At 39.3% G+C, this 72,089-nt stretch overlaps 1 protein-coding gene and 1 long non-coding RNA gene across 3 annotated transcripts; both read right to left on the bottom strand.

Annotated features, from left to right (window-relative positions):
• Positions 1–9,541: 9,541 nt before the first annotated feature.
• Positions 9,542–10,188, bottom strand: LOC122984111. Its single transcript, XR_006403836.1, has 2 exons — positions 9,899–10,188; positions 9,542–9,801 (listed from the first exon to the last, which is right to left on the bottom strand). It is a non-coding gene; the product is annotated as an uncharacterized LOC122984111 (long non-coding RNA).
• A 14,058-nt stretch (positions 10,189–24,246) lies between these two features.
• gal3st2 (galactose-3-O-sulfotransferase 2) lies at positions 24,247–62,570 on the bottom strand. Of its 2 annotated transcripts, none has more exons than XM_044355139.1 (4): positions 62,434–62,570; positions 31,339–31,443; positions 26,823–27,483; positions 24,247–25,245 (listed from the first exon to the last, which is right to left on the bottom strand). In XM_044355139.1, the coding sequence occupies exons 1-4, from the start codon at positions 62,487–62,489 to the stop codon at positions 24,247–24,249; spliced, it is 1,821 nt and encodes a 606-aa protein (XP_044211074.1). In that variant the 5' UTR covers positions 62,490–62,570. The 2 variants fall into 2 exon arrangements, with proteins under 2 accessions (XP_044211074.1, XP_044211075.1); XM_044355140.1 differs by having other exon boundaries at positions 27,180–27,483.
• Between the last annotated feature and the right edge of the window lie 9,519 nt (positions 62,571–72,089).

Below are 72,089 nucleotides of genomic sequence, written 5' to 3'. Positions count from 1 at the left end.
ATAATTGTTCAAGTGTCCCTCCATATCCATGTCTATTACACTATAACTGTTTAGATATATCTAATCATAACGTCTACACAACACTGAGTTACCATTTGTTAAAACCATGCAACCTGCCAGAATATGAACATATAACCTGGAAAAAGAATGTTTCCAATACAGAAAAAAGAAAACAATAACTAAACCAAACCAAAATTTAAGCCAGAAAACGTCTGACAGTCCTGGAGCTGTCATGTGCAGCTTTAAAATGAGAAACAAAAATAAAATCTTATCTGATCCATGGGTTACCTTCACTGTTGTTGTTGATGAATTTATCCGCAGTTGTTGTTGTGGTGAAACTCAGTTTTTTCCCCCTTCCACTTGAAACGCAGTGTCGCTGGGTAAGCTAGCGTGTATTTCACGTTGAAATCCTGCAGTTTGTGCTTCACAGAGGTGAAAACTTTCCTCTTCTCCGCCAGCTCTTTTTTCATATCGGGAAATACAGAAAGCCGACATCCTTTCCATTTAAAGCCCCATTTTTGTTTTGTTGTGATGACCACCTTGTCCCTCACTGACTGTCTCAGGAAGCGTATGAGGTCGGTCTGGGTCCAGCATCAGTGCAAGCAGCCGATGTGTTCTTTCAATCTCAAACTCTGCATCAACACAAACTCCCAGCCCCTTTGTCAAAATCTTCTGTACACAACTCTGAAGTGTGCCATTAGTCCCAAAAGTCTCTTTGAAGCCTAACAGCCTCACATTATTCCTTTTCCTGTGGTTTTCCAGAACTTGAATGCAGTCCCACATAGCATCCATTAGCTTGCCTCTCTTATCTTAGTCAGTGTGTAACCGCTCTGAGGCTTCCTCTAGGCACACAATGCGTCTTTTGGTTTATGCCAATTTTTGAAACAATGCCAACCATTTATTCTTCAAAATGGAGGTAAAAGTTAATAAAGTGTGAGCCTCTACTTTGAGATAGCTTATAACTTGACACATCAGAGAGTGGAGAGTCCTTAACCTGCCCCCATCTTGTTATATGCATATTGAAAACAACTGGGGCCAATCAGTTGAAACAAGCATGACTTCTGTGCTCTTCCTGAACTAATGCTATGCTCTGTGTACAGATGATGGTGATGAAAATTGTCTGGCTGGATGGATGTGGGGTAATTGGTAATTGTGGGTTTTTGATACCAGGATATAATGTTAACATGATATTAACATGCACAAAGGCATATCTGTGTAAATATAAATATATATATTGTTCTGCCCTCACTGTTTGACCTGAGCACACCTAAGCAGAGAGATAAGCTCCCCTCCTTTCAAGTGACACCTCACTTGACCCAGTAAGGGCATCCATGTTCTGTCCACAGCCTACAATAACAATAACGAGAGTCTGCGCTGAAAGTAGGTGCCTGCTCCTCTTCTTTCATGTAAAGACTGAGCCAATATGAACAGATTTTGCCGATGACTGGTGCTTCAAATAGCCAATGAAATTCCAGAAATGACCATATGCTGTTTTATTGTGTTTTGTAAGGCCACAACATGGAAATTATGTAAATTGAAATAGTTTGCTGTGATTTACTTTTTATATGAACTGCTTTTCCACCAAAGCACTTGTTTTGACTTTCATATGCAAAAGCACTATAATGTGTTTATGCTTGGAAAATCTTGTATGCCCATGTAAAATATTCATTTTCTGTAGTATGTGCAGTTATGGTTACTGACTCTCTTTCCACCCCCCTACACTTGTCTTTTGAGTGTAATTCATTTGCCAGAAAAGAGGCAAAACACACAATAAACAAAATTAAAGATGAGTAGACTGATAGCATTGGGGTTTTTTTTTTCAAATTTTCTATAGATATCGTGGTAATATCATTGTTGTGAATTCTTTTGGCCACGATAATTGTGTTGTGAAAATCTGATATTGTGACAGCCCTAATTTATTGTATTAGAAGCAATCCTGTGCAATGTTAAATTGGATGCAGTCAGCGTTCCTTGGGCCCTCTTAAGAACAGAAATAGCCTCATCATCAGATGAAAATGAGATGAGCCCATCATCAACATAGAAATGTCATTCCACAAAGCGTCTTCTCCTGCCATCACCATCCTCTTGATCTTGGGATGCCTTCTTGAGCCCTTAGATGGGCGTGGCATGGTGGGTGATGGACTGTTCCCAAAGACATGCACCCTCATGCGGTTCTCCACTAGGGGTTCCTCCATGTCATTGTGCCAGTGCCAAAGGAAGTGCAAGAAGTTTGTCTGATCTTCCAATACCAAGAAACAATGGAACATCTGCTTGATATCTGCAGTGACTGCCACTCGTTCCTCACGGAACTGCATGAGCACACCAAGCAGGGTGTTGTTGAGATTGGGGCCTGTTAGACGGATGTTATTTAGAGACACTCCGTGGTGGTGTGCGCTAGAATCGAAGACTACCCTTATTTGGTCTGGCTTATGAGGGTGATAAACCCCGAAGAGGGGGAGGTACCAGCATTCCTCTTGTTCTTTTAGTGGTGGTGCTGGTTCTGCATATCCATTGTCAAATATGTTTTGCATGAAGTCCACAAGTGTTGTCTCATTTCAGGTTGCTTCATCAGTGTGCAACAAACTGAGACAAGTCGCTGCTGGTTTGTCATTTGTTGCTGGAGAGGTATCGGGAAGACATATTAATGATTGAAAATACTCACAGGCAATGCTTTCCATAAAACAACAACACCAGACACACCACCACCCCCCATGGGAGGGGGGTGAGAGAGGGATTATTATGTGTGTGTGTGTGTGTGTGTGTGTGTGTGTGTGTGTGTGCGTATATGTGTGTAAATAAAAACTGGATCCATGCTGCAGTTCTTGCCCCAACATTAATTAAATCATGAACCTAATCAATGGCCAAAATCCAATTCACTGTCACACTGTGTTGTAAGTGTAAAAAACTATTACAGTGTAGCACCCTGGATGAAAAGTATGTCATTTGTAATCAAAACTAACTCTGGAGTGAGTGTAGTTAGAGTGCAATGTGGGTTAATTATTGTGGCTCACTGTGTCTGCTGCTAATGGCTAAGATCAGTGCAGCTCCCACCCTCGCCTTCTCTGGTTGATAGTAATGTCAATCATTATAATCATTACTGTCTACATGCTGCAGCTCTACTCTGTGCCACAGAGCCTAAAAAGAACCAGTGTTTTTTCTATTTTCAGCCCCCCTTCATTCATAATACACCAGGGAGCTCTGATGTAGCTGCTACTCCCACAGGGTTCCGTTCAACACAGAAGTTGGCTATTGCTAATATAGGGGGTAGAAGAGTTGAGTCATTTATTAGGAAGGTTAGGGGATGATCCTATGATAATCAGAGAGAATTGCAGAGATGTAGTAAATCATGTAATGACTTTGATAAGTCATACTGTATTTGAACATTTTGCATTTGAGTGACATTTGATGCACATGAATTATGGGAGTGTTCCCCATGTTGTATACACTAGAGGGAGGTGTGGAGACTATGTGATTTTTGTTCTATAAAAGTTTTTTACAGCTATTGTCCATAGCCCTTAATTGGGTAACACTTAATTTTACAGGTTTGCAAATTTCATGGTAATTAGGTGGTAATTAGTAAGTAACTTCTTTGAAATTACCCCAAAATTTACCTTGAATATCATGGTAATTAGGTGATAATTAGCAAGTAACCTCTATGAAATTTCTTTGAAATTACCCCCAAATTACCTCCAATTTCATGGTAAGTAAGTGAGTTGTTGCAGCTTAATTTCCAACTAGTTTCTGTCTAATTTCTACTGAGCAGACGCCTAAATTGAAATGAGCTGTTGCAGCCTAATTTCCAAGTAATTTTTGCTTAACTTCTGTGGATCATGCCAGCTTAATTTCCAACTAGTTTCTGTCTAATTTCTACTGAGCAGACCCCTAAATTGAAGTGGGTTGTTGCAGCCTAATTTCCAAGTAATTTCTGCCTAACTTCTGTGGATCATGCCAGCTTAATTTCCAACTAGTTTCTGTCTAATTTCTACTGAGCAGACCCCTAAATTGAAGTGGGTTGTTGCAGCCTAATTTCCAAGTAATTTCTGCCTAACTTCTGTGGATCATACCAGCTTAATTTCCAACTAGTTTCTGTCTAATTTCTACTGAGCAGACCCCTAAATTGAAGTGGGTTGTTGTCCTCACTGTCCTTGCTTGCTTATTGAGGCCTGATAATAATGTCTTCACACCACTCAACAAGCTAAATGTCACTTTTTATATTTTTAACAAATAAACAAATATACTTTAACAAATAAATTAAATTTATACAAGGTTTCTGACATGAAAACACAGCATTTGTTTTGTGTTACTTTTACACCTTAAATAACACTTTGATGTATTTAAAAAGGCATCCAACCACCCCATCATGTTTTTTGGCCAACCGGTGGTTCCATGTGAATCTGAGGTTCATCTTAAGAGCTGTGGCCATTTGGTTCCCCCTGAAGCGGTAGATGTTCTCCTTATAAGAACACCAGGCTCTCTCAATATGTTGTGTATGAGACCCTGTCTGTGGATACACAAAGTGTCATCTATGGTTGACATGATAATGGATGTAACCATCTTGTGACAGTTTTTGATACGCTCTCCAATAATCTGTGATAAAAACAAAAGTAATAAAAACAAACTAGTGAAAATTAAACTGAAGCTAAATGAAATTGGACATGAAATTCAAAAACAGTGTAGAAATAACAGGCTAATACAAAAGAGAAAACTATAATAACCTGTGTGTGTGTGTGTTGAATATATGCTTGCTTTACGTCTACAGGTTCGCTCAGTTTCCTAGGTTCACTAAATTCACTAGCTTCAGTGTGAAGATTGGTGGTAGCAGGCTCTACAAAGAAGACATCCCAGCCACACAAAACACACACGACCACTGACTTAGGAAAAATAATAGAAAATACATTTATAAAGGCACTCTGTCCTGTTTCATTTTCCAGATAACTTCTTTTTATACAGTCAAAGTCAGTCAGTCTTTAGAAAAAACAAAATTTCTTTGTTTGATGCAAATCTTCAACTCAATTATACCACAAAAAATAAAATTAAAAACAAATGAATGTACAACCAAAATTGCAGTAAAAGGAAGAAGTATTCAACTCTCAGTGGTTGATGCACAAATTAAATGTATCCTCTGTAGGACCAAAATGCACTTATTATCAGTTATCAGTTTTTGACAGTCTTGGTTTTCCCTTTGAACTTTCCCTTAAGTTACCTTAAGGTTATTACTCTTATTTGGTCTTGGGTTCCTTCACTTCAAATGTTCCTGTAACATTGTTTGTCAACTTTGAGTTTCTTTATGACATCAGTTGTTGTAAGTTTTTAGTCTGTCTTGGGCGCAAGAAGAAAAAAATAATCTAAGATCTCAGGAAAAATAAAAATAAAATAGAATGCTCCTTAGTTCAGTTCCCTTTGATTTGGTTCCTATTGCCCCCTTGGAACAGCACAACATCCACATGTTAGCATCCTACCAAGATGATCCACAAGCAGCAATGACGATCTGGATGGCAGACGAAGCAGCTCCGCTCACAAATAGAATCATCCCTTAAAAAAAACACAAAAAAGCCGGAACACAAGTGTGCAGAGTAGTTATCACACAGTCTGAATTTACTTGTTTCATTGTCCATCACATTAGAATTACAAGAATCAAATCTGCACACACACAGAATTAAACCCTTACAATGACTAAAATAAACATGGTAACAGGTTCTATGACGCCCATGTCAATAATGCATTATAAATATAATGTATTATAATCTGCTTATAGCACTGTATAATTATAGTTATAGGCAGTCATAAATATTCATAATGCTTTGTGGTGTAATGGTACACCAAGTTCATGGTTTGGTGTGTACCTCGGTCTTGAGGTAGAAAATAACATTTTGGTCTTTCATTTTGAAAAATGTAAACATCCAACAGTGGTCATTGACCATAACTATTATTGAAACAGTTGAGTTGTGCTGCAGTGGAAACTCAGTGTTTGTTTGTGTAACATGTATGTAACCCCGCCAGGCCAAAAGAAAATGTTTTAATGCCAAAATAACGCCAAATACTCTTGGTAGAGTAGCTCCTTTTAAGGAATAGAGCAGTGCGTAATATGTGTGCATAGCGGGTGAGTGAGTGGTTTAGTGAGAGAGTGAGCGGCAGAAAAGTGACTGTGAATGCGAGCTTAGCAGAGGAAACGGTTAGCAGTAAGTTGTCAGTCTGGCAGTAAATGTATAGAATAGGCCACAATGTGTTAGTTAATAAATGTTGCAGCTTGTCAAGACCAAGAAAAGTCTCGTCTGTTGTTTCCCCAGCTCTGAAGTTAGCAACAATTGCATTGCCTAACCTGAAGACGCTAAACAAAGAAATAGAGAATGGAGAAATGTCTATCTGTATATCTCAACTCCTATTTTTACTGAAAATTTTAGAGAAGGTTGTGGCCAATTAACTCACTGATACTTTGGGGAGGCACAATATCTATGATTTCAGTCTGGGTTTTTGAAAAAGCACTATACTGAAACTGCTCATCTGAAGGTTTCTATTGATATTTTAATGTACTCCGATGCAGGAGATTGGTCTGTGCTGGTACTTCTAGCCCTCAGTTCTGCATTCCACATAGTAGACTATCGTATCCTGATTAAGAGGTTAGTGGACTGGGTGGGAATATCCAGCATAGCATTAGACTAGTTTACATCTTACCTCACTGACAGAAGTTTCACCATCTCTATTGGTGACTTTGTGTCTGATTTTGATCTGATCTGTCTTGTGGTGTCCTGCAGGGCTTGGTTCTTGGGCCCATGTTATTCTGTTCATATATGCTGTCCTTGGGACAGATCATAAACAGAATTAATATTGCTTATCTTTTATTTGCAGATGATATCCCACTCCACTTTACACCATTTAAACCTAGTGAGGGTTTTAAATTATCTAGGCTTCTAGACTGTCTAAACGCTATTAGGGACTGGACAGCAGAATATTTTTTACAGCTCAATGCTGATAAAACAGAGGTTCTGGTTGTTGCTCCAGAAAAGGTTGCCCCCATGATTATGCAAAATATTGGGGCTCCTTCCTCTGCTGCCCACTCCAGTCTGCGTAATTTGGGGGTAATATTTGATTAATCCTTGTCATTCGACACCTGAGTTAAGCAGCTGCCCAGATCCTGTTTTTTCCACTTAAAAATATTAGTAAACTGAGATCTGTATTTTCAACTGCTGAGCTAGAGATACTTATACATGCCTTTATCTCTTCTCGCATTGACTACTGTAACACACTTTTCTCCTCATTTAGTATGTCTCACATTACACCTATACTTAAAGCTCTTCACTGGCTCCCTGTTGTGTACAGGATCCAGTTTAAAATTCTCATTCTTACTTATAGAGCATTGCAGAGTCAGGCTCCTGCATATGTGGCAGATCTACTTCACCCTTACTCATCAGCTCGCTCTCTTAGGTCAAATATGCTAAATATGCTGTCTGTCCCATGCACATGCAGTAGGACCCATGGTGATTGAGCTTTTGAGGTTGTTGCACCTAAACTATGGAATGCTCTGCCCGCAAATTTATGGTCTGCTGATTTTGTGGATTCTTTTAAAAAGCAGCCAAAGACAGGTATTTTGGTAACCTGTATGCACCAGGTCAGCATTTTATGTTTTTATTGTATAATTTGTATTATGTGTTTTTTAATTGTGTATTCTGTTTTTTTCGTTTTGCACTTTTGCTCTGCACTTAATCTGATATGAATTATTTCTTTTTTGTATGTTGTATTATGCCCTTGTAAAACACTTTGTGACTAATGTTTATGAAAAGTGCTATACAAAAAAATTTTACTTACCTGTGCTCCCATGTATGCTTTCTCTCTCCACACTCCTTACAGCTGTGGCTTTTGTCTGACTATGTTTGTTTCTGGCAGGAAACCCATGCAGATGTAACCTACTGATTGGATGAGTATGATTCAGTCTTTCTTTCTTAAAAAAATGAATTAACTTTATTTAGCGGCTTGTGTGTCAGTTCCAGGACTGGGGTAACTGTGAAACTAGCCCTGGATGGATAGAAAGGTGAAGTAGATGGGGGAGGATGAATGGTTGAAGGAATGTATGGATGGACTGAAGGATGGATGAATGAGTGAGGGGTGCAGTGAGGTGCAGTGACGCACAGCAGTAGTTGTCACCGTCAAAATGTGTTTGGCAAGGCATGTGTGTGTAATCTGGCCATCCTGGATAAGGAGGGACACGGAGCAAACACAGATTACAGCTGGAACACTATATCTGCCTGCTGCAGTCCAAACCATGCCAGAGCAGGTGGACCAGAGAGGACAATTTGAAGGCCTTTCAAAATTAAACATACTGCATACAGCCCAAAATACAGGGTGGACAAAATAACAGCAGCACCTGCACACTGAGTCAAATGTATTATAATAGCTGCCAATGAAATCCTTAGAAGCTCATATTGGATTTTGTGTTTAAAAAGCAGTTGGCTTTAACCATTGTCAGACTGTAATTAGTCTTTTGATTTTTTCTTTTTTTAAAATATCTATACTCCTTTTGCACATGCAATAACATCAGTTCCACAAATGTTAATGTATTAGACTGTGCAGGGGTTTCTTTTTCTCATCAGTGTGCGCATATAGAGTCTAATGAGTGATGAGGAGCATCTGCTGAGACACATATCAGGTCACAAGAGCTGATGAGGGTATGAGCATCAGGTGTGCACAGTGTTAAAACACATACAAACACATGTACACACTCAGAAAAATTAACGACTGTTAAACTGTTTTTAGTTTAGCTGCAGTTTAAGTAGGGTTTAAACATGAGAGCGGTTTGGAGAGAAAAAAGTTTGGTCAGTAAACCGGATCATCGTTTCCTCAGAAGCTTCACTTTCAACTGTAGAGGTATCTGTGGTTTAGTCTAAACCAAGTCACTGTCCTGTAGAAACCAGAGGTCACAGTTTTTTTATGACACTATCAGCTGCAAAGTAAAAATGATTTTTCTGACAGTGTTTGAAACGTTAAACAGTGGTAAAATTTTGACATGCAAACAATGGGTTTTTTTTTATGTGTAAGCTTTACATGTAGGCAAATTATCAAGTTAAGTATAATCAAGGTAACTAAACAATCTAGATTTTATATACAGATATGCCAAAATGATTAGTTTACTCTATCCTCTGTGACTAGCTGTAATTTCATGTTCTCTCAATATGATGTACCAGTAAAATGTGTATATAATGACAAAGCTATACATTTATACAGATGGGTGACAAATATAAGGAAAAACCAACATAAAGTGTCTTAGTAAGGTGTTGGGCCACCATATGCTGCCAGAACAGCTTCAATCTGCCTTGGCAATAATTCTACAAGTCTGGAACACTAGAGGGAGGAACACCATTCTTCAAAAAGATACTCCCTCATCTGGTGGTGGAGGGCACTGTCTAACATGCCAGTCCGAAATCTCCCACAGGTGTTCAGTTGGCCAAAACTGGGCCTGGTCAGCATTTTTATATGTCACACAAGTGTGAGGTTCTTTTAAAAATACCAGCTTGAATTTCCACTGTTAAAAAATACAACGCACACACAGTGACAATGCAGGAATTTTATTCACAAGTTGTTGAAACAGGGCGAAGAATGAGTTATTTTAAAAGAAGCTTGTAGTAACCAAGAATCTTTAAAATGGAATAAAAAAATCCTTAAAATGTCTGTTCCAATGGTGTGGGCCAATAAATAGGGGAAGGGGGATACTCAAGTTCTCTGTGACACGAGGGGGAAAGGAAGTCCTGCAGCTGTCGGCTCCTCTGCTCCAGTCACGCCGCTTCTTCCGGGACCTTGTTTACGGAGCCGCTGTAGGAGGAGGAAAATAAATATCCTCAATCAAGTGACATATGACTACCACTAGCACACACACGCCCTCAGAGTAGCCTGTTACACATTCCTTTACTTTTCGTAATACTGCGCGTTGAACCAAGTCTCCGTCATCGACGCCTGGATCGTCCCGCTGTGGTCTGTCTGCTTCCTCGTCCCAGCTGCACCTTTCCTCCGGTGTATCCACGCTGCTTCAACGAGTAGTCCCCGTCCTCAAGTTCCCACGACCAACTGCAACCGATTTTCTGTGGAGCGAACCCTCTCACATCCGTCACATCCGTCGCTTTCCGTGTCTCCAAGTCTCTCCTCTCTTTCCTTCCTTCTCCACCTGCCTTCACCTCTCACACTCAGCCAAAAAAATCAAGGAACTCACCGATGTTCTCACTTAGTCCATCACTTGATCAATTAGAGTTCAATGCACTCAGTCCAAGTTAAAACACAATATCAGAAAATATAAAACCATATAAAAAAGTATGCAGGGCAACTCACTAAAACCAGATGCATATAATAAAAATAAGACATGCAAAATATAAGATTAAGTAGGACTACAATTATGTCTCACTTTGACATATACATGCCACAGAGCATGATTGGATGTTAATTGCTTTATTGTACCATGCAGTGCAACTGTTTGGAAGCATCTGCGTTTGTTGTTTCTCCACTCATTTATTCAGGTTTTTCCTTTAATTTGTCACTCGTATGTATGTATATGAGGATAAATGTATGTGTATACTTAAATGTATACTTCTATTTTTTTCAATCAACTTGTTCAACTTGCCAACTTGTCTTCTTTTTTTCTCTCTTTTTCTGTTTTGTTTTTCTTTGTGTTTTTTGTTTGGATTGCAGGTCTTCTACATTACAGTACCAGCCAGAAGTGCTGCCCCCAGCTGGGTCTGGCTGCCAGTTTCCAGCATGGCTGTATAAAGATAACTGGACACCCGTTCATTTCTATGAAAGTTGCTAATTGGTGACTGAAGCCAAAAAATCAACTTCCCGCTGTAAAGAGATTACCCACCATAGACCATGTGCACCAGAGACTGCCACTGGCAGAGATTGCTAACTTCCGGGTTAGCCCTCTGGCCTCAGTGGGGTGCAAATAATTCAGTCATGCAGCTCTCCTATAGTTTACAAATGTTATCGGACTGAATGGATCAAATTCTGATAGTGAAATGAGTCATTTTGCAGAGGTTGTGACACTCAAAAAAATGTATTCACCATTTCACAGTGGGTTCCCTCTGATGCTGTGCAAGTTGCAGCAGCACAGTGGTGTGCTTTAAATTGTCCTGGAGCAAGTGATGAGCTGACACAAAATGTCCCCTGATTTATGGTGCTGCAACTTCTTTAATGATAGTGTTCTCAAAATATTGTCTGTTCATGATTCCTTCAAAGATGACCATAGGACCTGCGCCGTGTAGTGAAATCATTCCCCAGACATGGAGACTTAAGGGATGTTGGGCTGTGGTTTGGCAACAAAGTGGTCCTTTCTGTGGAAATGAAGCCTAGCATAGTGCTCTAGAGCTACATTTATGACAGAAGACAATTTCATTGATGGTAAACATATAAAAAACATTGTGCCAGTTTGTCCTGGTGTGTTGCAGTTCCAGCTTGTAGGCTACTCTGTGACTTGATAAATTATGTGTGTTGTTAACAGCAGATCAGCTGCACAGACGAGTGCAGTGCACACTATCACACACAGTTATTCATTTTCCACCTGTATTCCTTTCATTTTTCATGCAGTTCTGTTGAATAATGCATCTTTTGGCGCTTTCATTGCACAGAATAGATGTATAATCAGTAATTAGAGGCGTGTCTCTTTCAGCCTTCTCGCTTGCTCGCTCAATTTGAACAACAACCTCTATTTTATGTTAGCTAAAAACAAGTATGTGTATCAATGTTTTACAAAATGTTTCAGCATACTATTTTCTTGACCTTAATGATAATAACAAGCACTTCACTAAAAGTGTGCTCTGTGTGGGAAGCACCCGCCCTCATACACATCAAATATGATAAGAACAGCTGATTTCAGGCTCACTGGGTCAATGAAAATCTCCAGCAGCACTACAGGCATAATCACTGCCCCTCCCTGTGGACAGATCAAGCATTGCAACTGGTTTCCACACATGGTGCTTAGGGGCGTTATGAGTTGGGGCTGCGTTGACTATGTCATCGAGGGGGGATCTCATTATAGCCAAGGACCCAAAAGGGGTCTGCCACGGATCTGTATGGGCCCTGTCACAGACCATCTGGCAATTCCAAACAGCTGCATCTGTATGAGTTGTCGACTCAGATGAAGACACGGTAGTGTAGAAACATCAGTCTGTTTACACTGTTAAAAGCTGCAAATAATCAGTGTCTTCAGTTTTTTCTCTGTGCAGAGTATCCCTTTTTACTTTTTTTTGTTTTTAATTTGAAATAGCAATGCTACATGTGTAACAATAACATAAAAAATAAAATATTAAAAAACAGAAATATTATGCCATTCTTAAAATGATGATATTGATATGAAATGATATCTATAAATATTTGCATTATGCTTCAAGTACACACTGGAACAATAAATGTATTTGCAATTTAAAATAGTGATCTGACTTACTGAGGCTCATCCTAGGCAGCTCTACCTAATCACATCATGGAAGACTGAGCTGTATTTTAATATAATATTATATATTAGAACTAAATTGCTAAATTACTAAAAACTAAATTTTCTCTGTATTAAGTTGAAACTGACAGAAGTATATGGTATCCATCATTCATTATTTCGCATTGACTATAACTGAAACTTTGTTTTTGATTTACAAATTAACATATTATTTAATACAGTAAAACAAATGAAAATGGCATGGCCAAAAATATTAAAACTCTTAACTTAATATTTTGTAGCTCAGCCTTTGGAGGCAATAACTGCAGTCAAGTACTTTCTGTAACTCTGAATAAGGTTCCTACACTTCTCCACTGGTAGTTCGGCCCACTCTTCTTGAGCAAACTGCTCCAGTTCTCTCAGGTTTGATGGCTGCTGTCTCCCAACTGCAAGTTTCAGCTCTTTCCACGGATATTCAATGGGATTCAGATCAGGACTCATAGCAGACTGCTTCAGAAAGGTCCAATGTTTTCTTCTTATCCACTCTTGGGTGCTTTTTAATGTATGTTTGGGGTTATTATCCTGCTTGACTCAAGACCCATGACCTGTTCTCCTCTAAGACACAGCTTTCTGACACTGGGCTGTATGTTGTGCTCCAAAATACCTTGATAATCTTCTGATTTCATTGTGCCCTGCACTGATTCAAAGCACCCAGTGCCTGAGGCAGCAAAATAACCCCAAAACATCACTGAGCCTCCTCCATGTTTCACGGTAGGTATGGTGTTTTTTTCTTTGAAGGCTTCATCTTTTCTTCTGTAAACATAGGGTTGGTATGATTTACCAAAAAGATCTGTCCAAAGCACATTTTCCCAGATGGACTGTGGCTTGTCAACATGAATTTTGGCAAAGACCAGTCTGGGTTTTTTGTGTCTCCCTCTTAGAAGTGGGGTCTTCCTGGGTCTTCTGCCATGGAGCCCATTTTCATTCAGACAGCCATGGATGGTGCAACGAAACCATCTGTGATACTAATTAAAACACAATAGTCTGCTTAAAGTATCACTACAAACCAATTATTTCTTACAACTTCTAAAGGGTACCAATAATTTTGTCCAGGCTATTTTAGAGTGTCTTTGTAGAATAAGCATGAATTCAGTTATTTTCACAACTTTTTTGTTTTGTTCCACTGCAAACCAAACATAGACATGCACTGATAATAAAATATCTTTTAATTTCAACACTGTTCAGGGCGAATGGCGCATTATTTTAATAAGATGCAAGGTTAGCAATAATTTCGGCCACATCTGTATGTATCACACAGCCTCTGGTTGTGACCACTTCACAAGAGGACACATGATTAGCTGTGTGGCTCAGCCACAAATCTGTCTCATTGAAGCTAACTAGCGGAAACTAATTGAACTAGTTCTCTTCTCTGCATTATGACGCTGCTGTAGCAGCCTTTCCTGAAATCCTGTGGTGTATAGTGAACACATTGGTCATATCTGATAGAAGCACTGGATCCAAATCCTGAGTGTTGGACTTAACAATGCTTTAACAATTAATTTTAATAGGAGTAAGAGTGGTGACAGTACAGCTCCATAGCCATATTCATAGCACCATAGCAACGACCACAGCTGTAGCTGTAGCCCAGAAACTACCATGTCCACTGTCACAGACCCGGCCACAACCTCAACCACGGCTCAATCCTGTTGTTCTTTGTGTTGACTGCTGCATGATTTGGATTTAATAAATGAATTTCATGAGTGGAGAAATGCAGAGGAGAGAAATGAAACTGAAACTAAGAGTGTCTGTCTCCACAGGAAATCATCTGCTGAGTGTTTGATGGTTATTTATTTGTGCTTTAGAACGTAACCGCCATGAAACAATCAGAAAATAACGTTTTATTTCTCTCATTCAAGGGCTTTGTTCTCTCTACCCAATCCCTCTCCTCACCCGACCACCCTTGCAAGGTTTGTGGTTTTTGCAGAGAAAGCAGGCCATTCTCTGTATGTGCACTGGAGGCTTCACATTTCTACATCACACTTATGTAAGTCGCACACTGGACCATGATTGACTTACAAACTAGTTGTGATGTCACAAATCATGCTTGTAGGTACACGTCTTAAACTGAGATTTAAGGTGAGCACAACAATTTTCCTCCTTCAGCAGATGAATATGAAAACAAACTCTGCACATACATCATTCAGAGAAGAGAACAACATGCAACTGGAGGAACAAGAAGGAAAACTCATGTTTGAGTGGAGGGTGACTTAAATGGAGACTATGAATTAATTCAGCAGCCAAAAACCTGAAATGGTGATGTGTGATGACCTGAGAGTGAATGTTCACCTAAAGAAGCCCACCACCCCTGATGTTAAACCTAAAATATATTTATTCTCTGTTCCACCTACATAAATCACAAATTTAAATATGGAGCCAGATAGCCAAGTCCTTCCTGAGCCCATTAGCAGTACAGAGGATAAGATGGCAGTACCTGAAGATTCACCCTTTATTATACAGAATCTCAGAGTGAGACATTGAAAATTCAGGCAGAGTATTGCGGTGCCCCCCAGAACAAACAAAAAAATACTGCGAAAGTGCCCTCTAAGGTGCTCCCACAGTATGATAAAGTGCTCTCTAAGGTGCCCCAACAGTATGATAAAGTGTCCTCTAAGGTATCTCCACAGTATGATGAAAGGTCCTGTAAGGTGCCCCCCCACAGTATGATAAAATGCCCTCTAAGGTGCCTACACAAAGGAGAAAACATACCAAAGTTCTGTAATGACTGTCTAGTTATGGGTAAATCAGGATGAAATGCCCTATAGACGGCCTCTATATGTGACAATCTGGAATGAAGTCCCCTCATAGTTGCCCTTTTAGTGGAAGAAAATGTGATAGTGCCCTGTAAAGAACCCCCAAAAATGAGAAAATATGATGTGCCCTTTAAATGAAGAGGACTTAATGCAGTGTCCTATCATGCTGTGTAATGGGATGAGCTGGAGGTTCTGTATGGGTGCCCTTCTAGTGAACAAAAAAAAAGGAAAAAGTGCAATTTAGGGTTCCCCTAAGTCATACACATACTGAAGTGCAGAATTGGGTGCCCTTTTAATGAAAAAAGGTGCCCTATAGGGTGCATTGTATGGGGAAAAAAACATGGTGAAGTGGGGGCCCATTAATGTATCAGGTGCCCTTTATATTTTTTCACCCTTGCTCCTTAGACAGCCTGAGTCCTCCACTGATGTGTACTGCTGTGGACAGGGCCAGCAGCAAAATGTGTTTTAGCCAACTAAAAAAGGCCCACCTGAAAAAATCAATATCAGTTTAAGTGTACACTATATTTAGAATATTTTCACTGCTTTTGCTTTCTGACAGACAGCTCTGTCCTTTGGGTCTCCATTTTCTCAACTGAAGAACTTCTGTATTCCTACACATGCCATGCACTGTATTACACCGCAGATCAGCTGTTTGGGTCAAAAAGTGCTCCTGTGGTGTAATACAGTGCTTAGGAATACAGAAGTTCTACAGTTGAAAAAATGTAGTTTTCTGAGTTGTGGTTTTCACAGAGAAAGCTGACTGCCCAAATGCAGTGCGACAAAATGATCTGGTACAATCTTGTGTAGAGGATATTCTGGAGGATCTAATAGAACTTACTGAGCGAGTGTACACAAAGGTACGTAGCAGAGAAGGGGCCAAACTATTTAAAATTTTATAAAGTAAGCACAAATTTGAGATTAATCTAAAATTTTCAAAGCTCAGTAAATTGTATTTCTCCAGTACCCTACAGTAATGGAAATGCATTGGCTTTTTGTCCAGACTTTTTAGAGTTTGTTTGTATAAGGACTCAAGAGGCTTTATGGCTGTTTCTCCAGCCAAGATGTGATGCAATGAGACATGTGGGAAATAATCATAGCATGCATAAATATCTTGGCTGTGTCCAAAGAGAGACAGTTTATAATATGTCTAAAATTTGCTAAGTTGTACTTATGGTTTTAACCGTTTTTTTAACATGTCTCATGTCTCATGTCTCATGTAACATGTCTTAAAGTTAACATTTGGATCGAGTGTCACACCAAGATTTTTAACATCAGTTACTGTGTCAGTCCTTTCACCTTTGATGAGAAAATCAGCATTAGGAGGTTGTACCATGCTTTTAGAGAAAAACATACCCTTTGTCTTGAATAGATAGCATTAACTGCCATTTTGATACAACAAAGCCCATGAAATGTTTAGTTTGTACACTCACCACAGTAGTTTGTTCTGTTTTGTTTAATAACATTTTACTTTGCCATATAGGTAATGTTATTTATGTTCAGAGTGTATAACAGTGAGATTATTGCTAGAATACAGGCAGTTAACCAGCCAAGTTAAACTTGTGAGCCTATAGAGATGTAGGCTGGAAAGTGAGATTTATTGTATTTCCAAGCCATTGTTGGACTGTCTACAGTAGATCATTCAGAAAACACAGTTAAAGGTGTAATGTGATGTTTTCAGTCAGTTAAACTGATGATGAGTTAAACTGGTTTATTGTATTTTATTTGTGTGTTTCCCAGCCTTTGTTACAATATGTTTATTATTGTGTATGCTCAATATTGTTTCTGTATTGGTAGAAAATGTGTAATTTGCACATGTAGGTATTTCTGGCATTGTGTACGGGATGTTTAAAGTAAGTGAATTCCATTGAGAATTTTAAAGCAGGGTGTAAGCTAAAGTTATTACAGTGAGGTTCACAGTTCAGAGACAGAGCTGATGCAAGCTGAGTTAATGCCACAATGATATGAATAACATTACAGACAACTGTTTTAAATAAATTTTGCACAGTTAACCCCTGTTAATAAATGTGTTGCACCACTTTGAAACCAGAGCTTCATTTGGAACCTGTAATGTATATTATTTGCTCCACTAAAGGGAAATGGCTCTCAGAAAATGTGTAGCCTATCCTGAAAAGAATCACAGATTGAAAATAGACATGTTTAAATAACCACTGCTTCCCAAAGATTGTGATAGGTGGAAATGGAGAATGGAATGTAAATGGAATGTGATGCACTGAACGTCTGTTTTTACACATTTTGTTCACCTGCAATTCATTAAGGTTCGCTGTGCCATGGCCACCCCACAATAGCTCTGTGTCCCATCTTGGCCACCCCACTCAAAATGTCCTGGATATGCCACTGCTTGTCAGGGAACAGTGCACATTTCCCAGTGGAAATGGCAAACTGTTAAGTGGGGAGAAAAAACTATGGAAGAAGTTACCAGTTGAACACTTAGGTTTGTTGTCATCTGGCCAGACATTTCAGAGACACTCCAAGGAACATTATGTTGCACATGACACACAGTGACAAAAACATACCAACATCCAGCTGACTATTTCTCTGAAGCTTGTGTCTGTGTGTGAATGTGTTTTATAAAGAAAAAGCTGAAACATTTATGTTGGTCTTTTCACTTTGATTTGAGGATCTCTGCAAGCACTACACAGCCTGATTAGAACTGATGCTGCCATGCATGCCTGCACACACACACACACACACACACACACACACACACACACACACACACACACACACACACACACACACACACAGACACAAGCTTCAGAGAAATAGTGGCAGATAAACCAGCATATCCACTAATTCCATTTGCATAAATATATACTGTAACATGGAAAGCTCCCACAAACACACAGGTGCTTGAATGCCCATACAAACACGTTCATGCACACACAAACACACATTGCTGACTAAAGCAAAGACACATGTCAGAACCTGTCAGTCATCTTACCTAATTAATAGAGTAAACAGTCATTCCTTGTTAGAGAACAGTGTTAACTGTCATGACAGGCATCAAACACAAGGGGGCAGCTTCAGCCTTGTTTCATGTAACAGTTTTGCCATGACTGCGAGAACACGGACAAGAGCTTCATCTAGTGGCTGAAACACATTATTGTCTAATTCTGACGTCCATTGTTCTCTCCTCTTTAAGAAGGGAGTTTTATTCCTATCCCATTTCTACACCACAAACAGGTCGATCACTCCACAGTGAGAAGATGCACACTGACATTCATGTTTTCAGACAGGTTAGAACACTGTGCTTAATTGTATTTTCAGAAACATTCAAAACAGATTCCTGAGGTTAACTGGTAACTGTTGATAGTATGGTCATGAAAAATGTGCGGTGGAAATCAGAAATAGGAGCCACACTGCTGAGGGGAGGAAGAGAAAGTAATTACACGAATTTACCCAAAGAAACCACTGCACTGCAGCTTAAATGAAAGTATAACATAAAGTATACACTCATCTAGGCTCTTTTTAAGGGTTCATCAATGTTCAGTCATGCTGTGGTGGACTCAAGCTGTCTCAGGGGCAGGGGCGAAAAAATGTAAAGGGCACCTGATACATTCAATGACACTTTCTTCATTGAAAGGGCACCCAATTCTGCACTTCAGTATGCTAGACTTAGGGGAACCCTAAATTACACTTTTTCCTTTTTTTTTTTTGTTCACTAGAAGGGCACCCATACAGAACCTCCAGCTCACCCCATTACACAGCATCATAGGACACTGTATTACATCCTCTTCATTTAAAGGGCACATCATATTTTCTCATTTTGGGGGGCACTATAACATTTCCTTCCACTAAAAGGGCAACTATGAGGGCACTTCATTCCAGATTGTCACATTTTAGACCCTCTACAGGGCATTTCATCCTGATTTACCACTAGACAGTCATTACAGAACTTTGGTATTTTTCTTTTTCTCTCTTTACTTTTCTTTACTTTTCTCCTTTGTGCGGGCACCTTAGAAGGCACTTAATCATACTGTGGGGACACCTTAGAGGGCATTTTATAATGCTGTGGGGGCACCTTAGAGGGCATTTTATTATAATTTTGGGGCACTTTAGAGGGCACTTTATCATAATGTGGGGGACCTTAGAGGGCACTTTATCATAATGTGGGGGCACTTCAGAGGGCACTTTATCATACTGTGGGGGCACCTTAGAGGACGCTATATCATACTGAGGGGGCACCTTAGAGGGCATTTTATCATAATATGCAGGCACCTTAGAGGGTACTTTATCATACTGTGGGGTACCCTAGATGGCATTTTTTCATACTGTGGGGGCACGTTAGAAGGTACTTTCGCAGTATTTCTTTTGTTCTCAGGGGCATTGGGGGGGGCGGTTGCCCCCTTGACTCCACCACCGTGCATAACAATTTTACAGAAGCTTTCAGTGTGAGGATATGTCTTAAGGACATTACTTAAATTTGTGCAACTAAATTTTAAATCTTAAAGACCTTCTACTGTTTGACATGTAGGCACTAAAACTGATAAATAGAACAGAAGATAAACATATTTTAGTAGAAGTTTGAGTGTCTTGAACACATGAAGTTACAGATAGACGTATATATGAGGGCTTTGATTCTTTTTTCCATTATAAAACTGGTCACTATGGAATCCATTGTCATTAACATAATCAATCAAGCAGACTCAGCTTTCATTTTCTCTGACTGACAAAATTACAAACTTTTACAGCCATCTTTTTAAATTCTACAGTGTGGAGTGGGTGGAGTGTCACTTTAATACTTGCTGCTATCTTTGATTAAGTGAGGTTCCTTTACATACCCCCCAACATTTCACACACAGTAGATGATAAAGGATTCTGGAGACAAGCTTCTGGTTCAGTCTTTTATTCTGCACAGGAAGGATCAAAACCAAGAGTTGAAATCAAATATGGTAGACCATAAATAGATGGTAGGAATTCAGTTGTGTGTAGCTGTGTCCCATATCAGGCTCCACCTTCTTGGAAGGACTCAGCCTATGAGAATGTGTCCATTGGAAGACTGATCCTCATAGCAGCCTGAATCTGATCCTCCTCCTGTAGATGTACAGAGGATTAATCTGTACATCACCAGGTTGTGCTCCTAGTCTCACAGAGACCCAAACTAATGATTGCACTCAGGTGCTCCTTAAGAGCTTTACAGTCTAAAAAAATGTACCTCCAGAAATTTCCACTGCAATAATCAATTTCATCTTGAACAGTGCCAGATTTTATAACTCATAACCTTGAAATTTCCGAGTAGTTTCTGTCTAATTTCTATTGAGTGGACCCCTAAATTGAAGTGAGTTGTTGCAGCCTAATTTCCAAGTAGTTTCTGCTTAACTTCTGGGGATCATACCAGCTTAATTTCCAACTAGTTTCTGTCTAATTTCTACTGAGCAGACCCCCAAATTGAAGTGAGTTGTTGCAGCTTAATTTCCAAGTAGTTTCTGCCTAACTTCTGCAGGCCAGTAAATTGAAGTATGATTTTTAACCATTTACATTCTCGGATATCAAAATGGATATATAGGAAATTTGTTACAAGGTTGGACTGATCTGCTGAAATTATACAGAAATTGGTGAGAATGTAAAGCTGGTATGATCCCCAGAAGTTAAGCAGAAACTACTTGGAAATTAGGCAGCAACAACTCACTTCAATTTAGGGGTCCACCCAGTAGGAATTAGACAGAAACTAGTTGGAAGTTAAGCTGGTATGATCCCCAGAAGTTAAGCAGAAATTACTTGGAAATTAGGCAGCAACAACTCACTTAAATTTAGGGGTCTGCTCAGTAGAAATTAGACAGAAACTAGTTGGAAATTAAGCTGGTATGATCCCCAGAAGTTAAGCAGAAACTACTTGGAAATTAGGCAGCAACAACTCACTTCAATTTAGGGATCCACCCAGTAGAAATTAGACAGAAACTAGTAAGAAATTAAGCTGGTATGATCCCCAGAAGTTAAGCAGAAATTACTTGGAAATTAGGCTGCAACAACTCACTTCAATTTAGGGGTCCACTCAATAGAAATTAGACAGGAACTACTCGGAAATTAATCTGCAACAACTCACTTATTTACCATGAAATTTGAGGTGAATGCTGGGGTCATTTTGGGGTAATTTCAACAAAATTTCAAATAACTTACTTGCTTATTATATCTACTTACCATGAAAGTTGAGACAAATTTTGAGGTAATTTCAAAGAAATTTCAAAGAAGTTACTTGCTAATTACCACCTAATTACCATGAAATTTGCGGACCCGTAAAATGAAGTGTTACCGATTTCACTTACTTCAAATTGCAAATCGCACATTTTCTATCAATACAGAAACAATATCAAGCATACACAATCATAAACATATTTTTTCATCTGCATAAGTAAAACTCTCTTATGTTTAGCATTTAAGTATTTCAGAGGCAATTGCTAAATAATGCATCAATATTTGAATCATTAAATAATGAGGCAATTTTAGATCAACATACAAATCTTGTATCACATGTCAGCTAGTTAACTCTTGATAGAGTATATCACTTTCTCCTTTTTAATAAAACAGTCTATTGTAGGTCTTTTACTTTCCACCACTAGTTAGGTCTTTCATTCCCTTATTACCTGAATGCTGCATTGAATGAGGCATCACTCACTGTGACAATGTTTTCAATACAGTCAACTTGGTTCAAATATGGTGCGAGTGGCAAGGCTGTACCTGAAGAAAGTGGTGAGTTTAGTGTGACACTATTAACTACACAGTACTAAGTGTTGACTTTAGACAGTCATTTCACTTGCATTGCCACTATGCAGGCTAGTGTATTCTCATCATACTGTATCTAGTGGTATGTCCAACAGAACCTGCTGTTCAAAAGGCAGATACTGAGACCTGTGAACCCAGAAGAACTGTGTTTACTGCTCTCAGTCTTACACTCGCTGTGCTCATTATTTTTACAGTCAATATTCAGCATACAGATTTTTTTCTAAAGAACGGAAACAGTGAAGAAAAGAAACAGTGATATTTTAAGATCATCATCAATCATTTAATGTCCTTTCTTGAACATGTTTTTTTGGATCAAAGTAAAGCTCAGTAGAAAACAGAATACATTTAGTATTCTAAGAATTAGAACACTGTATATAACAACACCTCTCTGATAAAAGAAAGGAAGATTTCTTTCCTGCTAAGTGACTCCATGGTAACTCCATTCTCAACACTAATTTCACATGAGAAAACAATAATGACAGAACATCAGCAGCAGGAGATCTCACTTGGAAACTAAGAATAATTTTTAAATTGTTTTGAGCTAACATGATATTCTTGTGCTAAACAACATGGTCTGAAAGTACAGTATTTAAGTTTCATGGAGAAAGCGGCATAAGAATGTCCTCATCTAATTAATCAGAAAAACATATCAATCTCATGTTAATAAATCAGAATTAACATTTGACGGAAATATGTATATGACATGAACATGTATGATTTGGACAGATCAGGCTTTCTCAACCTTTTTGGACTTTTAACCTGTTTTGGGTTCCAAAATTCTCTTAAGCAATTATTGTGGAGAGTAAAGATTCAAGATGTCTTGTCTGTCCATCCATCAACACTTTAGTCCAGATCAAGACATATCAACAACTGTTGGTCAGATTGGTCAGTCTTTGGTTCCTTTTAAACCATGACCAGAATCTTTCCCTAACCCTAAACAAGTAGTTTTAGTTCCTCAAACTTAACCAAAGCTTTTTTAACTTTTATATGTATTTTGAAAGTCAGTGGCAAAGTTCAGTGCCAAATCAGAAAACTCTCATATAGGTTGTTTTGGAAGGCAGTGACATGGACAACCTGTTTTGCCATGTACATTGGAAGACTTGTTTCACAGTGACCTAGTGCTCTAAGATGCATACCTCATAACCACAAGGCTATTATTCATGGTCAAAAAAAGGTGAATCCTGAAGCATGGTTCACATGTGCTGTCCGGACATCAGATTCTTCAGGACAACACAACTATTCCTTGGGTGTCACTGACAGGCCAAATATGTCATTTGTACAAAAGATTGTCATTATCTGGTAGTAGACTGCCATGGTACTTAACATATTCATGATCCCCACTTTCCATACATGACACCACAAACATTCCTTTACTGCCAGGGCCAGATTACCCCACAAGGGTGCCCTAGAACTGTGGGCCCCTATTGACACTGCCCCCCCACAATGTCCCTGGTTAGAGTCCAGCTGGGACCTTTGTTGCATATCAACCTTCCCTCATTTTCTGTCTTTCTCTGTTGTATCTATCTAATAAAGGCAAAAATGCGCAAGAAATACTTGCACAAAGTGCAATGTGTAGGATTTAGAGGCATCAAACAGTGCAGTTGTAGATTGCAACAAATTGAACCCCCCTCCCCTTCCAAGCATGTAGGAGAACCTACAGAGACCACAAAACTCTCATAAACATGAAAAGCCCATAGAGCTAGTGTTTGGTTTGTCTTTTCTTCTGATTATACGCCTATTTAAACATATTTATGAATATTATATTCCATTTCTGCCAAGTCTGCTCTGCTAGATACCACTAAATTCTACACACTGCACCTTTAAACATTTTGACACAAGGTCATAATGTCCTGTACATTATGATAATGCAGGAGGCACAATAAGACCCTTATAACTTCACCATGTGTTGTAATTTAGTATATTACTAAAAAGAGCATTACCAAACAGATTTGCAAGTGATCAGATATCACAAACTAATTGCCACACAGTGGACTTGGGGACCTCTGGGGTACCTGAAGGTATGGGGCCCTGGGGCAGTTGTCTGCTTCGCCCAGTTGGTAATTCCCCCTTGTCTACCACCACCTTCGGGAACACCTTTATATGTTTAGCTTCACTTCTGGTAAGGCTCTCAGAATGGCAAAATAGTATGTAGTATGTTCCATCCAACACTTTCAGACCCTGCCACCTCTAGGGCTTATTAATGGCTAGGCATTAAATGGAAAAGCAGCTTCCTGTATCAGTACATAACATCAGAATAGTCCTGTCATTAGTCGAAGCCATCATTCCAGTTGCCACTCATGGCATTCTTGTTTTGTTTCCAGCTGCTGTGTGTGTTAACACGGCACTTGCGGAGGCCTTTTCGTTCTTGAGATTTGGGAATTTGTGTTTTATGATCTGTCTCTGGTGAGCTTCCCTCACCCAGACCTTTTCCATTGCACCTGTTCTGTCTGAGCGTTGACGCTGTAGAGCAACCATCCTATTTGCTTGTCTATGCTTAGCGGCTAGCTCAGGGAACTGCTGAGTGTACAGACGATCTGTGTACTGCAGTTCTGGAGTTATTAGTCTCTGACATTTAGTTTTGGTTTGTCTGTCTATGTGTGGATTTAGGTTATATCCCTGGATCACAGCCGCTCCATATTGGAATGGCTTTAACCCGGCATCTTTTATCTGGGATGGGTCGACTGCCCCTCCATCTTTCAGGCAGCTGATTGCTAGCTTAGCCTGAAGCTCTCTCAACTGAGATACTTCCCTCTTCATCTGCTCTTGCCCAATCAGACTATCCACTTTGTGCCAGAAGGTGGTGTTAAAGTGCAGGTAAATCCTCCAGTCTAAAGCATTCCATCTCTTGATTTTCTCTGCAGTACTAGGTAAAAGTGGGTGACGAGTTCGTTCGCTGCGACTGTTAAGCTTAAAGGAAACCACGTCATCCAGGGACCAGCAGAGGGCATGCTTAAGCAAGACCATAGACTCATCAAAGTATTCAGAAATAAGAATGAGGTGGAAGTCCCGTTCAATGGCTGCAATGGCCACACTGGCTCTCTCCTCCAGGTCTTCAGCACCAGCTCTAATGTTGTTGTCAAAGCCGAAGTCAAAAGACAGAATGTTGTGAGCGTAGTGGTTGTTGGTCACTGATGAGTTGTAGTTCTGCCAGCTGTTGTCCAGGAAGTCGTCCAGGCTGTGAGTCTTGTGAAAGGCTGGGATGCTCTTGTAGTAAATGTAAATGGACTCCATCATGGCCACAGGATGCCTCAGGATGGAGAAATAGAAGGTGTCCGCTGGCATCACCTTTGCTACCTGTAACATAACACAGGAATAACAAAATGGAAATTATATTTATTATCATGATATGTTTATAATTCTCCAGGTAGATGGTGTAAGTGCTGTGAAACACAATGTTAAATAGGTAGCTAAATTAGATTAAATTAAATTAAATTAAATCAAATTAAACTAAAATAAATTAAATTAAATTAAATTAAATTAAATTAAATTAAATTAAATTAAATTAAATTAAATTAAATTAAATTAAATTAAATTAAAAGTAAATGGCAAATCTCTTTTTGTTGGTGTCTATTGGTCTGCCATTTGTTACCGATTTAAATATCTCAACAACCATTAGATAGATTGCTATAACTTTTTACAGACATTCACAGTCCCAAGAGGATGGATACGAAGAACACTTTGGAGTTCCCCTGTAATAACTTTAATGATCCACCAATGTTTAATCTAGCGCCATCATCGGCTCAAAATTTTAAGTTGTCTGATACTTTGGTTTATAACCAAATACCAACTAATTAGAGCCCATAAAATTAGTCCACTGGTGTATTTTTTGAAGAAATGCAACAACTGGTTTGCAACACAGTGAACACAGTCATTAATAATGCAGAGCACATGTTTAGATGAGCACTGAAAGGAAGTTTGTTTTAATATGTGGGTGGCATTCTGATTCAGAATATCTAACGTGTGTTTTGCTACTTTGTTATGCATTTGTCCATGTAAAGAGTAGATTGTCTGGACATTTGTTTGCGCCTGAACAGCCGAAGCTGGTGTGTCCTTCAGGGCAGTTGACCTATCCTGAGGAACGCACCTGGCAGTGGAGAGCTGGCCAGTGGGGTGGGAGCTGCTCTCATGTATTCTCTTTTCGCTCCATTCTGTCAGTCTCTTACTGCAAGTGGGGCTCTTCCAGTAACAATATTACGATATTATTAACAATACTGACGGTTGTAATGTAAAGAAAATATACATTCACCGACACATGACATTTTCAGGAAGGTGATTATTCAACTCCATGTTTATTATTGAGGTCATTGTGCGTGGTGGTGGTGTACTGGAGTGCAATATATTGAAAAGTGGGTGGACAAAATATAGGAACACTCATACACCATTGCATGTTAGTGCAATACTGTTGTATTGCACAGGTGTTCCTAATAAAGTGCTCAGTGAGTGTACATTAGTGCCACCTTTTCCATTAATGCCTGTCCCACAGCTGAACTGCACTATGATGTAACAGCGCATAAAAATGACATTAGTTCCACTGTCGCCTTTCAATAATGTATCTGTTTTGTAAACCATGGAAAACATGGCAGACCCTACAACCAAGACCTTATGAGTTCTTACAAGTTCAGGTTATGGGAAATTCCAGGTTAAAAGTTGTTAAATTCCCATAGCTATTAGGCTTGCAATGTGGGGGTCCAAGTTATTTAAACAACATCAGTCCTACACAGTGACCCCAGTTCCACTTAACCTATGTTTAGCCCTTAAGGGCTCACACAATTGGCCCATCATTTGGAGTCCACATGGATATGCATACAGTACAAAACAGGCATGACAACAGTTAAACCATATAACTTAAGTCATTTTGTAATGAAGCTCACCTCAGCTTTTCTAAACCTCATGTGGTTGCACATAATGTGGAACTCCCTCACACTTCTGCTGCTGACGCCCTCCACAAAATGTGAAGCAAAGGGGAATGGATAAAACAACTGGCTGTGTTTGTTCAGGGGGAGGGCAAAGGTCAAGTTCCTGCTTTCACCATAGCGATACAGGATGTTTAGGATGGTGCTACTTGCTGTTTTGTGTGTCTTGAGGAATACAATGTGAGACTTTGGCTGGCAGGTTGCTTTATTGTGTTCACTTCTGATGTGAGCCTTGAATAAACTGGGTGGAGAGTGGGTGTCTTTGCCTTTTCTAGTGCTGTGGAGGACCAAAGAACCTGGAAGTCCAGGGCTCACTTTGTTTCCGTGTTTGGGTAGAGGCAGCTTTCCAGCTGAAACTTTTCCTGCCTTCATCTGAGAGGCTGTGGCAAGGTTGATGGTTGTATCAACATATCTCGACAGGATATAATTTGATGGCTTTCCATATTCCTCATTCTGATGATGAAGATCTGTAGCTCTTTCTGTCTGTAGAGTCAATTCCTGATTCACTGCCAGTGCAGTCTCAGACTGAAGGCCGTCCCAGACATTTTGCAGAGTAGGAAACAGGTGCTGTTTACTAACAGTGAATCTCAGATGTGGGAGTCCTGTCAGCTTGTCATTCCTGGAAGAAGTCATAAAGGCAGTTAGTATGATGTAATATGATGTACCACATTGTAATATTTCACAACTGGGTTTCCTAAGTCTATTAGGTCATGACCCGATTTTTAGGTATCAAAATTCTCATGACACCAGAAGACTAACTTGTCATCTTGTCATGTGAATGAGAGTGTGGTTTACATAGAACAACAGAAATGATGATATTTTAGACCTATGGTCCTGACTAGGGTTGGAGGATTTCCTGTGATTCTAAATGTATTACCTCCCAGGACTGTATCACTCCCAGGATTCCTGAGATTTCTCACCATGAATGAAATTTCATTTTATACCTATAACTTTGAATAATTAAGGAGGCACACTGCATTAAGTGGTAAATGGACTGCATGTATATATCACTTTTTACAAGTGTTCAACACTTTGCCTCTCGTTCACCCATTAACACACACTCACAAACTGATGGCAGGGAGATGCCATACTAGGCACAGGCCTAACCATCAGGAGCAATATATGACAGGAGGAGCTAAGGAGGACTAATCTGCAATTAATGGACAACCCACTGTCCCTGCGTTCATAGAAGAAAAAAAATTGGAGACCTTAACTTGTAATTATGACTTCCGTACCTCCCAACAATGACTTACAGTCTCATTTTTAACACACTTAATTGCATGCTTTATTTTGATAACTGTTACCAAACATGCTGGTATCATAGTATTTATTGTAGATGCGTCACAAATTTTGATAGGTGTTACTTCCATGTACAGGAAATTGTGACACTAGAGGATCATTTATATGAACAAGACCAAAGTGCTGACGAAGGTGAGGTGTTGCTCTATAGACAGGCAAATTGAAAAGGAGTCTTCTCATTGATGGTGTTTTCTGCTCAGTCAAGAATAGATTGAATGACACAGTTATTTTATGGCTAACTACATATAGTTAACCATAAAATGATGTTTACTCTAATGATTGAATGGAAATTGAATTGATATTGATATTGAATGATGAATTATTTTTTTATAATTCTTTAGTTTACATGGTAGTAGATCAATTTCTTTTCAGAATACTGTTATCTTTTAGGTGGATCCTATACTTACTTACTCTACTATCCTTATCGGTTTTAATCTGTTAAATTAAGTTAAATCTATTTTATTTGACATGGACATCACAATAGCATTGGAACCGCAAAATACAAATATAGCTGCAAGCAGCAATTCGCAGGTTCAAACCTTTTCGTACTCAACAGAAGGAAGCAGATCAATCGTTGAAAATTAAAGCTACAAGCAAAAACAATTGGGTTTCAAGCTTCACAAAGGTGAGCATAGTTCTTTTTAAAGAAGAAGACCAATCACATACTTGTCTCATCATCAGAAAGCCTGCAGCATTTCAATAATTGCACAATCAAAGTCCTGCCATTCATCCCCCCTTCATCAGGTTTGAATGAAACTTGGTGTGTTTGTTCAGGAGATAGTGTTGGATGTCTCCAGTAAGTTTAATCAGGATTGCTCAAAGGCATCTTGAGTTATGGGCAAATATGTGATAGGCCACACCCACTTGCACCAATTAATATGGCATTTCAGATTTTGGTTAATTCTCACCCCAAAGCATGCACACCAATTTTGGTGAAATTCTGCCCACCATGTTCTCAGATACATGTTTGTGGCAGTTTTGGGGCCCCCTATTGGTCAAGTTTGAAATGCTTGGGTAGACTTATTCCTAATCATGAACTGAAGGTATATACTAAGATTTATGATGATTGGAGGAATGGTTAATGACTTATGGCTAATATCTGCTATGCCCCGCCATTTGCGAAGATGTTTTTGTTGACAGATCTCATTTAGACATAAAAATAGAAAATACCAGAATATACCAAATTTGGTGCTGATAGAGTCAAAATTCAAAAACTTGAAAAAGTTTTTCAGTATGTGCAAATTAGCAAAAAATCCATCATGGCAGACTTTTATGGTCCATGAGGTGGTTTTGTACACCTCATCTTTCCCTTTTGAGTACATTAAGCTTGACTTGTGAGTCAAGTCAGTCGGACTTACGTTGTGAAAGGTGTGGCCTTTCGCACTAGAGAACACCCAGTAAACGTGTAAAGTTGTGTGTAGACCACACCATGTAAATTTCATGTCAATCGGATGACATTTGTGACATAAGGCTGACTTCCTGTTGCCATTGGGGGGGCTATGACTATGACTCAATATTGACATGTAGATGTGGTCAGGCCTTGACTCTTATCAAGCATGAGAAATGTGATGCAGATTGGACAATGTAAAGCAGAGTTACAACAATGTCCTATTTAATACCCCAGACATATTTTGGGCAAAATTGATCAGCACTCCACATCAAGGGCATTCCATGAAAACTAAAAAGCTTCACAATTTTCAGATGTAAACTACTAAATTTGAAGTTGCTAGTGAAATCTCTGGGAGGAGTTCGTTAAAGTACAATGCCTGTCAATAGCTTCACTTTATGAAAAAAATGCAAAGTAGATTCAAAATGGCTGACTTCATGTCAGATTTAGGGTATGGCGTCTATGTCAAATTTAAAGGTGGGGGCTTTGACTTAGAAATTTTCTAGGGGGTGCCCTCGAGTCATTTTGCCACACCCAAGCCCATGGCCCATATCAGATATCAAGTTATGTCACTTCTGATGCATGTGCAAAGTTTTGTGAGTTTTCGAGCACCCCTTGCACCTCAAAATTGCTAAAAGTAATAAGGGGGTGCTACAGAGCCGAAGAGCCATGCCCAAGACCAAGCCCAATTGTTATACTAACTGAAATATTTACTAATGCAAACATAGCAAGGTTTCATGAGTTTTCGCGCATCCTAAAGGCCTCAAACGTGTTTGTAAAATGAAAATTGATACATGAAATCCAAAATAGTTGACTTCCTGTTGGGTGAAAAAATTTGAGAAAATATGTATTATGTCGATAATGATGAAAGCAATGAACCAACCGAATTTCATGCACATCAGAGAAACGTGCTAAATTGGCCCAGCATTTGGGGGCGCTATGGAGCCAGATAGCATTGTCTGAGCCCTGTCACTACAGAACTTTGCAATTTTTGGCAGTTCCGACGTGTATGCCAATTTTTGTGAGTTTTCGAGCATCCTAAGCCCCTCAAAAATGCAATGGCGTACTAGAATAATAAAAATGATAATAATCCCTTCAAAAACAATAGGTTCCTCACACTTTCTGTTGGGTCCCAGGCACTTTCATGCTTGGGCCCTAATAACAACAACAACAATAATAATAATAATAATAATAATAATAATAATAATAATGCCTTCAAAAACAATAGGTTCCTTTTTGCAGATATTATTCACATGTCAGAGTGGTTATAGGATAGTGTGTGACATATTAGTGCTGACCTAAAGTTATACTGTGTGGAGTGAGTGACAAAAAAGCTTGCTATGGATGTCTAGCTGTATTGTTAGGGCGATTATCTGCACTTGATATCCATTTGTTGAACACCTCTGTACTCTGATTCAGGGTGGAGGCCTGACTAAGCCTCTTATCCATCCACCTGCATAGTTTTGTTTATTAGTTTGTTTGTTTGTTTTCATTTTTCACACTCCAGTTAGTTTACACTTATTCTGAAACATATTTTGCCACACAGCTGGACTGCAAGCTGCCATTTTAAGCATAAAGAAGGAACTTGAAAAGTTGATCTAGATATGATACTGTATTTATCATATAAAGAACTGCATCTCAATTTCATTGACAGTTGTGTGGTAGTAATAATGAGATTTGAACAAGTGTTTTGGTTTCTGGATATCAGTCAGTTTGACTTTGGTGAGAGGCTTGCAGTTATTGTTCACCCAGAACTCAGACATTTGAGTGTTGTGAGTATGACTTTACCTGGCTTGGCGGGCGACAAAGGTCTGAATGGCAATGCAGACCACGAGCAGGATGAGTAGAATCCACAGAGAGTGACGCCTGCTGCACAGCACTCTCCTCACACACCTGCAGGGGATACACAACACATGCACACACATATACACACACACACACACACACACACACACATGCAATATGATACAGTTTGATTATATATACTACCGTATTTTCTCTAATAGTGGCCAGGGCCTTTATTTACCTCAACTGCAGAGGGCACCAGGCCTTTATTGGAAGCAAGCTTATTGCTTTATTCCTATTCCTATTCCTATTCCTATCCCTCATATTTTAGTACAAAGCCTCCCTGTTTTCTGATCTGCTTCCGTTTGCTCTGTTAAATTTTTGTTGCTGCATTATGCTATGACTAAAATTAAAAGCCTTCATTTCCCGACTTTTATTGTGAAACATTACACAAACATTTCAATATAACTTGTGTGAAGTATGACCGGTCAAGTACGGGAGGGAAAATATGGCCAGTGTCAGTTAAAAACTAAACAAATCTGAGGTAATGTTACGCTGGACGTAAACATTAATAGCCAGTTAACAGCACAGTAAAATATCAATCAGCTGTCTCTCTGGCTCCAAGCTAACTTTCTTCCTCCCACCTCCAGCTAGCCGTGCTGTCCTCTTGTCAGCTAACAGGAGCCCATGTTTCTGTTTTTTCCAGTATCTGATCCTTTTCAGGTCAGTGTCAAAATGTCTTGCAGCTTTCGCTCCTTAATTTTCTTCCGCATTTTCCAAAACTCTCTCTTTGAATTTAACATTAAACTTCCGTCTGGTGGGTGTCATGTTTGCTCTCTACAGTGTTGTGGCATTGGTGTTATGGAAAATCTAGTCACTGACACTTGCAAAAGGTCCTATATGGTACTTCAGTTATAGCTACCACTATCTTGTGGCACTTGTACATTACTAAAAACCAGTCACATTATAACAGGCACCAAGAGGAGAGGGGTGGACATTTCTTTTCATTTGATAACGTTAAAAGTAAAGTTAGGCTTTGATGTCGGTTTCCCAACTCATTTTCAAAAAAGACGAGAGAAAAAGAGGGAGAGGGGGCTAGAGATTGAATAAAGAGATGGAGCTGGTAAGAAAGCAGTGAATCAGATCAATAAAAAAAAATATTTACTTGTTTCACAGTGGTTACTTTCTGGAGCATAAATAAACACACACACACCCCACACATCACCGTACAACCCTGCAACGGTGCACAGCAACACCTGATTTGGCCTGAATACGGCTTCAATCCATCCTTGTTTTTTCCCTCCCCGGCCTGTATTTGGGGCTGGCCTTTATTTGTTCGTGTCGACCACACCCCCGGCCATTATTGCAGGCTTTTAATTGAATACTGACCACTATTAGAGAAAATATGGTATATACATATATAGTATATATACAGTATATATAGCAACTACTGTCCTTTTCCTCTGCAGACTTTCTATATTTAAACGACCAGTGTGTAAGATTTAGGGGGATCTATTGGCAGAAATGGAATATAAAATTCATAAGTATGTTTTCATTAGTGTATAATCACCTTTATATCTACATAGGGAGTAGGTCCTCTTCCACTTGTTTATTTGTTAGGATCCCCATTAGCTGTGCCCTAAAGCACAGCTAGTCTTTCTGGGGTCCGCATTTAAAAACATACATTAAACATTACAGTCAACACAAATGGCATACAAAAGACATGTATTAGAGAATAATGTTAATATATATGAGTAGAACTTACACAAAAAGGGAGTGAAAACCGGCCTTCTGTTGCCTGTCTAGTGGCATATGTATATGACTCTAAATTGTGTTTTAATTGACTGTACTGATATATATGAGTAAAACTTACACAGCAAAAACTACAAATCAGCATATGCATAGCATCCTACAAATATGTTGTTCCTAGGTGTGTCCTTATTTGATTTTTAAACACTGATTTCTGTGTCAATTTAGTCAGTGACAGTGGTAAAGAATTCCATGTTTTCATTGCTCTATATACTACTGTGTGTTTAAGGAAATTAGTATTTGCCTTGGGAAGTGAAAACCAGCCTTCTGTTGTCTGTCTAGTGAATGATTTGAACCAAATACTATGATTTTTGTTTTGGATATGTTAAGTATCAATTTGTTTTTAAAAATCCACTTTCCAATAATATCTAGCTCCCTGTTTAAGATGTCAGTCAAATCAGCAAGTGTTGTTGCTAATGCATGTACAGTATTGTCATCTGCATACATAGTTAATTTAGCATTTTTTAGTATGAGAGGTAAGTCATTGGTAAAAATGGAATACATAAGTGGGCCTAGGCAGCTCCCTTGCGGAACTCCACATTCCACAGACATGCTATCTGAGTAACCTCCATTAAAGAAGACTCTCTGCGATCTATTTACCAGATAGCTTTCCATCCAGGCAACTGCAGATGGTCTAAATCCATAACACTCAAGCTTTTCAAGAAGAGGCTCATGGTCAATAACATCAAATGCTGCCGTAAAATCTAGTAGGACTGCCCCATATATCATTTTGTTGTCCAGATCTCTGTATTTGCACTAAAGCTGTGCATGTAGAGTGTCCCTTTCTGTAAGCATGCTGGAAGTTTGTTATCAGATTATTTACTGAGAGGTATTCTTGTATTTGATCAAATATTGCTTTCTCAAAGATCTTACTTAGTGCTGGTAACAAGCTTATGGGACGACTATTAGGACCACTTAATGATGTTTTCTTGTCTTTGGCAGTGGAATAACTTTTGCTTCTTTCCAAGCCTGTGGAAAGATTGATTGTTTATTTAGTATGTGACAAATTGGGTGTGCAATATAGTTTTTAGCCATTCTAATCAGTTTACCATCGATATTATCAATCCTTGTTTATCATTACATATTAACTTTATTAATTTGTCAACTGTTTCTACTTTTAATTCACTGAACTCAAAATTACAGGTTTTGTCCACCATATTTTTATGTTAAATATGGATAATCTATTGTCTGGCCCATGTGATAATTCTCTCCTTAATTTATGTACCTTGCTTCTAAAGTAATCATTCAAGTAATTTGCAATTTCTTTGGGTTTTGTTATAAAGGTACCCCCACACTCAATAATGTAGGTTGTGGAGAGGCGTTGCAATCTGCAACCTCACAGCTAAATGCAACTAAATCCTACACACTGTTCCTTTAAGCACTGTGCAGTTTTTGTTTTGGAGTGGAATCTTTAAATGGATGAACATGTCAAGAGATTTTTTCCACCACTGAGATCCTCCCAGAATATTATGAAGTGATTTTGACAGCAGCTGCAGATGGATGGCAACCCTGTGTGGAGACTTGGTTCAGAGTGGAGGTAATAACAGCATGAGAGAACACCCTGTAACCTTTTGCCATTGCAGCTCTTCCAGCGACTTCGCACTGCCTCTGGGTGAAACAGAATATCAAATTATGATGGAATGAATTTTCCATTTTACCAGACAGAAAACCACAGTCTCTACTCATAGTGTTTCACCAATGACGAATCTCCTGATCACCACAGTTAGATACACTGCTTTTCCTCAAATAAACAAACTTGTTCATTTGTTTCGATTTTTCTCCTTTCTTTACTTTTGTTTCATCCAACTGTATTTGTTTTTTTACACAGTAATTTTAATTAAAGACTGTGGACTGAATAATTAAGTAGTCTAATTGTATAATATTAATAAAAATGACCCCAAGCTGCAATTCTGTTGTTCAGGAGTTACTGGCAATAAGCATATTAGTCAAGTCATTATTTTTACTGATGTTTGACCTGAAGTAAATTGAACTTTTTTAAAAATTAATCCAATCCAGGTTTAGAAGATACAGCTCTATAGCAAGGTTTGGCACCTTTATCAGACACTCTGGAATGTTCTGTGGACATGCTCACTCACCAGAGTGTTGACACTGGATGTACAAAACCCCAGATTACCTTTAATGACAATGCTCAGATCACTGCCAACATTTTTTATATTATTATAAGTATCTGTGCTTAACAACTACTGTTATCTGATGAGTTAAATAAAGTTTGTGGTCATTCTTAAGTACAAATAAGCCAAGAGTATTTGTTAAATAAACTCAGGTTGTTGTCATTATAGTTGATGCCAAACAGGCAAAGCAGGTAACTGTCTTAGGGCACCAGACTCCCAGTGGCCCTGGCCCCTTTAAGTCTCAAGTTCACCGAGTCAGTTGGTTTGTAACAATTTTGAAATATGCACCACTAAAATACAATATAAACTGAAATGCTACGGGCCATAAATCCTGTATTTTTATTTTATCCTGAGGCCTTGTCTGACAGAGGAGCCCTTGATTAGCCAGACATCATACAGTAGATGAACTCCAAGAAAATCAGACGGGCCTTGTGTGTCCAAGGCCATTAGATTCCTAAACTATTTTTGCTTAAATTAGGCAGCTATTACTATACTTGCCACTCACCATTGTTTAATAAACTCACATTACAGCCACTAACAGAAATTAAATTTAAAAATTCAAGGACCCTACCAGAAAATACAATTGTACTTTTACAATTACTTTTAATTATCACACATCATCAATGAAAACATTTTACAGTTGGCCAATGATTCAAGGAGTTCTCTATCTAGGAAAGTATTGAGGGAGTTCAGTCTGTATGTCATCACTCATGCCCTGATTCCAGTTTTTATCGAACTGACATTTCAGAAGAATGACATCACTGTACAGAGTGTTGTGTAGGGTAGTGAGAGTCTGTACGACACAGTCCTCAGTCTTGGGATATATGTCACTGGAGAATAATGTTAACTGCAAAATCTGCATGTTCTGCATTGTCCACAGCTAGTGAAATAAGGGTGCTGACTGGTTGTTTGAGAACTGAATTACAGTAGCAGCTATGTTTGTCTACTACAGCTAAATTTTAACTCTCCATAATATTGTCATATAGATTAAATAAAGACTGTTGGAGCAGCAGGGGCTGAGATATCCTAACTTTTAGTCTCTGTAGTCAACCAGCACTGGATTCAACACTTCCCATAATGCAACTCTATAGTGTCTATTAGTTAGAAACTTACTGCCTGATAAATGTCTACATCTTTCAAACTAGATGTTTGTAATTTTCTGTTTTAAACTTGCGGTGTCCAAATCCAAGCTAAGATAGCCCTGAGGGGTGGTCCATCAAGCTGGCTAACGGGATAGCCTGGCTTATTTCGATAAGCCTCACTAACTTAATTGAGAGATCCGTTCCATCACCGTGGCTTGTATGAGTCCCAACTCAGTAACCATGGTAACTTCAGCAGAACTAGCCTGCTCCGTAGCAGGCTGACGGTCAAGCTTAATTTAGCTGTGTGTCATAGAATGTCCAATGGACGGAAACAGACTCTCAAAAGATGGTTCCATCAAGTGTCTTTTCACACTCGCAACCCTTTTAATTAAAAGCTTAGTATTCATAATTTAAGAAATAAAAGTGTGCCAGCATTATTTTGAAGTTATTTATTTATTCATTCACCCATTTTGTTCAAGCTGTGAAGACAAAAAGAAAATTAAATAAGTCCAAACCATGACCTTCTGCTGTGTTTAAATGTATACAGTGGAAACTGCTTATAGTGATCACAGTTACAGTGATCAGCTGCTTATATGGATCAAAAAGCTCTGAGACAGAATCATTCCTATACAACATTTATGCTGTTTAAATAAGTCGCCTATAGAAATTAAGAAGTCCACCCACAGTGTTCATTTTGGGTCTCTTCATACATGACAACATATGGAAAAACATTTTAAACCACGTAAATCTATTTTCGTACACTACTCCCATGATAAGCGGCTGCTGCTGTGTGCACACTGAAATCATGACAGAAAGTCATTTTCTACCAATGACAAACGTAGTCTCCCTGAAACTTATGACAATAAAAGGGGGGGGGGGGGGGGGGATTTAAGTAAATTTCACTGCTATCTTTGCCTTTAAGAAGGAACTTTGCCTATAAATAGATGGTATTCTACATGACAAATAAAGAAAAAGAAAAGGTTATAATAATCATCATAATAATCTAACCTTTAGGCCATCACTACCCACCTACAGGTAAACAACTGATCTGTCATCAATTTTGTGCCAAATCATCTCCTTGATCTTGTTAATTGCAGTAGTTTTGCCTTTTTTGGTGAAAACTCCTTTATATTCTTCATATAGTTTCATCAGCAGGTTTGTTCTGCGGCGGAGAAGAACACTGCACTAGTTTTCTCTTCTTTTTGTGACATAGTGTTTTCGACAATCAACTGTTCTGGGATGCTTATGTACTCCGTGCACTCACACACTTCAAGCTTATTCCAGTCTGGCTAGACTTAGCGTTGACTCAACATTAATTTTAGCATTGTCATTGTCGGCTTGAGCCTCAAATGAAAGTTGTCGTTAATTCTAGCCAGGCTTTTTCAAGTAGGTACAGCTTTCTTAAGACTGACATACTTAGACTGCGGAATGCAGCGAACCTTATGGGTTATGATTTTTAATAGTGTTGACATCATAGGTTGGATTTTGCTAAATCAAGACACTTATACTAAGTTTGGTATTGATAAGCCATTCAGAGACAACATGATAGTTTATTGAATATGCCATCGCCAAATTTTGCATAATTGAAATGTCATCCCTCAGCAAAATCAGTGAGAAGACCGGCCATAAGGGACTGAATACACGCTGACGTGCTACGGTAAGCGTATTGTGTCATTTCCTGTTGCCGACTGTGGTTACTGATACTGTTTTTGCTGCTCCCAGTTCAGTTAACTTTGCTATATTTCTCACTACTGTGGATAAACACCTGCTGTATATTTAAACGTACACTAGTTCTTCTTAAGCAGCTCTCTCCTTCTTTTACCGACTTTTCTCGCTAATCCCTAAGTTGTTAGTTATCTTTAGCTCAGCAGTTAGCTTAGCAGCTAAACCTAGTGAAACAGTTAGCGATGGCTTCTCTCTCTCCCTCTCACTCTCCTGCTCTATCTAGCTCAGTGCGTCAAATGTTTATTTATTCCTCTGCCTCCTTTAGTGAAAACGGTATGTGTAATAAATGTAGTTTATTTGCAGTGCTGGAGGCGAGGCTCAGTGAATTCAAAGCGCGGCTCTGCACCATGGAAAACCAATCAGTAGCTAATGCAGTTAGCCAGCCTCCAGTATCCAATGTGGGCTGACCTAGCGTAGCTCCTACTCCCCCGGTAGTTCCCGAGCAGTCGGGAAGCCAGGGTGGCTGGGTGATTGTCCGAAGGAAGTATAGCCCTAAGCAGAGGCTCATGGTTCACCACCAACCAGTTCATGTTTCTAACAGGTTCTCCCTACTCAGCAACACACCTGCTGAGAAACCAACTCTGATTATTGGCAGCTCCATAGTCAGAAACGTGAAATTAGCGACAACAGCAGCCATAGTTAAATGCATTCCTGGGGCCAGAGTGGGTGACATTGAATCAAATTTAAAATTGCTGGCTAAGGATAAATGTAAATATGGGACGTGGGAAGTGTTATTCACATCGGCAGGAACGACTCTCAATTATGCCAATCGGAGGTAAGTTAACTAAAATTAATGTTGAGTCGGTGTGTACATTTGCAAAAACAATGTCGGACTCTGTAGTTTTCTCTGTGCACCTGCCAAACCTAACCAGTGATGACATGTATAGCTGCATGTCATCATTCAACCGCTGGCTGTCGAGGTGGTGTCCAGCAAATGATGTGGGCTTCATAGATAATTGGCAGACTTTCTGGGGAAGACCTGGTCTGAGTAGGAGAGACGGCATACATCCCACTTTGGATGGAGCTGCTCTCATATCTAGAAATATGGCTGAGTTTATTAGTAGACCAAAACCATGACAACCCAGAGTTGAGACCAGGAGATAAGGAGGTAACTGCTCCATTAGAGCAGTTACCCATCCAAAACCACACAGAGACTGTGTCTGTCCCCTGACCACTTAAATCACTTAAATCCAAAGTAAACAGAAGAGGATTCATTCATAAAAATCTAATAAAAATTAAAACCAATACCACAGTAGTACAACAAAATAAGAGAATTAAATGTGGACTCTTGAACATTACATCTCTGTCATCTAAAGCCATATTAGTAAACAATTTAATCTCAGATCATCATATTGATTTATTCTGTCTTACTGAAACCTGGTTGTGTCATGAAGAATATGTCAGCCTAAATGAATCCACTCCCCCAAGTCATATTAATACTCACATTCCTTGAGACACTGGCCGAGGAGGTGGAGTTGCAGCCATTTTCAACTCAAGCCTAATCATCAACCCAAAGCCTTGTTCTTAGTCTTTCTCAGCCAACCTGGAAAACTTTACAGCCAGTTATATTTGTTATAGTGTACCGTCCTCCTGGCCCGTACTCTGAAATCCTATCCGAATTCTCAGAGTTTTTATCAAACTTAGTCCTTAGTACAGTTAAAGTAATTATATCAGGTGATTTTAATATTCATGTGGAAGTCGATAATGATAGTCTCAGCACTGTGTTTATCTCATTATTAGACTCAATTGGCTTCTCTCAGTGTGTAAATAATCCCACTCACTGTCTTAACCACACCCTCGACCTTGTTCTGACTTATGGGATTGAAATTGGACATTTAATAATTTTTCCACAAAATCCTATTTCATCAGACCATTACTTGATAACTTTTGAATTCCTATTACTGGATTACACACCATTTGAAAAAAAAGTCTTCACCAGATGTCTATCTGATAGTGTTGTAGCTAAATTTAAGGAAGCAATTCCATCAGTAATGAATTCAATGCCATGTCTCCATACTACAGAGGACTTTTATGCTAATTTTAGTCCCTCCCAAATTGATAATCTTGTTGATAGTGCCGCAGGCTCATTGCGAATAACACTCGACTCCATCGCCCCTTTAAAAAGGAAGATGATAAAACATAAGAGGTTAGCTCCATGGTATAACTCCCAAACCCGCAAATTAAAACAAACATCGTGAAAATCTGAAAGGATTTGGCGTTCCACCAAAGTGGAAGAATCTTGCTTAGTCTGGCAAGATAGTCTTCAAAGATATGGGAAGGCCCTCTGTAATGGCAGAGCCGCCTATTACTCAGCATTAATAGAAGAGAATAAAAACAGTCCTAGGTTCCTTTTTTGATTCAGGCATTTTAGCCAACTATAGACCTATATCTAATCTTCCCTTTCTCTCTAAGATCTTTGAGAAAGCAGTCTCTAATTAGTTATGTGACTTTCTACAGAACAATAGTTTATTTGAGGATTTTCAGTCAGGATTTAGAGCGCATCATAGCACAGAGGCAGCACTGGTGAAAGTCACAAGCGACCTCCTAATTGCATCGGACAGGGGATTTCTCTCCATACTTGTCTTGTTAGATCTTAGTGCCGCATTCGACACAATTGCCCATCAAATCCTTTTACAGAGACTGGAACATTTAATTGGCATTAAAGGAACTGCATTAAGCTGGTTTAAGTCCTATTTATCAGACCGATTTCAGTTTGTACATGTGAATGATGAATCCTCCATGAAGGCAAAAGTTAGACATGGAGTTCCACAAGGTTCTATGCTTGGACCATTCCTATTCACCTTGTATGCTTCCTTTAGGTAATATTATTAGGAAACACTCCATAAATTTTCATTGTTATGCAGATGATACCCAATTATATTTATCAATGAAGCCTGATGAATCAATCAATCAATCAATCAATCAATCAATCTTTATTTATATAGCGCCATATCACAACAGAAGTCATCTCAAGGCACTTTTCACATAGAGCAGGTCAAGACCGTACTCTTTAATTTACAGAGACCCAACAATTCCCCCATGAGCAAGCACTTGGCGACAGCGGTAAGGAAAAACTCCCCTTTAACGGGTAGAAACCTCAAGCAGACCCCGGCTCTTGGTGGGCGGCCATCTGCTTTGACCGGTTGGGTTGAGAGAGAGAAAGAGAGAGGGAAAGGGGGAGGGGGGACAGAAGAAAAACAATCACAACAACAACAACAACAAGCACAAGCAGCAACAGCCAGGGAAGGATGCCATCAGGACTGTGAAAGACCGCGAAGGTTCAGCCCGGGACTCAGGTTTTTCTGTGAGATGAGAAAGCACAAAAAAACTCTGAGGAAGAAGCAAAGTTAGTGACATGCATTGATGTTACATGAATGCATACAGATGGAGAGGAGGAGGAGGAGAGAGGAGCTCAGTGCATCATGGGAAGTCCCCCAGCAGTCTAGGCCTATAGCAGCATAACTAAGGGCTGATCCAAGGCGAGCCTGGTCGGCCCTAACTATAAGCTTTATCAAAAAGGAAAGTTTTAAGCCTACTCTTAAACATAGAGAGGGTGTCTGCACCCCGGACTGAATCCGGTAGATGGTTCCATAGAAGAGGAGCCTGATAGCTGAAGGCTCTGCCTCCCATTCTACTTTTAAAGACTGTAGGGACCACCAGTAAGCCTGCATACTGGGAGCGCAGTGTTCTAGTGGAATAATATGGTATTATGAGCTCTTCAAGATATGATGGTGCCTGACCATTAAGGGCTTAGGAGAAGGATTTTAAATTCTATTCTAGATTTTACAGGAAGCCAATGTAGTGAAGCTAAAATGGGAGAAATGTGGTCTCTTTTTCTAGTTTTAGTCAATACACGTGCAGCTGCATTCTGGACCAGCTGGAGAGTCTTTAGAGACTTGTTAGGGCAGCCTGATAATAAGGAATTACAATAATCCAGCCTAGAAGTAACAAAAGCGTGAACTAGTTTTTCTGCATCTTTTAGGGACAGGATGTGCCTGATTTTTGTGATATTAGGTAAGTGAAAAAAGGCAGTCCTTGAAATTTGATTTATGTGGGAGTTAAAGGACATATCCTGATCAAAGATAACTCCCAGATTCCTTACGGTGGTGCTGGAGGCCAGGGTAATGCCATCCAGAGCAGCTTTATCATTAGATAATGTGTTTGTAAGGTGTTTAGGGCCAAGCACAATAACTTCAGTTTTATCTGAATTTAGTAGTAGAAAATTGCAGGTCATCCAGGTCTTTATGTCGTTAAGGCATGTTTGGAGTTTGTTTAACTGATTGGGTTCATCTGGCTTCACTGATAAATATAATTGGGTATCATCTGCGTAACAATGAAAATTTATGGAGTGTTTCCTAATAATATTACCTAAAGGAAGCATATACAAGGTGAATAGAATTGGTCCAAGTACAGAACCTTGTGGAACTCCATGTCTAACTTTTGCCTTCACGGAGGATTCATCATTCACATGTACAAACTGAAATCGGTCTGATAAATAGGACTTAAACCAGCTTAATGCAGTTCCTTTAATGCCAATTAAATGTTCCAGTCTCTGCAAAAGGATTTGATGGTCAATTGTGTCAAATGCAGCACTAAGATCTAACAGGACAAGTATAGAGACAAATCCTTTGTCTGATGCAGTTAGGAGGTCATTTGTGACTTTCACCAGTGCTGTTTCTGTGCTATGATGCGCTCTAAATCCTGACTGAAAATCCTCAAATAAACTATTGTTATGTAGAAAGTCACATAACTGATTGGAGACTGCTTTCTCAAGGATCTTGGATAGAAATGGAAGGTTAGATATAGGTCTATAATTGGCTAAAACACCTGAATCAAGAGTAGGCTTCTTAAGAAGAGGTTTAATTACAGCTACTTTCCAATCCAATCCAATCAGTTAAACAAACTCCAAGCATGCTTTAAAGACATAAAGACCTGGATGACCTGCAATTTTCTACTACTAAACTCAGATAAAACTGAAGTTATTGTGCTTGGCCCTAAACACCTTTGAAACACAGTTTCTAATGATATAGCTTCTCTGGATGGCATTATCCTGGCCTCCAGCACCCCCATAAGGAATCTGAGAGTTATCTTTGATCAGGATACGTCCTTTAACTCCCACATAAATCAAATTTCAAGGACTGCCTTTTTTCACTTACGTAATATTGCAAAAATCAGGCACATCCTGTCCTAAAAAGATGCAGAAAAGCTAATCCATGCATTTGTTACTTCTAGGCTGGATTATTGCAATCAGGCTGCTCCAACAAGTCTCTGAAGACTCTCCAGCTGGTCCAGAATGCAGCTGCATGTGTACTAACAAAAACTAGAAAAAGAGATCATATTTTTCCCATTTTAACTTCACTACATTGGCTTCCTGTAAAATCTAGAATAGAATTTAAAATCCTTCTCCTAACTTACAAAGTCCTTAATGGTCAGGCAGCATCATATCTTGAAGAGCTCATAGTACCGTATTACCCCACTAGAACACTGCACTCCCAGTATGCAGGCTTACTGGTGGTTCCCACAGTCTTTAAAAGTAGAATGGGAGGCAGAGCCTTCAGCTATCAGGCTCCTCTCCTGTGGAACCATCTTCCAGATTTGGTCCGAGGGGCAGACACCCTCTCTACGTTTAAGAGTAGGCTCAAAACTTTCCTTTTTGATAAAGCTTATAGTTAGGGCCAGCCAGGCTAGCCTTGGATCAGCCCTTAGTCATGCTGCTATATGCCTAGACTGCCGGGGGACTTCCCATGATGCACTGAGCTCCTCTCTCCTTCATTGCATGCATGTAACATCAATGCATGTTACTAACTTGGCTTCTTCCCCAGAGTTTTTTGTGTTTTCTCATCTCGCAGGAAACCCTGGGTTGCAGACCGAGCCTTCGCGGTCCTTCACAGTTCTGTTGGTGTCCTTCCCTGGCTATTGCTGCTGTTATTGTTATTGTTGTGACTGTTTTTATTCTGTCTTTTGTTGTGATTTGGCGCTATATCAATAAAAATCGATTGATTGATAAATTGATAAGCAGTTAGTGACTGCCTGACCATTAATCAGCCATGTAATACATTTCAATTGGGTTTATGTGCTAACCACAGTACTGAAACAGTTCTTCTCAGGGTGATCAATGACCTATAATTAGTAAATAGTAATAATAGTGAAGTGTCTACATTATAGTTATTAGATTAGAGTGTTAAAGTGACAATTTGTGTATCTCTTGGTAACTTTATATCTAGGAAAATTTACATCACAGTTGCAGCTGCACAGATGCAGTATGTTACCTCTAGACCACATAATCCAGAAACACAATGTATAATTATTCAAATGACACACAGTTGTACTTATGCTTGTCCCTAGGGGACGTAAACCTTGTTAAGTCACAGACATCCCACCACTTCTTGCAACTCGACACAGACAAAACTGAAATTCTTCTTATTGATTCTAAAATACTGTGTCGAGAAGTGTGTTCTCATCCATCTTCTGCCTACCTGCAGTACAACAGAAATCTGTGTGCAATGGTTTAATCTGAATTTATGTCCCAGAGTCACATCCCCAACACCACAAAAACTGCCTGTTATTTTAAAAAATATCTCCAGAATAAGAGGCTTCTTGTCTTAGGCTGATGAAGAAAAACTATTGGACTGTTGTATCATCCAGGTCTGCCTAAAAAGTAGGTGTGTGCCCGAATACAAATACGTTACTCGTCAAAGCACAAATAGTTTTTTTACAAACATTTATTTCATACAAATATTTTAAAAATTATTTGTTTTCAGGAAGAAAAAAAAAGTCACCTATCAGCACACAGGTCGGTTACATCACTATCTCTCTCCTCTGCTCCCGTTACGTCTATCAGCAGATCTCAACGAGGGGAGTCACATAAACCTGCTACATGACTCACATTTCCTTATTTGGACATCACTCCTGGAGTTGGGGATGTTCACCAGAGATTAAGCTGAGCTACTGACACAAGGGAAGTGCTCCCAAGGGACTCTCCATAACCTGTTGTTCCCCTTCTCCCTTCCACAAAGTTAGGTTGTAGAAAATAGGCAGTAAATGAAAAGTGCAAAGCAAGAATCACCTTTGAAGTTCTTCCCTTCACATTACACTGTGTACTGTCTTTGTGTTATGGGTGTATAAATAAGTAGAGGTCTGCCCTCATGTTGGTGATGCATTTGGTTCTAGCTCAGTAGTCAGCGCAGTCGTCTATCTGGGAGAGTAGAGTTCAAGACATGCTGTGGGGACCTTCTTTGTAAAATAGTTTATTCATAAACACTTATTTTAACATTTTAATGTCTTAAAATTAAAAGCATAATAAAAATAAAAACTGGATTTTTATGGCTATTTCCACTTTTATTCAAATACAAATACAATTTTGCTGCCTCAACAAATATAGATACAAATACAAAAATACTGGGCCCTCTGCACATCCCTACTGAAAAGACTGAGATTCACATAAAATATACAATATACAACTTATACCACATCCCCCAACAAGTATCCCAACAAGGACAAATCTGATCATATTTCACTTGTTATTAGATCCTTGTATTGGCTTGTGGTTAGTTTCATGATTTATTACAAAGTTTTGCTTTTACTTTACAGCCATGCTCCAAAGAACCTCTCTGACCTGCTTATCCTATGACAAACCTCTCAGCACATCTGGCTGGGGCTCTCTGGTTGTTCCAAGAGAGAAATCTAAATTTGGTGGAGCAACTTTTGGTTTTTAAGGGCCTAACTCTTTGTCAGATTGCATTTGACGTGCTCCAACATTAACATTGTTAAAAAGCAGACTGAAAACATTCCTTTTCTCATGTGCAATGGATTAATTTTGAATGTTGTTTGTGTTTAAACTTTTTATAATCTCCTCTGGAATGAAATGTGCCATATAAATAAAGTTTTGCTAGTTTGCTTGCTTGCTGTAAAAGAAAAGAAATAGTGGTCAGAAATGTGACATTTTGAGTAGCTTGAGTTCCATTCCATATGTTAATATGCATTATTACTGTTTAGCATGTGCAGATACAGATTATTAAATCTGTATGTAAACCAGTAAAACGCAGAGAAAAACATGATTTTCAATAATAATGTAAACAACAGAATCACAGCCTTAAAGCTGTTGATAAAGATTTACATTAAACTTTGATAGATGAAACTTCAAGGGGTCACCAGACTCACAAGGCTATCAACACATGATTAGCTCCAGCATCTACATTTCCTCATTATGTTGAAAGAAAAAATAATTCAGGCAGCATTATGTTTCCTTCAAAATGTATTTGCTGTTGCAATTAAGTAGTGTATGCATCTCTTCTTTTCTGGAAACCACAAAATCTAAACCAAATCTCGTGGCTAGCAGCAGTCAAGATATCATGCTCTGAACCACAGTGGACAGAAATTCAAGTCATGCCAAGTCAAATCAAGTCAATTTTATTTATATAGCACCAAATCACAACAGAAGTTATCTCAGGGCACTTTTAGAGATAGATAGAACAAAGGCCTGTTTCAGAGAGGGGGTTTAGTGAAAACTTTGAATTTGTTCACCCTGAGATGAGGGAAACTCTGGGTTTTCAGTTTCAGAAAGAGAGCTTACTTAAACTTGGGGTAAGTTACTGCAGTAACTGACTCTGTGAAGCTAATCTGCTTGCTGGCAGGTTTTCTTCAATAAACCTCGAGTTTCTCTCCGTCTTCTCCCTCTAAAAGAGCCAGACACACTGTTTCACTTCCTCATTCAATCAGTCTGTATCAAAGCGCATATCGAGGCAAATTCATTAGCGGAGGTTTACTGCCTGTCAGAATCTAGTATTGTTCCAAGCACAGAATCTTGTGGAACTCTGTGTCTAACTTTTGCATGCATGGAGGATTCATTGTTAATATGTACGAACTGAAATTGATCTGATAAATAGGATTTAAACCAGCGTATTGCAGTTCCTTTAATGCCGGTTAAATGTTCCAGTCTCTGTAATAAGATGTGATGATCAATGGTGTCAAATGCAGCACTAAGATCTAACAGGACAAGCACAGACAGGAGTCCTTTGTCTGATGCAATTAGGAGGTCATAGGTAACTTTCACCAGTGCTGTCTCTGTGCTATGATGCGCTCTAAATCCTAATTGAAAATCCTCAAATAAACTATTATGTAGAAAGTCACACAACTGATTGGCAACTGCTTTCTCAAGGATCTTAGAGAGAAAGAAAAGGTTTGATATAGGTCTATAGTTGGCTAAAACACCTGGATCAAGAATAGTTTTTTTAAGAAGAGGTTTAATTACAGCTTCTTTTAAGGACTGTGGTACATAGCCTGTTACTAAAGACAGATTGATCATAACTAGTAAAGAAGTGCTAACTAAGGGTGAAACTTCCTTAAGCAGTCTAGTTGGTATGGAGTCTAGATGAAGAAATCACTGAAGTTAGTTCAGAAAGGTTGATTGGAGAAAAACAGTCAATATTATAACAATATTAAGGGTGTCAAAATTTCGATTCTGAATCGAAAATTGATTGAAATGAGCGTTGGATTTCGACCTTTGAAATCAAAAGTAGGATCAGCGATTCTCCCTTTATTTTTTTTCTCTCCACCCCTGCCTTCTTGCATGCGTCTTGCACGCTGTAGAAGAAAAAAAACACATTTCAAAGACACACTGGTAGCCTGCAGCTGCATTACTTTCTGAGACACCATGGCCACTGCTGGAGTTGGAGATGATGGAGAAACAACAGAAATGGAAAATCCTCCTGCTTCCCTGAAGTCACCAGTGTGGCAAGGCAAACTATGAAACACACTTCGGTAAAGTTGGAAATATATTGACAGATTCAAACTTCCAGGATCAATAACTCATGAGCAAAACATTGTTAAAACACAAACGACCACAGTAAGGTAGACAATGAGCTACAACCTAATTTTCACTCTTGTTCTCAGCTCTTGTTGTAAAGTATCTTTCTGCCATCTAGTGGATCTTCTTTTTGTTTTTGTGTTTGACAGTTTGTTCCCAATTGACTGGTGAAATTAGTTATTGTTATTACATTTATAATAATTAAGTATTAATTAATGATTAATTAAATAATTTAAGAATGACCATATGGCCATAGTGTTGTACATTGCAAAAAAATATGGTGGTTATATCACACTTGATACCATGTAGGCTATCTTTTTAAAGAAGAATTTGAAAATGTAAATCACAGTTGTCAGGGCATAAAACCATGATCAATCAAGACTCAATAGTCTAGCAATGACGTAGCCATCAGTGCTGGAGAAAAAAAGTTGAATAAATCGTGACCTTAAAATCAAAAGTCAAATCGTCGATTTGGAGAATTGTGACACCCCTGCTAAATATGTATCAAGTTTTACAGCTGTTTCTAAGGTTCCTGTGTTTGGGGATAAATCGGTGCCTGTTGAGGGTAGGCTGTGATGAATTTTGTCTCTAACAGTAAGAATGTTATGATTAAAGAACGTCTTTACTACTGAAAATGAACCTAGGGCTGTTTTTATTCTTCTCTATTAATGATGAGTAATAGGCATCTCTTACAGAGGGCCTTCCAATATGTTTTAAGATCTTGCCAGACCTCACAAGTTTCTTCCAGTTTGGTGGAACGCCATAGCTTTCAAATTCTTTCAAGTTGTTTGCTTTAATTTGCAGGTTTGGGAGTTATACTATGGAGCTAACCTCTTTTGTTTTATTATTATTCTTTTTTAAAGGGGCGGAGGAGTCAAGTGTTATTCGCAATGAGCCTGCAGCACTATCAACAAGATTATCAATTTGGGATGGACTAAATATAGCATAAGAGTCCTCTGTTGTGTTGAGACATGGCATTGAATTCCGTGCTGATGGAATTGCTTCCTTAAATTTAGCTACATCACTATCAGATAGACATCTAGTGAAAACATTTTTGTCTAATTGCATGTAGTCCAGTAATAGGAATTCAAAAGTTATCAAGTAATAATTTGATAAAGTGATGTCAGAACAAGATCGAGGGTGTGGTTAAAATAGTTGGTGGGTTTCTTTACACTCTGAGAGGAGCCAGTGGAGTCTAATAATGAGATAAACGCAGTGCTAAGACTACCATTATCAACATCCACATGAATATTAAAGTCACCTACTATAATTACTGTGGATTCACTTAGGCCGACATATTCTTCATGATACAGCTAGGTTTCAGTAAGACAAAATATATCAATATGATAGTCTGATATTAGATCATTTACTAATACAGCCTTAGATGACAAGATATCTAATGTTTAAGAGTGCACATTTAATTCTCCTATTTTGTTGTACTATTGCAGAGGTGGTGTTAGTTTTTATTAGATTTTTACATATAACTCCTCTTCTGTTTACTTTAGATTTAATTTATTTAAGTGATTAGGGGACAGACACAGTTTCTATGTGGTTTTGGGTGGGTAACTGCTCTAATGGAAGAACAGAGAAGCGTGTAGGGCTGCAACTCTGCTTCCTGGTCTCAACTCTGGATTTTCATGGTTTTGGTCGACTAATAAACTCCATATTTCGAGATATGAGAGCAGCTCCATCCAAAGTGGGATGTATGCTGTCTCTCTAATCAGACCAGGTTTTCCCCAGAAAGTCAGCCAAATATCTACAAAGCCTATGTCATTTGCTGGACACCACCTATAAACAGTATTGCTGTCCTTACACTCTGCTGCTGTAACAGCAAAAAGAAAACAAATCTTTGCGATTTGTTCAGCAGGAGGTTAAAAAGTTAGAAAAAGGCTTTTGTATATTGTATCTCCCTGCAACCCTCCAAAACACTGATGCAAATCTCTCTCTGTTAACTCAGGCAGTAACTCTGTCCTGCAGTCTCCGTCTGTCTCTGTGTCAGAGTGTAGATTTGTTGTTGGAGCAATACTGAGCCTCCTCTGCCAAGATGAACTCCTGGAAGCACTCAACAGCTGTGGGTACTGCTTGAATAAACACAATAACACACACATGCAAACAAACTCTTTACTGCTCCCTTTACAGGGCTCTATTCTGATGGTTAAGGTCAATATTGTCCAATTCTAGTCCAATTTTAGTGTCCCATTTTGTTTCCGAGAGAGAGAGAGAGACTGAGGTGGTGGAGGGGGTTACATGCAGGACCCTGGCCTGAACTGAAGTGAGCGCAATGTGGTTATACTGCATGGTATGCGTCTCGACGCCTCGTGTTGTTGGAAGAATTGTAATATGAAACATCTGTGCAGGAAGTGTTGACTTTCAATAATGGTAGCTTAACAGCAATAAAAAACAGCAAAGTGGAAGCAAATGGAAATAATAAGTGAATGAAAACAGTATTTCTGTTAGAGAAGAAGTGTTTTCAGCAGAGTGGTAAGTATGACATGACTCTTTGGTGGAAATGTACATTATACTGAATTAATGAAGAAAATAGGTAAACATGGACAAAATGTTGAGTTTAGGAGAAATCAGAACTAAAGGCCTGTCTCTAATATAAGCTTGTAACAAATTACAATATTCTCCCTCTTACCTGCATAAGATTTTGGCTACTGACTGCTCTCCAACACCTCAGTGCAATTAAGAACCCAAAAGTCCAAGTTTCAGGACCCAGAAGGGAATAGCTGGGGCCAGCTAACATCTATATCTGTTTCCACACAGCAGAGAAGTGGCCGTTGACTTTGTCATGCTCTGTGGTTTGATGTCTAAGCAGTCTGAGCTTTCTATAAACAGAACTCAGCAGTCAGCCACAGTCCAGATGGGGAAGAAATAAGAGAATTGGTTAGCCAAATCCCAAATCCTGTACAGTACAATGACTAAAAAGAAATTCTGTGAAACCATCTTTAGATTACCAACTCATGTTCTCCACCCTGAATATCAGTTTCTCCCCTCCTCCTAGGTAGGTGGTACAGAGTTCCACTAAGCAGACACCACAGTTTTAAAAATTCCTTTGTCCTCCTGTCCAAAACACCACTGTTGGGCCTCATACTCCATGTGCATCAGACAAAGGCAGGCCTGCATGCAAGTCACAAAGCCTGATAACAAGAAAGGGCGCCCAGGACAATGGGAGTCCATTTTGGACTCCCATTGTCATTTCAGCATCAATATTAGTGTTCACATCTCACTATTTTTGGGGAGAACATACACACAGACACAGGCAAACTCAATAAGTAAATGAGCCTACATGTCTGCACCAAAGACTATAATCCTAACCTATTTTTAGATTTGGACATTTTCTACAATTAAAAACATTAGTGAGAATTGAATGTGTGTATTATGAACAGAAAAATACACTTTTAACTCATTTTAGCCATGGTTTGATCAAATAAAAAAGGAGCAAATGCAGACAAGACTTCACCCATATTCAACTGAACACATTTGGACTTGGATTCCAGGTCTGGTCAAGTGCACGAACATGAAACATGACAAACATATAATCTACCTGGGCCTCATATTGAAAGCAGAATGTTAGCAGAGCAGCAGCAGCTTCAATCCTCAGTGTCTACACCAGGATGTGTTCAGACACAGTATAGAATGTAGTTCACCCACGTGAAGTAAAGGAAAAGTCATGGGGTCACCAAAGTCTGTAAGGTTCATCCTCTGGGAACACTGAATGTCTAAACACAAGACTAGGTCAAAACCAAGTATATGGCTGGACCGTATATGGTCAGTGTGTGAAATTGTGGCCAATTTGTTACAGGGAGAGTCAGTGTTAGTGTCTATAATATGTATTCCTAGATATTAAATGTTCATCTGCATTTTTCTGTAGTGGTCCTGTGCACCTTTCTGCCTCTTTCCCAGTCAATGATTATGGAGGCTGTGGTGGAAATTGTAAATGAAAGTTTTGATAGCATTTTGGTTGCAAATTCAAGAGGCTTATCTCTGCCTGGTTACTGCAGTTACAGTCAAATCAAGCGCACCTTCAGAGTAGCTGCCCCATACTCAACTGATATAACGGCTACATGAACATGGATCTCATGTTTTACCTGCAACACTTGTGTTTTAATGCTGTTGTTCATCGTTTGTGATGTGAAAACATCAGAGAAATGAAAAGCTTGCGTGTTATTAGTTCTGCAGAGTATCTGTCCTGCTGGCTGCTGATAGCACTGTCAGCCAGAGAGATGGTGGTTCATTTTGAAAGAGCAACGGCCAATAGGGACAACTGTGCTTATAGGGCTGGTCTGTGGCAAGTCCAGCCAAAAATTTCATGTTAATCCATTACATAGTTGTTGAGATATTTCAGTCCAAATTTTCAGTCCAAAGTGGAGGACTGACAGACAGACTGACATGTTATCCCACCAGCAAGCCACCAGCATGACTACAAACCTGAATAAAGGAGTGGGAAAACAGAGGGAATGCAGATGCTTCCACACAGGTCACAAGGGCTAACTGAATTGGTTTGATGAGGATCACTGATATTTAGAGCTGAAGCCAACAGTTATTTTAATCATCAGTTAATCTGCTGATTATTTTTATGATTAATCAATGAATCCTCTTGTCTGTAAAATATCAGAAAAAATAATACAATTTCTCAGAGCTCAGGGTGTCTTCAAATGACATGTTTTGTCTGCCTAACAATCCAAAACTGAAAGATTTTTTTTTAAAGAATATATAATTATATTATACAAACAAAATAAATGCTCATATTGGGGAAGCTACCAGCAAAATGTTTGGTACTTTTACTTGATAAAGGACTTGAGTGATAAATGGATTAACAACACACAAACACAAGTTTTACATGATTCATTTCTGTCATTTGACTAATTGAATAATCAGTCATTTCAGCATCAATATTAGTGTTCACATCTCACTATTTTTGGGGAGAATATACACACAGACACAGGCAAACTCAATAAGTAAATGAGCCTACATGTCTTCACCAAAGACTATAATCCTAACCTATTTTTAGATTTGGACATTTTCTACAATTAAAAACATTAGTGAGAATTGAATGTGTGTATTATGAACAGAAAAATACACTTTTAACTCATTTTAGCCATGGTTTGATCAAATAAAAAAGGAGCAAATGCAGCACAATCTGGAACATCCAACTGAAGCCTGGGTAACACTTCATTTAGCATTCATAAGCAGACCATAAAACAGTTTTGTTAAATTAAGCCTGTTGTAAGCAGATCTGTGTTTATGAATGTATTTGCTAACAGCTAAACTCCTTCTGTGGACACCCACAAGTGTTTGCTGCTCCATAAACAGATGATGAATGACAATATAGTAAAACACAGTTGTAATAATATAAAATGTCTTCATATGAGTGCTTATAACTGTATATCAAATACTGTACATTAATTAACACAAAATGTTCAAATGTAAAACTGTTTTAAACAGCACTTGTATGTTGTCTACTCTGTGTTTGTCATTTGTCCAGTTAAGTGTTGTGTATGCACTGTGGCTTTTATACAAATGATGTTCCTAACAGATAAATAGGTTTATTTTTTTTGAAAATGTCCTGATATCTGCTTATAACTACATTATAGTGTGTTATAAACCATTTATTAAAGGTTTGTGTACTGCTTATAAATGCTAAATAGGGGGACATAAAGTGTCACCATTCTTATTCAAGTCCAGCTCTCTTCAGTAGTGTTATTCTGATGCTCTGATTATACAGTCACTACGACATTAGTTTAGATCTGTAGTCCACTGTTTACTGTGGTTGGAGCAGAGAGCTGCTGACTGTCAGTGTATCCTCACACAGCACCAGTCACAATAGTTAGATGAACAACAGCATTAAAACACAAGTGTTGCAAGTAAAACATGAGATTCATGCTCATGTAGCCGTTATATCAGTTGAGTATGGGGCAGCTACTCTGAAGGTGCGCTTGATTTGACTGTAACTGCAGTAACCAGGCAGAGATAAGCCTCCTGAATTTGCAACCAAAATGCTATCAAAACTTTTATTTACAATTTCCACCACAGCCTCCATAATCATTGACTGGGAAAGAGGCAGAAAGGTGCACAGGACCACTACGGAAAAATGCAGATGAACATTTAATATCTAGGAATACATATTATAGACACTAACACTGACTCTCCCTGTAACAAATTGGCCACATATATGAAGTTTGCTGCCTGTTTAATTGTGTTCACCACGCTAGACTATTTTTGTGTTTGTCCTGCTCACGATTACTGCTGTGTTTGTGCCACCGTGAGTGAGAAAGTAAGTTGCTTTGTCGATCAGAAACCAGACAACATGCATTACAGACTGCCAACCACCAGGCGGCATCTTGTTATTGTCTGACCAAGACACCGCCGTCACTTTGCATTCACGCATACACGCATTCACCTGCATGTGTTCACCTTGTACATAGCTGTTTATGTGTTTGCTTAGGTAGAATTAGATTTTAGGACAGTGGTTTATTGAATGAAGCATTTGTTAACTTTGTTAATTCTGCTAAGTCTAATAAATACTGTTATATTCTTAAAGAGAAGTTCTTTTATCATTATTGTGTTTTATATATCGTGAAAAGTGACGGATTGAGGGAGTCAGAACTTGAATTCACCCCTTCTTTGTTCACCTGTGAATACTGATATCCCTCGGATATTCTAGGTGAACTCTTTTATGAGACTGCCTTGTTTGGTTATTGGTCCTGGTTTCCGGGTGGTTCCCTGTAATTGTTAATTCATATTAATAATTCTATTAGGTTTTACAATTAATGATTATCTCTGATAATTACTAAGTATTGCTAATAACCAACCGTGCTCCTCACAGATCTGACAGCTGTGTCCCCCCTGTGAGGTTCTTTAACAGTTGGTGCCCGCATTATTAATTAATATTAATAATATCTTGATTTCATATTCATAATGATCTATGATAATTATGAATTATTACTAATAACTCCTACCAGTCCCAACACCACCTAGGCTGAAATATGTGTACGCCATAGCTGTCCTTCTTGACATTGATCACTGTTATTGTACTATGTGTGCACTTTTTCTGATGTAGATGGGCATGTGCAATTGATAGATGAATGTATTTGCTGTTTTTTAATGTTGTTTTGCTGTGATTTTATACTATAGACACTGTGATGTCCAAGGCAAATTTACTACTGGGACAATAAAGTCTATCTCATCTATCTTATCTTATTACAGCATTAGCTAGTCACTGTGTGTCTCCATATTGTATTGTTACCACCGCCACTTCTGTCTACTCTATATACAACTCTGTCCATCCTTGAGGAGGTATCCCTCTTCTTTTCTCTTTCAGAAGTTTCTCACTTTTTTCTCCTAAATATTTTTAGTGAAGATTTTCTTTATTTAGGGATAGAGTATGTTGTATGCTGTGCAGATTGTAAACACCACTGAGGCATATTTGCAATGTGTGATTTTGATCTATATAAATAACTGTGATTTGATTTGACTAGCCACACAAACCATAGACATGCATAAAACACTTCTCCAGCTGAGTTCAGTTTGAGATGTCTATAAGGCACAAACAAGTAGAACACATCATTTATGTCCATAGTATCTCCTGCATCCTGATTCATTCATAAAGGCAAAAGAGTGGAGGTCTAGGGCACAGAGAAATAAGATATATCAGACGGGTCTTCTGGGTTCTGACTCAAGTTCACACTTGGCGGGTGTACTGCTGAGGAAGTGCAGTGTCGAGTGTGAAGTTATTTGGACATGCGTCACATTTAATAACTTTGCATAAACAAGTGAACAGCGAGCCACTAAGCTCCATGTCTGAGTGCAGCTGGGGCTATTTGATATCAACACTGTCACATCACAGCAGGACGGGGCTTCTGGGTTCTGACTTGCTGAAGGGGACAAGAGACACATGCCCTGCTCAGTTAAACTGCCCGAGAGATAAGAAGGAGCATACACAGCAGAAAAAACAGAGACGGAGGAACTATCCAATAGGAGCACAGACACATTTGATTGGCAGCAAAATCAACCAATGGAAGGCTGTAAACTGCTTCTATGGTTCAACCTCACTTTAGTCTCACTGGTCAAGTTTCTGTCTGGATTTAAACCATTTAATTTGTTAAATCCTTATTGTTTCAATTGATACTTTTGTCAATTGATACATATATATGTGGTTCTCGAGAAATAATAAGCAATCGGCCTGTTCTGAACAGGCACATTTTGACACTGCACTAGTCAAATCCAGAGGCAGACTTGAGTCTACTTTAAAAACGTGAAATTGTTTCTCCAAAAAATATAGAGGAGAGTGAGCAGGCTCTTGTACCCATTTTTGGGTTTGTATATGCACAGTACAAAGTACGCACAGTGTCCATTGTTCAGTTGACCTATCTCAAGCTTCTGTCAAATCTTCAAGGTGATTTCCATATAATTTGGAAATGGACTGAAACCACAAGCTGCTCTCAAGTTAGAAGAAACACATTTAATTGCAAAACACTGCAATATGTTTGGAAAACTGGTCAGCAGTATTGTGAAGTATGACCCTATTCTGACACTGAGCTCTGATGTTATGGTGGGAGGGCAGAGGGAGCTTACAGACATCAGAACAGGGAAATAAGGTTTCCTCAGGCTACAGCAACATCTGGAGCCTGGTCTATTCCTCCTCCAGGTCTCCCTCTGCAGCCCCCACAAACACACATGAACTTTTGCCCTCTGTGTGTAAGCTAAGAGGTAGCTTCAGGTAGGCAACTCTCTTTTTAAAGAATTCCAGGCATCTCTCTGCCAGCAGTGGTCTGGAGCTCAGTCAAAACCACAGCCAGTCTATGTGCAGATCAATGTGTTCTCCTTCCTCACTGTGGACTGACACTGCCTGGCCAGCAGCTGCTAATCTGTCCCTTGATAGAGATATCTTACACAGCCAGGTCACCCTGAACAAAGAAATCATATTTATGACCTAAACTAAACACTGGGCTGCTGATATGAAGCCTGAGGAGAATGTGAAACCAGCACAGTGAAGTGGATTTGGATCTGTTAATGGAATATTTAACACATCATGACACAACATAATGAACAGTAACACCAAATCAACTTACAAGTAACAGCCTGTTCCAAATAAAGGTCTGCTTCTCTCTGCCATTGATGTAAATAATGATTGATGATTGTGGGGTGGTGGAATTACCAGTTCTATAATGGCCTGAATGATAAATTCATTATGATGTACATTTCAATAGCACAGTACAACAACAGTCATGTAATACTCACCACGCTGCTGCTCTCACTCTCTCTTTTTTAACACAAATACTGTTTTCATTCACTCATTAATTCCAGCTGCTTTTAATTTGCTGTTTTTTAAAATGCTGTGATGCTACCATCAATGAAACACAAGACTTCCTGCAGATGTTTCACATTAAAAGTCTGCCAGTCAGGCAGGCTTTGAACTTAACACTAACATCAGCATGCTAACATGCTCACAATGTTAATATACTGATGTTTTACAGGTATAATGTTTCCAATGGTCACCATCTTAGATTAGCATTTTAGCGTGCTAATATTTGCTAATTAGCACTAAACACAAAGTACAACTCAGGCCCTGTTTACACCTGGCATTGACATCCGCCTCTGGTGATCCGATCACAAGTGGACAGTTCTAAGTACGTCTGTTTACACCTGGCATTAACATGCATCTCCACATGCGTCCTGAGTGACCACTTGTGATCAGATCTCACTTCCCTGCTCTATATGCAAATAAACACGGACATCATTTCCATTTGCAAAGACCAAATTCATTCGTTATTAACCAATAGGAGGAGCGGGGGTCCCTATACCCTATGTCCATAGCTGTGGTCAACTTGTTTGATAACAGGATAAACAAATATATATATATATATATATATATATATATATATATATATATATATATATATATATATATGTAGAGAGAGAGAGAGAGAGAGAGAGAGAGAGAGAGAGAGAGAGAGAGAGAGAGGGATATGTGCAGCGATCTCCCCGCAGCTGTGTCTCTCTCGCTGTGCACATTTACACACAAGACACAGCAGCATAACTTCATCGATTATTTAAATCTCTGACACGCTAACAGCATCGGCCAGGATCTAATGTTAATTAATGTTCTGTATTCCTCTACACATCCAGTAGATCAGCTGTTACACACACAGTCCAGGTTGATACTGTTTTGAGTAAAGCAGCCGTCCTCCTGATAAATTCTGAGCTCATTATGTCGAGCAGCGCAGCAAAACTAAAACGTGTGGTTATCAACTTGACAGGACAGAAGAAACTATCCAGCAACGTTTAGCTTCTGAAATATTTTTTAGAAAGACAAGCAAAAATTGAATTTAATTAATTCAATTTAATTTCTATTCTAATTGTCGATTTGAGAAGGGAAACTGGTTAGGGGAACGGGAAAAACAGGAAAAAACGAGAGGTGGATTACATTTTTAATTCACATGAAAAACAAAATAATTTGTTCATCCTGTTATCAAACAAGTTGAACAGCTTTGGATGGAGGGTCTTGTGCCTAGTCTGCCGGAAAATAGAGGACGTCAGTTGAGTAGGTGGTCCTTCAGTGTGGCCCAGGATGCATTGCGTTTGCACTACTGAATGAATGTGGCCACATGCGGCCCAGACCGTCTCCAAATGTGGTCTGAGTGATCAGATCTCAATCCGTCCTCAATGTGTCTTGGGTGTGTTTACACCTGTATTTAGAGCCGTCCACTTGTGATCGGATCACCCGAGACGGATGTTAATACCAGATGTAAACAGGGCCTCAGACTGATGGGAATGTAAATGGTTTTGATGAAAAGTCAGAGGATCACCAGTTCATGCTGTGAGGAATATGAATGTCTGTACCTAATTTCATGGTCATCCATCCAACACTTTTTGAAATATTTCAATCTGAACCACAAATGTTAACCTCATGATGGCACAAGACAAAAAAATCAGGGGATCACAAAAGTTATACAACTCATCCTCTCAGGACCATGAAGGTCAGTACAAAAGTTCATGGCAATAAGTCCAATAGTTGTTGAGGTATTTCAGTCTGGACCAAAGTGGTAAAAACATGGACCAGGCAACCAACCAAAGAATCCAACACTCAAATCGCTAGAGCAATGACACCAGTAGGGCTACAAACTGAACTGAAGCAACAGTGACGTACACATATTTACTGTAATTAACAAGTCCGTCTAGGTGCTAAAAAATGACTACCATTCTTTATAACTGAAAGAACGACATCAGTGAGTTCAGTGTGTCACATTAGCAGCCTGTGTTAGGTTACATGGAGGAGACCTGAAACGTCTGCTCTGCCTTTGACATGTTGCACAACTTTTTGGGTTGAGCCTGTAGCCCTGACTGACCTTGAATTGGACTCAAGGTAACGAGACCAACCCACATGCACACAGTGCAGCCTACTGTTACACTTATCTGGTCCGATCAGCAGACCGTAATCTGATGCTGATAGGCTAACGTTTCACACTGCCTGCAACCTGCGATAGAATATCAGCAGAGAGCTGAGTGACATTAGCCAGCATGCGCTGATTTGGTCTTTTGATTTGGCTGCTGTGTGTTCACATGGCAGCTTATAGTGGATTCATGGGATTTTAGGGGTCATCCATGTGTGTTTAATATGTTTCATTTCTTGTCCAACCAAGGTAAGAATATGTTACAGCAGAGGAAGAATGCACACATACTTCCACCTTACAGCTGTCTGGACTAAATCCACCCAGCACTACACACTTCCTGACAAGCATTGTGTTTCACAGGAAATTACTTAAATTAAATTCATTATGCTGGGGTGTATTGTCAAGGGAAACAAACATTTTAAATCCAATGCAGTCCGACTGCAGAGTCAGGCGACAGACCTAGTCTGGTTATACTGTAACAAGACAGTTACAGTATAACCAGTACAAAGACAGTCAAATCTGGTCTGAACAGACCCATGGTTAATTAACCCTGATACAAAATGCAGTCAACTCGAACAGTCAAAGATGATGCACCACATGATCAGAGCTGGTAGTCCACTTGGATCCATATAATTATTTGACATATTAACACAGAGACTTGAGACCTGCAGCAATACAATCACACTCCACTCCATTAGGCTAAATACAATTTGGCCTGACTTGGATTCCAGGTCTGGTCAAGTGCACGAACATGAAACATGACAAACATATAATCTACCTGGGCCTCATATTGAAAGCAGAATGTTAGCAGAGCAGCAGCAGCTTCAGTCCTCAGTGTCTACACCAGGATGTGTTCAGACACAGTATAGAATGTAGTTCACCCACGTGAAGTAAAGGAAAAGTCATGGGGTCACCAAAGTCTGTAAGGTTCATCCTCTAGGAAAACTGAATGTCTAAACACAAGACTAGGTCAAAACCAAGTATATGGCTGGACCGTATATGGTCAGTGTGTGAAATTGTGGCCAATTTGTTACAGGGAGAGTCAGTGTTAGTGTCTATAATATGTATTCCTAGATATTAAATGTTCATCTGCATTTTTCTGTAGTGGTCCTGTGCACCTTTCTGCCTCTTTCCCAGTCAATGATTATGGAGGCTGTGGTGGAAATTGTAAATGAAAGTTTTGATAGCATTTTGGTTGCAAATTCAAGAGGCTTATCTCTGCCTGGTTACTGCAGTTACAGTCAAATCAAGCGCACCTTCAGAGTAGCTGCCCCATACTCAACTGATATAACGGCTACATGAACATGAATCTCATGTTTTACCTGCAACACTTGTGTTTTAATGCTGTTGTTCATCGTTTGTGATGTGAAAACATCAGAGAAATGAAAAGCTTGCGTGTTATTAGTTCTGCAGAGTATCTGTCCTGCTGGCTGCTGATAGCACTGTCAGCCAGAGAGATGGTGGTTCATTTTGAAAGAGCAACGGCCAATAGGGACAACTGTGCTTATAGGGCTGGTCTGTGGCAAGTCCAGCCAAAAATTTCATGTTAATCCATTACATAGTTGTTGAGATATTTCAGTCCAAATTTTCAGTCCAAAGTGGAGGACTGACAGACAGACTGACATGTTATCCCACCAGCAAGCCACCAGCATGACTACAAACCTGAATAAAGGAGTGGGAAAACAGAGGGAATGCAGATGCTTCCACACAGGTCACAAGGGCTAACTGAATTGGTTTGATGAGGATCACTGATATTTAGAGCTGAAGCCAACAGTTATTTTAATCATCAGTTAATCTGCTGATTATTTTTATGATTAATCAATGAATCCTCTTGTCTGTAAAATATCAGAAAAAATAATACAATTTCTCAGAGCTCAGGGTGTCTTCAAATGACATGTTTTGTCTGCCTAACAATCCAAAACTGAAAGATTTTTTTTTAAAGAATATATAATTATATTATACAAACAAAATAAATGCTCATATTGGGGAAGCTACCAGCAAAATGTTTGGTACTTTTACTTGATAAAGGACTTGAGTGATAAATGGATTAACAACACACAAACACAAGTTTTACATGATTCATTTCTGTCATTTGACTAATTGAATAATCAGTCATTTCAGCATCAATATTAGTGTTCACATCTCACTATTTTTGGGGAGAACATACACACAGACACAGGCAAACTCAAAAAGTAAATGAGCCTACATGTCTGCACCAAAGACTATAACCCTAACCTATTTTTAGATTTGGACATTTTCTACAATTAAAAACATTAGTGAGAATTGAATGTGTGTATTATGAACAGAAAAATACACTTTTAACTCATTTTAGCCATGGTTTGATCAAATAAAAAAGGAGCAAATGCAGCACAATCTGGAACATCCAACTGAAGCCTGGGTAACACTTCATTTAGCATTCATAAGCAGACCATAAAACAGTTTTGTTAAATTAAGCCTGTTGTAAGCAGATCTGTGTTTATGAATGTATTTGCTAACAGCTAAACTCCTTCTGTGGACACCCACAAGTGTTTGCTGCTCCATAAACAGATGATGAATGACAATATAGTAAAACACAGTTGTAATAATATAAAATGTCTTCATATGAGTGCTTATAACTGTATATCAAATACTGTACATTAATTAACACAAAATGTTCAAATGTAAAACTGTTTTAAACAGCACTTGTATGTTGTCTACTCTGTGTTTGTCATTTGTCCAGTTAAGTGTTGTGTATGCACTGTGGCTTTTATACAAATGATGTTCCTAACAGATAAATAGGTTTATTTTTTTTGAAAATGTCCTGATATCTGCTTATAACTACATTATAGTGTGTTATAAACCATTTATTAAAGGTTTGTGTACTGCTTATAAATGCTAAATAGGGGGACATAAAGTGTCACCATTCTTATTCAAGTCCAGCTCTCTTCAGTAGTGTTATTCTGATGCTCTGATTATACAGTCACTACGACATTAGTTTAGATCTGTAGTCCACTGTTTACTGTGGTTGGAGCAGAGAGCTGCTGACTGTCAGTGTATCCTCACACAGCGCCAGTCACGATAGTTTTACTTAGAAAATGACAACTTAAGAGAGGCGATGCTGTAGCCTACATGTCCTACCAACTTCCAAAACAGAACACGAGTTGACTTACGAGGTTACAGAGCTGAGAGGCTGGTCTCTGATCCATCTCCTCGGTGGGGACAGCATCTCCCCGAAACAACTCCCGCTCCGAATGTCTCTACGGTCCCCGTCCTGTCTGCCGTCCTCTCTCTCTCTCTCTCTCTCTCTCTCTCTCTCTCTCTCCCCCCCCCCCCCCCCCTCTCTGTGCATCTCTAGCTCTCTCACTCAGACTCCTCCTGCTGAAACATCAGCACTTCCACGCTCAGAGACAGAGGAGAAACATAAGCGTAAGAGTAAGGAGAGAGAGAGAACTGTTATGCTCTAAAGCGCTGAACTGCAATTCTCTCAAATTCAAATTTGCTTTCATGATATGACAATAATTCAGTTATGTTTGTAGTAATGTTTATCACAAAGGCAAGTTGAACAAGGTTGAATGCAAGTCTTTTCATTCAAAATGTAAGAAAAAAGACATGACACATTTTACATTTACATTACATTTTTCCTCAGGCAGTGACATGCCCTGACAGATTCTGCTGCTTGTATGTCAGTTCTTCCCCAGAATGAATATTGGACTTTGCTTTGGTCTCTCTTGGCATTTGAGTTTTATTTTGGTAAAGAACTTGGTTCGTGTTCCTTTCCACAGGCTGTAGTTTACTGAGTTTACTGTAGCAGGAAGTGTTGTTCTGTCAGTACCTCTTGTTGTGGCTGAACTGACACAGTGGGCCCTATTTTCGTGTCGGCGGAGTGGCGGAGGAGAGGCGCAATAGAGGGTGCGGCGGTGCTAATTCGGCACACTGCAATCTTCGTGCCAAGAATGAGTACGCCATCCGCCGTCGCCTGCTTAGAGCAGCTCAGCGCACTTATTTTCCATATTATTTTTGTCACTTTATTTGGTGAAGGCACATCTATATAAACCTCTCTATATCACACAAATCCCTTTATTTGTGTTTTGCTTGTTTTTCTACTTTCTCACTTTTTTCTGGTCACTGAATTGATGAATTGATGGGAGTTAATGGGTGATTCTTGTCAGCATCAGCAGCAAACAATAGCAGCAGCTTCATATTGTTGTTGACCCTCTGTCAGCATCTGAGCTAAGGAACTGGGCAGAGATAAGTTATTAAAGTGGATTATTTACATATGCTGTTGTTTTATTGCTGTTGTTTTAAGTTAACTGACTTAGTGTCCAGTTGTTGCTGCTGATAATACTGTGAAGTATTGTTGTTTGCTGCTTGATTGGTTGTGTTTATCATGCTAAACTGATTTGTGTGTCCAACTGCTTGGACTGCTTTGTGTTAGCCCACCATCATGTGTGAGACACACACACAGGCACACACACACACACACACACACACATTTGGTGAGCCAATAACTCAGTAGTGGAGGTCAGCTCTGTCTAAGTTATCTTATTGTTAGAGACATGTTAAACCAGCAGGTGCCATTAGCCATTGTCTCTGTTCTGATCTCACGGTGACGTCCGCCATCTTGTTCCTCCTCCTTCCTCTCTCACACCCCACCCCCCTTGCACACACACACACACACACGCACCTGTTGTTGCTGTATATTGTCTTGCTCTTTATAACCGCTCTGCACAGGAGTACAGAGCTCATGCCCGAACATGAGGGCTGCAGGGGTGCACTTGGTGGATTTCTGAACTGCCACCCGGTATGCCCACAGGACCAAGGGCAGATGCAGGTTTCAGTCTTGCTTCTGACGGCTGGTCAGGATAGTGAGCTGGGTGGCCAGGATGCAGTTAGAACATTCAACCAACCCTTTGCTCTGGGGATGTAGTTGTGTAGTCCAGGTCCTCCTGATGCTCATCCACCTGCAGACATCGCTGAACACTCCAGCCATGAAGTTCCACCCCTGGTCACTGTGTAGATCCTTGGGCGCACCAAAGCAACAGAACATCTCACTGACCAGGTGTTCGGCCGTGGTAGCGGCACTCAGGCCACTTGGTGAAGTAGTCCATGGCCACACGGACGTAGCGGTCGTCTGGGTTGGTGGTAGGAAAGGGTCCTAGGATGTTTATGCTCAAATGCTCTATCAGGCAAATGGATGAGTGAGCTGTGTTTTTTGACAAATTAACTTAAATGTTGAAAAAACAACAAGCTTGTTCTGTAGTTTCCTCAGCGAACTGGAAGGGCAGCTGGTCATTCTATAAAACTTTTCTGACAGGTTAGTACAGGGATTTCCATTCCATTTGCATCAATTAATCAATTATGTTTTGGATTTTGGGTCAATTGTGGATGAATTCAACAACAAAACGTGGCTTCCACTCTGATTTAAGTGTCTTATTGGCTTCTTTTCCACTGGCAATTGCAGCTGGGGCTCATGGGAATAGTAGTATTTAGGCCCATCTGCCATGCGAAACTGATGGACTCATGATTTCTGAGAAACAAAGTTTTAAAAATTGAAACTGATGGCCATAATATAAACCTATATGCAGAGAGTCTATGTGAACACTGAGAATATTGTTTAAAAACTTTACAATTCCATAGTTTTGCTTTTCTTCTCTGCTGTTGTCAGGCATGTCATGAAGGGGTGATGGAGGTTGTAGTTTTCCAGTTGGTAGGTTTCTGTAGTGCATCAGAGGCTCTGTCTCTGGAATAGGGTGGTCCATGTAAGGGCTCCATGATGGTCAGCTACCAGGACTCTCCAAGAATGTTAAATTAGAAAAGCTGCTTATTGAATTAGCCTGTTGGCATTTATGAGACTATTAAGTGTACTGCCTCAGAAATAAAATGACTGCTGCAGTTAGTCCATAAACTGTAGCACCCTGAATGTATTTTCCAGTCTTTGGCACCCAGTGAATAAATCCTCTGCGTGATAGTCAGTGTTAACAATTTTGAATCCAGATGTGTCCCTGCAGGCTCATTCTCCATAAATAGTCTTTTATTTGTCAGTAGTGACTAATAGTGTAAATTAACTGATCAGTCAAGTCAGCAGTCACACAGTTACTGTATACACATCTCCTCTACTCTGACCTCTTTTACTATGGAACACATGCAAATGTGTTCCATGTGTTATCATGCATAACTGCATGATAACACAATTGAACTTATGTTAACAAACCGCCTTTACTAAGAGTGTGGAAGGCAAGTGGATGTTTTTGAGGGACAAACACTCAGCAGAATGGATCAAAAGGAGCAAATCAGAGATTCATAAACTATCACTGAAATCAGTGGTCACTTCATCCAAATTACAAAAATAACATTTTCTCATTGGAACTATTTTGTACTCCACAGAGATGCCTGTGGATTATCCAGAGTAACAAGGAAACTATTTCTGGAAAGACAAGTTGCAGTTAATGTTTGTAACATTGTCAGTGTTTCAGTAAGGTTGCAACTATCACTGAGTACAATGAGGTCATGTCCTCAACTGTTTTTACGTGAATTTCAGAGGTTTAGCAATATTGCAGGGGAGTTTACATTCTACAGTTAAAGTTCAAGTTAAAAGTACACATGGTGCATATTTCTCAGGCTGATTCCAGTATTTTTAGAGTGGATTTCAGTGTGATTGCAGTTTTTTTACATGTCCATATTTTCTTAATAATTACCTGAAAAGAACTTTGTAATCTGGTGATAATTAGTGTAGAGGGAAAATAGAGACAAAGTTCTGAGAATGATATTTGAGTTAGACTTAATTTGATGAGTTTATAAGCAGATGTTGATTCTTAGAGGAATTCACTTGGGAAAAATATTATTCAAAAGCTAACTCAATAAATACATATTAAATTCTACTTCAACATTCCAATAATATTATGCATAATGATAGAACACTCACAAGGAGATGATTTTACTTTTGAAGTGCATTTTACTGTTAATTTACTTATACTTAAGTAAAAGTTAGACTTTTCATTGTTGTATTGCTTACTGCTGACATTATCATCTTGTTTCATATGTATTTTGTTGTGTTACTTTCCCATACACCAGATTTAACCACATAGTCCTAATGCTCCTTAAATATCCCCTCCAGTCATTTTTTAAGACATATAAAAAATACTCTGTTTTGAACAATAATGTGTGTCTGATATGGTTTTTCCACAAAAATGCTCAAAAATCCAGAATCTACTGGAGATGTCTCGTACTCCTCTGCAAAGTCAGTTTTCAACATGTGTGCACCGGAGGCTTCAATAGTTGCGAGCTCATAGGTAAACACACCTTAAAGCAGATAAATGTGAAAACACATGTCAAATTGTACACATACATCATTCTGCACAGAAAAGCTCAAACACCCAAAAGAAGTAACAAGAGAAGTAACACATTTTTGAACATTTACAGCTTGTCAGTATGTTTTGATTTTTGAGTTATCATCACCAATGTCTGATATAAAAGCCAAGATGACTGTTCGCAGGTTTACAACTTGATCCTCTTCCTGTACAATACACAGTCTATAACAATGCAGCAGTCAAGTCTCAGGCCAGCGCTCACATGGTATTTGAGTCCTGGCCATTGAAAGTACCCCCTTTAGTTCAGAGCAGTGTAGCCATTTTTTGTATCAGAGATGTTTTTCTTGGTGCCAAGCCCGCCCATATAATCTGCTGTCTGTGCCTCTCTTGTGCTGCTGTGAGAGGGGGTGGCATAAAGACTCAGGGCTTGAGGGGCGTAAGGGGGGCTTTTGGCCCACAAAGCCTCCTTTGTCTCCATGAACAGAGAGGTAAAACGAGCTTGCACCAGTCACCCTCACAGGGGTGAACATGGCATTGTGTGAGTTCTGCACCCCACACACACATAGAGACACACAGACTCTTTTCCTCACTCCTTCTGAGCCCAGAGAGGATGGTATTGTGTACAACCATAGGTGTGTGTAAATCATGTGTGTGTGTGAAATTCAATTTAAATCAGCCTCAGTGCGTGGCTTTAAAGGGTCAGTTCACCCAGATTACAAAAAACAAGCTAACAGAAAAAACATAGCTGGTAGTGTCTCTCCATGCAGTTCATTTTTCATCTGTCTCTGAGATTTCCGCCTCCACCCCAATACAAGGTGGTGAATGGAATTTTGTTTGTGGTTCTCACATTATTTAAAAATGTCTTTCCACCTGTGTCCCTGTTAATCATTTAGACTAGTTCTTAAGTACAACATTTGCAGAGTTGATTTTTAGAAAACCTTCATTGTCTACATCCATTTTTGCTTGCTAGCAGTCTCCTTCCTTCTGTCTTTGCTTGGCTCAATGTGTAGCTTTGTATTTTGTATAATGTATCCTGTGTGTTTTTTGCTTTGTACTGTTTGTTATTGTGCTGTTATACGTTTTAATTGTAAGGGACTGCAGATGAAAATTTGCTTGAAGCTAACTCTGGTGCAGTACATCAAATGTTAACATTTATGTTTCACAATGTACATGGTCCCATTAAATACAGTACAACAACTTGCTGGAGGAGCTTTGTCAATTCTCAGAAGTAACTTTAATGATGTCACAGCAATGTCATCAAGGTTATCTTAGTTTGGGCTTAGAAACCACACATTTTCAATAGAAAGCCTGTGTTATATACTGGATGTGTGGAGCTTGAAAGACATGTTATCAATAGATCCAGTTGCATTATAGACAATGTAGGAGCCAGTGTTTTTGGAGATTGACCCACATGCATGTGTGATGTATCACTACTACTCTTAAACTTATTGTTTTATTTTTTCCTGATGTTTGTCAGGAGCTGCTGCTGACAGGACAGCAGCTTCTAAGGACAGAGATGTTTGTAATAGAGGTCAGAGTCAGTGTGGATTGAAAGAATGGAAGCTAAGTAGTGCTTATAGAACATCTCACTTTTGATGTAGAGTCCCAGTAAAAGTCAGGGTATCTCAGTGTTTGCTTTTAACCATTCTTCTTTTGATCTCCTCCAACTCTATGGAAGTGCAATAATAAATCACTCTAAGTAATCATTTACATTATAGAATTAAGTGAAATCAGGAAAGTGGGACATGATCAAACACATTTTGGGAAATGGTCCACAGTGGTGAAAAATACAAGTGATTTGTAGTTACTGGGCTAAAACACAGTGACAGGGATTTGGCAGTGACAGGGAGAGTGTTACACATGAGGAACTGGCCATGACAACAAATTGAAGGAGAACAAGAAAAACATGCAGAGGTTAAAAAAAAAAAAGGTTATGATCAAATTCTGTTTTCAGCAGTATGAGAAACCAAGCTGAACATGAAACTTGTTGTCATACGTCTGGAACTTGACTCAGGCGGTTGGATTGGTACATAGCTTCACTCTGTCTGTGGCCATTTAAACTTCTAACCTGCCAGACAAACACACACTCTGAGAGGTGGCTGAAATCAGAACAATGTCTCTCTGTTCCTTGACACACTTGTGTTACCTTTCTTTGCTCTTATTCACTTTCTATTCTTTTTCATCTTTCTCTTTACTGTCTTTTTCTTTTTCAAAACTTTCTACCTCTCTTCTCCCCACACAAGGCATCAGAGTCAGTTTCCTCTTTCGTGCATTTTCCACACACACACATGCAAATTGGTAAGACATCATCGGGGAGGATGTATTAGCAGGAGAAAGATGCCCACGCACACACACATGCACAGTTTCTCCCTGTCTCAGTCTGAGAGCTGCAGATTACACGCTCCAGCAGTCATCAGTAGAAAGGTCAGGCCATCAGTGTGTCAGCAGAGACAGAATGGCCTAATTTGATTCCTCCTTGTCGACTCTTAGGGATACATATTCATTATGAACTGCTCTTGTCCTCAGAGAGCCACTGAAACTATGTCTCTGTGTCTCGCTCACTATTAGAGAGACACAGTGAGAGATCCTGAAAAACTGGAGCTGTTCTCAATGACCAGAATAGCTTCATGAACCCAAAACTGGATCATTCATCTCAAGGACAAATGGGAAGAGAGACCGTGTTTGAATAAAGACACTTTCTGCTTCCTTTATTGTACACTGAGATAGAACTGACCAAAAATGTTTGCTGTGCTAGTGGCAGAACCTAAGAATGGAGAGAATTGGTCCAACAGTTGGTCCACAGTGAGATATCTCTACTACAGGACTTCTAAAAACTGGACTACACTGCACCACCTTCACTAAAGTTTTCATACAGGAAATCTCTTCAACAAAGTTACAGTATATTCCTTCAGATTTCAGTCCTGTTTGATTTGGCACCAGAAGAAGCGGCAGCTGAGAGGATTCCACGTTACATGTACATACATGTGTGAATCTTTTGTGCGTAATTTAATCCTCTGTGGGAAAGGTGGACTCCACCAGTAAGTCTCATGTATTTTTTTTAATCAGCAATCTGACATTGCCACGCCACTGGTGTGCCCAGGCTCTTACTGTGTTGTTGAGTGGAGCGAAGAGATTCAGCCACCACCGACCTGTATCAGTGTAAGGAGAGGGAAACTTCTTACTCCAGACTGTGTCATTTATTTAACAGCTGCATTTCTAGATCAAAATCTGATCTAATGAAGATGGTGGACAGCAGAGAATGTCAGTATACAGTGTGTGTGGTGCTTTGACCTCACGTATACACACACACACACACACACACACACACCAATCCCTGCTGGGTTGGGTGCCCTTTGCTTTTAGGTAGCCACACTTAGGGAATTCACCTTTCCTGTGTGTGTGTGTATGTGTGTGTGTGTGTGTGTGTGTGTGTGTGTGTGTGTGTGTGTGTGTGTGTGTGAAGCTGAGTGCCTCAGGGGTTGGTCAGAGAGGGGACCATTGTATTTTGAGTGGTATTTATGGGTAGCAATTCACTTGCAAGGAAACAGACGTGCAGGCTTCAAATCGCTCAGAGGTAGGGAGGAAGGGAGGAAGGAAGGATGGAAAGAAAAAGGAAAGGAGAAAGGAAGGAAGGAAGAAAAAAAGAATCTCATAAATGTTAAGCTGTTGCTACCAGGGGAATTTATACAACAAGGATTCCAAATTCAAATAGCTATGGAAAATAAAAGTGGGAGTTATGTTTGGAAGTCAGAGTACCTTGGCAGATCAGAGTCTTGTAAAACTGTCTTGCTGGAAGGCGTTGCGGTGTAAATCACCAGTACAACCTCATGAAAACATCACATAAAAAGAAGACGAGGTGGTGAGCAGAGAAATGGAGTGCATCCTCAGTGGGAGGTGGTGTTTTACAGATGGTGAGGATGAGGTCAGACAAGAGTTATAGCAGAATTTTGACCCTCATACTCGCCTGTCAGTTCGCACTCTTAGGTTTCCCCTGAAAACAATTTAGTTTTTATGAAGCCAAGGGGGTCTGTCACTTCCCAGAGTGCAACCTTGCAACCTGAAATGTGACCCCACTGTACACACCTCCAACCCCCACCCCAACACACACAAACTCACAGAGAGACAGAGAGAGAGAGAGAGAGAGAGAGAGAGAGAGGGGTTGAAGCCACAGACATAATCCCCAGCCAACTCATACTCTTTTTATTCTACTTTCTGGAGTCCGCTTTGAGGATGCATTCCAAACATTCACAGTAGATTGGCGTCTACAGGAAGACAGCGTTGTGACTGCGTGGACTGCATGGTTGTATTATAAGAGCTGCACAGGGCTTCACTGCTCAGCCTTGCAGCCAATTTTTCCCAGTGGTCACTCACGGTATTGCAGCAAAAAATCCCTCTGTGGCCCAAAAAGCATTTTCCCCATAGACCATCTGTAAAACTGTTGTCAGGACACCTCCAACTGCAAACAAGGTCAATTATGACTCTTTCTATTGTGAATTTTTCATACATGGAGGTTTTATATTTGTAAAACTTTCCACTAAAAAACAGTATCAATTTTTGGTAGGAAACAGGAAGCAAACCGTATCAAAATCACAAACTTCCCATTCATCCAAGGTTTTTTTTTTGGCCCTAAAACAAGATCACAATACTTCCTATTTTGTTCCTGAGAGATAAGAGTCATATTCAGTCTTCAGGCCTTGAGAGGTCTTTGTGAGTCAAACATACTTTTTAGGCATTTGAACAAATGCCTTGTGAGGACACTGGATGTAGTTTCTACTTCATTTAAATTGCAACATAACACACACTTCAGCAGTGAAGATGTGTTCCAAAAAGTTAGCATGTGTAGCCTACAAGCAATGACAACATGTTAAACAGAGTGGTAAATATCTTTGACTAGACTTTGATATGGCTGAATCCAAATGGAAAGATTATGTGTGTTGCCTTACCTGACATTTACTTGTTTGTGTTGCAACTCATCTTAAGAAGCTTGGTTCCCACTATTTCAGCCACACTATCTGCTATGGGTGTGCCCAAATACAAATACATTATTCGGCAAAGCACAAATAGCGGATTTTTCACGAACATTTATTTCATACAAATGTTTTAAAAATGTTGTTTTCGGGAAGAAAACAAACCATGTCAAATACCAGTGCGCAGGTCACTTACATCACTATCTCAGTCTCTGTCCTCTGCTCTACTGTTACCTCTATCAACAGGTCTCAACGAAGGGAGTCACATCCACCTGCTACATGACGCACATTGCCTTATTTGAACATTACTCCTGGGGTTGGGGGTGTTCCCTAGAGATAAAGCTGAGCTACTGACACATGCAAAGTGCTCCCAAGGGCCTCTCCATAACCTGTTGTTCCTTTCCTCAAAGTTAGGTTGTAAATGAAAAGTGCAAAGCAAGAATCACCATTGAAGTTCTTCTCTATATGTTACATGCTGTGCTGTTTCTGGGTTATGGGTGTATAGTAGAGAGTAGAGGTCTGTCTGCACATTGGCAGTGCATTCAGTTTAGC

This window comes from Thunnus albacares, chromosome 6 (assembly GCF_914725855.1).
Source record: "Thunnus albacares chromosome 6, fThuAlb1.1, whole genome shotgun sequence".
In the NCBI taxonomy this organism is placed as follows: Eukaryota; Metazoa; Chordata; class Actinopteri; order Scombriformes; family Scombridae; genus Thunnus; species Thunnus albacares.
Note: the sequence above shows the minus strand (reverse complement) of the source record. Positions and strands in the feature narration are given on the sequence as shown.

Bases quoted from the DNA above. Each gene is read 5' to 3' on its own strand.
- gal3st2 (XM_044355139.1), bottom strand. From the start codon at position 62,489: ATGCTGTCCCCACCGAGGAGATGGATCAGAGACCAGCCTCTCAGCTCT. The intron at 31,444-62,433 runs GTAAGTCAACTC...TATCCCCTGCAG, and splicing joins CCTCTCAGCTCTGTAACCTC to GTGTGTGAGGAGAGTGCTGT. The intron at 27,484-31,338 runs GTAAAGTCATAC...GACTTCTTCCAG, and splicing joins TTTGTCGCCCGCCAAGCCAG to GAATGACAAGCTGACAGGAC.